Here is a 51,993-nt window from a genome sequence, read left to right on the forward strand (position 1 = left end):
CACGAGCACGGAAACGGTGCTGACAAACCTAGATAATTAATCAGGGTCAGTCTGGGATTCAAACCCACAACTGTAGGTGCCTATCACGTCTAACGGACGCAATTACGCAATCAAATCTCGGCGCCACAGGGTACCACATACATTCTGTGAGGCAAAGGAATTTAACCCTGAATTGTGTACTTACACGTTCACTTACATTATCCAGCAAGACCGTTTACTAAGGTTTCTATCAGTATCTCTCGATGATAATACTTTTACTGGTGCTTGAGGCATCCACCAAACTACTCTATAAACATTTAGTATGTATTTAATGACTTAAAATGTATGTATTTTTTTACTACACAGCTACATTTCAAGGTTAGGTGGGTTTTAATATAATTTATATGTTTTAATAATGTTTCAAGAATTGTCTCGTAAGCTTTACCAGACTGGATATTGTACATTTTATTGTTTGAAAAAAATGTTATAGTTTGATTATGTACAATATGTGACACTATAATAAAATACATCTTATCTTATCTTATCTTACATTTACTAATGCCTCCACACGTCAGGTATTTGTCAGAGCTGATCCGATAATCACTATCATAAATGTAAAAGTCATATTTCATGTATATTGAATAAACCTGTCAGTGATATACGCGTTTAAATATCACATTGGTGAGTTTGTTTGTTGTTTTACGCCACACTAAGAAACATCCCAGCTATAGAACGGCGGTCTGTAAAAACTCGAGTCTGGAGTCAGCGAGCCTGACCACCCGATTCCGTAGGTCGCTTCTTTCGAAAAGCTCACTGAAGATTAATTCTAACAGGAATCTTCACGGGGTTGATAAGCCCTTAATGAAGTCACGTTTCCCATTTAACTTTGTACAATGTTTCTTCCATTGTTGTGTGTTTTGTCGCACATCTTCTCTTCCATGAGAGCACTTCGTAATTTACATTCCATCTGAGTAAGTAAAGACACATGAATTATCTCCCTTTGACCACGACGTAGTTGGTGCCAAATGCTCTTTGAAGCAACACAATTCATATGTTTCCAGGATATAAAAAAAGAAAGGATCTTGAATATATATATATGTAAGTTATCATATTCCAACAAAATGTATTTGAACTGTCCACAAATACCATTCACGACTTCGTTTGACACCAAAAGAAAGGCACTCTATATGCAGAATGATGTTATACATTAGTTAACGGGTTACCTGATATTGATTCTGTAAACCCAATGCTTCAGTTCTTAATGACATTCACTCTTGACAGTTTTGAGAAAACAAAAGGCAACTAAGCTTGTCGTAGGAGGCGACTAACGGGATCGGGTGGTCAGGCTCACTGACCTGGTTGATGCATGTCAACGTATTCCAATTGCGTGGATCGATGCTCATGATGTCCATCACTGGATTGTCTGTTCCAGACCCGATTATTTACAGACTGCCGTCATACAGCTGGAATATTGCTGAGTTGGGCGTTAAACAACAAACAAAACTCTAGTTTGTGGTGAGGGAGGGAGTCAGTCATACTTGGTTATATTGGTGACTGAGTGTTACAAAGTGTGACACTGATTGTGTGTCATTGCTGTCGTCATCGAAAGTCGAGTGCAAGGATTGCTGTTAATAGAGCCCACGACACATGTGGACCGGTGTTATTGCTGTCAGCCTGTGGTCTGCATGTCCCATATTCGACTGTTTGTATACAGGCTGATATCACTGAGATGTTGCTGACTGGGGGACGTCCATGTATCTCCATGTTCCGCAGAGCTTCTCTGATGATCCCCGTTTGATGACCATACACTATGTATACACGTACAAGTACGAACACTGATATGGTGTTAAGTATTGTTGTTTGTGGTAAAACAGGCATATCAATGGCCGCTAGACACATCACAGCCCTGCTCACAATACATCCAATAGCCGCTAGATATATTACTGCCCTGCTCACATCACATACAATGCCTGACATATCATGGGTATGCAATTGCAGATATCAAGTGTCAACAAGAAATGTATCAGAAAAATGTACGAAGTTCATCTTTAGCTTGATAACGGTGTGAGCCTCGACATCGAAGCGACGCTGATGCAATACACCAGGAGTGTAAACACAGTTAAACGCTTGTTACGTTGAATAACCTCAACGTTTCTTAACGATGTTTATAGAAGTCTCTGTGTTAATTGTATTGATAACTTTTACTCCGTGAACTTCAGAGAGCTGCATGTGATCGAGTCGTTACAACCCAATTAACAGTAAACGCTTAACGACATACATGTACACAATGCACTTATTCTTATCATGATCTGGTGCACGTGATTCCCAAACTTTACAGGCTAATCCTGCACGAGACACATGGTGCATATCGTGCCACTGGACTATGACGTCACATGTGACGTGTTCATGAGAGTCGATTCACACAACATGCCAGTATGTTCGTTTGTGCGTCAAACCAATCTAATTTCTCGTGAATATGAGTAGTTCTTTGTATATTAACCAACATATATGTATTCGCGTTTCTTTTGTCAGTGAGTACAGACAGACCGACAGACACACACACCATATACACACACAGACACACACACACATTTACTTTTACTTATTATTACATTAACTTATATTAATGTATGTCTATTTTGTATGACTTTTTGAGGGAGAGTGAGAGTATGTGTGAGAGAGAGAGACAAACACAGAGCGAGAGAGAGAGAGAGGGGGAGTGAGAGAGAGAGGGAGAGAGAGACAAACACAGAGCGAGAGAGAGAGAGAGAGAGAGAGAGAGAGAGAGAGAGAGAGAGAGAGAGAGTGAGAGAGAAGGAGAGAGAGAGAGAGAGAGATTTGCTAATAAGAAGTCTCATCGATCTGTGAATATGCTTTGTGTATGGAACGGTGGCCTTCGTACAATGTATACAATATCCACTTTTGACTTTCATGCGGTTTCTTCCACTATGTTCAGTTGGTACCTATAAACGTACTGATGTATGTGTGATGTATGTAAGTCAATATTAATATCTATATTTTTAATCGGAAGTTGTTATCTATAAATCTGATAAATAGCTGGAGAAAGATGCATAATGTAAAATGGAAGTACAATACACTTGATTATCAAGGAAGTATAATGTATTTTTCTTACTTTGTTCGGTATACCCAACACGTGACACCACCCCACATTTCAGATGCTACAGAAGTCAAGTCCTAGCTGCTAGGCCTTGTTTGGCCAGTGAACTGTGGATGGAGGCGTTATTGAATCGTTTCAAAACGCCTTTAATATATCTACAATGTTGTGTCTGTCACAATAGTAAAATGCTACTATGTTTGTCGTAAGAGGCTACTAGTGGGATCGGATGGTCAGGCTCTTTGACTTATTCGATGCATGTCATCGTATCCCAATTGATTGGATCGATGCTCAAGATGTCAATCATTGGATGGTCTGGTCTAGACTCGATTACAGAGCGCCGTCATATAGCTGGAGAGGCATTAGTGCCATGTAAAACATCAAATTAAAAAAAACAAAACAAAAACATCATCAATAGTTGACAACTATATAACTGTAAACGTAATTATAATATATTTTACCATGATTATGCTTAGTTTTTTGTTTCTTGAGTTACTTTTGACATGATGTTGTTCCACCAACGAGTCAAACGCACGAGATGAATGTCATGGCGTAAGTAAAAACGGAACTTGAGTTTCCAATCAGTGCTTTTCAATCTAAATAAACTCCTCAATAAATGTCTTTCAACGAGCCTAAAGCATGAAACAGTCTCAGTTGCATTACGTGAAACAACTGAAAAAAGATGAAGATAACTAAAGATAGGCTGTCATGTCAGGCCTGTATGATAACACGAGTGGAGTGGGCAAGTGGTCAAAAGCGCCATGCTAGCAAGCGCCAGGTGCTGAGATCGTATCCCGCAGGTGATCGGGTTGTTATTCAGCCTTGTCAGCCTGGAGTCAAGTACAGGTTCACGGAAACACGACATTCACCCTTTCGGCAAGACCCTGTTGCAAGCCCGTGTCTAGTATGAATTGATTATGAATATTTGATGTTTGCTGCACCATATCTTCTATTCTGTAGGCTCGAGGAGCGGTTGTCATTGCACATAGAAAATATCCCCTTGTGTGTTTCGTCAGCATCTCATTGTAGGAATATAAGTTGTTTTATGGAACCTTTGGTTGTAACATACCTATTCTTTTATTCCAAAATACGTCATTAACAACACGGATACATATTCTCAAACTAATCTTGCTGAGGTCTCAATGCTCCCCAAAGAAGAAGCTAAAGTTATATTGCTATTCCCTATAGCCACTTTAGACACTGTCAATAAATAGTAAATCTGAGGGACCCGCCCCATTTATGGTACAATGTCAAATGGTTTGCAGCCATGCTTGATAAACACCACACATCTGGAAACTACTATCTAATCAATACGGGAATTGTAGTATTTCTTTAGCACGTAGCATCACAACTAACACACTGCGTTTTCACAATGTTGTGGTAAGGTTTTGGATTGGTAGCGTTGTGATATAATGTTTCCACTACGTTATTATTACGTCGCTATTTCACAAAGTAATAACAACGTTTCACATTTAATTTGTGAAAACGTTGTGCAGCAAACATCACACAATGTTTTGTAACTACGTTTCTGAAACGTTGCTGCTACGTCAAAACCAAGGCAGTAATGCATTACTTTCGTTTTTATTCAGCATTTGGATTTACATCTTTTAACCTACTTAAAACACCAGAACGTAATTAATCTATTATGGATAACCTTAGTTCACAACATCTGATAAAGCTGACATAAGTAAGATACACACCACATCATTTGTTAGTAGCTGTTTACAGAATTTGCTTACTTCATGTAATTGTTTTGGATGGATAAATTTTTTTCATTCTCGTGCAGTATGTCATGAAACAAAATGATTTGTTAAATGGCGAAGTGTTGTATCAGCGCTATCTTGTTGTTCTAGATATATGTAGATATGTAGATATGTATTCGGTATTTAAGGCCTCATGGCCCATTGTACAGGTGACATTTTCAGGTTCATTTGTTTAGTCACGTGATATACATGTTAAATAAAAACTATCTGACAGAGAATATATGTTACAACAATATGGCCAATGAACGTATAACAGCAAAGTTGTTGGATTTTATAAGACTGATCATTAACATCTTGTTTTTATGCCTATTGTTAAACATAGGAATATACTTTTCTCTAAGATGTAAATACTTATCACATACTAATAAAACATGAAATTCATCCTCAATTTATCCTAATTGGCAGTTTTATCAGATTCCAATCCCATCGTCCCTTTTTTCACATCCACGTTTAAAATTTACACTGATATTGTGTAATGACACTCTGAATTTACATAATGCCCTGACAAGCGATTGATCATCTAACATACTTATTCACTTTTCTGATTCTATAGCAGACTTGGTCATCCTTGTAATGGCTAAGGAAACTTGAAGAAGATATACTATCATGCCCGTTCTGACTATACAGACCCTGTAACGTCTTGTTTCATCTAAAAAAGCGTTAAGATTTACGAACAGTTAAAATAATTTGAAACCCCCACCACGATCTTGCATTGACATATCAAATATTTATATCATTCTTGCTTTTGGAACTGCCTCCTACATACTGCGCCGTGTCTTAAGTGAGATATCTTTACGGTGTTAGAACGAATGGGGGTCTGTTTCTCGTCAAGTGGGCAGTGCTCGGACAAATTGACCTTAATAGTGTTCCTTGAATGTATCACTGTAAATGGTCTCAACGGTATCGCCCCAGGATGCTTCATGAGATATGTCGGCTCTCATAGATATCCTTATAGGTGCATCAGAAATAACAGTGAAAATACAACTAATCAGAATTGTTGGCACTATTAGTTCTGGCGAAGCTGAAACGTTTAAGCAATTTAAGAAGCAACATTATTTTGTTTGATTGTTTGTATACTGTAAATATAAAGAGATGGAAATCAATATGTATGTATGTATTTGTGTGTGTGTGTGTGTGTGTGTGTGTTTGTGTGTGTATGTTTGTATACAAGAATGTTTTGTAAAACAGCACAATTTAAACACATATTTTGTCCTGTCTGAAGAACAGTGGAAGCAGGGAGAAGGAGGTTGTGTTGGAGCTCGTGGAGTATCTGAATCTTGCTCCATCCAAACAAGGCAGAATACAATTTCAAAAGGTACATGATATTTATGGAAATGCACAGTAACAGATGGTATTTGTAATTGAGATTAGTTTCTATAAAGTATGTCATGTGAGTAAGTTTTGTTTTAAGCCGCATTTAGCAATATTCCACAACATAACGGTGAGGGACACCAGAAATGGTCTTCCCACATTGTACCCATGAAGGGAATCGAACACAGGCGAAATCTTTAACCATTAGGCTACCCTTACATTGTAGATATCGCTGCAATGAAACTGAATCACAATGCCTTGCAGACCATTATGACGTCATTGAATGATGTTGGATGGTAAATAAAGTCTCACCCTCGTGTCTTTTGATATCAAAATATATCAACACTCGGCAAGCCTCGGAGTTTTTCCTGTTTTATCAACTCGTGTTGATACATTTGATATCAAAAGACACTCGGTGAGATTCTCTATATGTCACTGATTTCGTATTGATATCTCTTGATGTCTATGTTCATGATTATAAAAATGATAAGTAAGCAGTATGTGCAAGTTTGTATTGTTGAAGTGCATAAGAACTGACTTCAATATGTATTTGCGTTTATGGAGGTTTCACGTAAAGACGGGTGTGCACGTTTTGAGTGAATCTAAACAGTGTGTGGCTACCGTAATATACGTTTCTTCCTCCATTTAGGTAAAAGCATATTGAAGTCAATTCTTAAATATTCATTTAAATTAATAGCAATATAAATATTTAAGCACAAGTTTTGTAACTTTTCATGGTAATGAATACCGTATGTGTAAGGTAAAATGTTATACTTGTTGTACCAGGAGGCTTATTATGCATTGTTTTATATTGCAGTGATCATCTACAGGAACAAATGTAGACGAAATTTAGGACTCCACAATCAATACATTGAATTAAATTTATGAATTAAAATACCTGTTTTGTTTTCATTAAACATGCATGTAGAAAACCCTATTTCAAAACATTTCTGTTACGGAGGCAGATGCAGGAATATATCACACTATCCATTTATTACCGATTTTGGAATAAGGGTGGTGTAAAGGTGACCAACACATGATCTAGACATTCTTAAGGCAAACTGCAAACCACTTGTGTATTATCGAAACACCTCCAATGGGTACAAACCACTTTGGTTTCAAATGTTGTTGATGTCACACCAGGAAAATCTGGACTTGGTGACGAATATGTGTGGACGTGCCAGGGTAGTTTAAGAGACCGACCATTTGATATTCTGGGGGATAGGAGGGGCTTGTATTTTGTATCATGAATAGTTTGTTTTCTTCAGCCACAGCCACAGCCACAAAACCAGAATTGTATGTTGTCATAGTGATTGCCATGACATTGACTTTCTACCTTGGTTGTATTATCGTCCATGTATGTGCGAAGAAACATATTAAACGTTTTAACAACGTAAGAAAAAGATGTTGTAACAACGTTTTGCATTGGTTATACCTTGGTTCACACAATGTTGAAGCAATCAATCTGGCTGTCTACAGATATACGTTGTGACAACGCAACCTAACAAAGTTGTGGCAACCAATCTGGCCATGGAGTCTACAGATATACGTTGTGACAACATAACCTCACAATGATGTAGCAACCAATCTGGGACCCTACAGATATACGTTGTGACAACGTAACCTCACAACGTTGTAGCAACCAATCTGGGAGTCTACAGACACACGTTGTGACAACGTGACCTCACAACGTTGTAGCAACCAAACTGAAAGTCTACAGATATTTGTTGTGACAACGTAACCTCACAACGTTGTAGCAACCAATCTGGCCATGGAGTCTACAGATATACGTTGTGACAATATAACCTCATAATGTTGTAGCAACCAATCTGGCCGTGGAGTCTACAGATATACGCTGTGACAACGTGACCTCATAACGTTGTAGCAACCAATCTGGCCATGGAATCTACAGATATACGTGGTGACAACGTAACCTCACAACGTTGTAGGAACCAATCTGACCATAGAGTCTACAGATATACGTTGTGACAACGTGGCCTTACATTGTTGTAGCAACCAATCTGGCCATGGAGTCTACAGATATACGTTGTGACAACGTAACCTCACAACGTTGAAGCAACCAATCTGGCCATAGAGTCTACAGATATACGTTGTGACAACGTAACCTCACAACGTTGAAGCAACCAATCTGGCCATAGAGTCTACAGATATACGTTTTGACAACGTAACCTCACAACGTTGTAGCAACCAATCTGGAAGGCTACGGATATATGCTGTGACAACGTTACCACACAACGTTGTAGCAACTTATCTGGCCATGGAGTCTACAGATGTAGGTTGTGACAAAGTAACATAACAACGTTGTAGCAACCAATCTGGAAGTCTACAGATATACGTTGTGACAACATAACCGCACAACGTTGTAGCAACCAATCTGGCCATGGAGTCTACAGATATACGTTGTGACAACGTAACCTCACAACGTTGAAGCAACCAATCTGGCCATAGAGTCTACAGATATACGTTGTGACAACGTAACCTCACAACGTTGTAGCAACCAATCTGGAAGGCTACGGATATATGCTGTGACAACGTAACCTCACAACGTTGTAGCAACCTATCTGGCCATGGAGTCTACAGATGTAGGTTGTGACAAAGTAACATAACAACGTTGTAGCAACCAATCTGGAAGTCTACAGATATACGTTGTGACAACATAACCGCACAACGTTGTAGCAACCAATCTGGCCATGGAGTCTACAGGTATACGTTGTGACAACGTAACCTCACAACGTTGAAGCAACCAATCTGGCCATAGAGTCTACAGATATACGTTGTGACAACGTAACCTCACAACGTTGTAGCAACCAATCTGGAAGGCTACGGATATATGCTGTGACAACGTAACCTCACAACGTTGTAGCAACCAATCTGGCCATGGAGTCTACAGATATACGTTGTGACAACGTGGCCTCACAACGTTGTAGCAACCAATCTGGCCATAGAGTCTAGAGATATACGTTGTGACAACGTAACTTCACAATGTTGTAGCAACGAAAATACAACGTTTTAACAAAGGAGAATTGTTTGCTGGGAGTGAGTGAGTTGGTATGTTTTTACGCCGCTTTTAGCAATATGCCAGCAATATCACGGCGGGGGACACCAGAAATGGGCTTCACACATTGTACCCATGTCTGGAGTCGAACCCAGGTCTTCGGCGTGACGAGCGAACGCTTTAACCACTAGGCTACCCGAGCGCCCCTGTTTGCTGGGATCTCATTGAGCTGACTAAAAGTACTTTCTGCTAGGTGACCTCATTTACATATTTATCGGATCGTGATACCACGTTTATCGTACTGTTTGATCACATCAACGTCCGTGTCTGGCATCTGACAACCAGTGTCTCTAATGTTTCCATGGCGTAATCAATAGCCCATGTGTGGGTACATCTTTAGGTTGGAGTAGCGCCGACTCACATCATGCGGTTTTCTCCAAATATCTATAGATGACATTACCTAAACGTTGCTATGGGAAGCATAACATGGGGACAGGGTATCTGATTAGCTGGTTAGGTCAGCGGAACACTCATTCCAACACTAGGGTGGTCTCGGTACGATGTGACCTCGACCACCACATGACTGCCACATGACCAAGGAGTCTATCGTGAACCTGATATAATTTATTTTGACTTGTTCCCGTGCTTATCAGCAAACCTGTCCCAGCCTGCATTGCGTCACTACGTCACACTGTCGCGGGTGGAGAGACGATTGTCGGGACACAGGGTAAGTTGGAGTGTTACACTACAAAGACATACAGGTGGGAGAGATATGTGGCATTCTGCAGAACATAAAATAGTTCCTCAAACTGGAGAGGTCGACTGTTTTTCAGAAATAATCATCCACTGTGTGAAACTGGTCAGTTTCGTCACATCGAGTGCTGGGAATCTACTCTAACCCAGGTCGAAATTGAGTTACATTCGCTTTAAGAATAATTTACTCGTCTACCAGTGTCGATTACCCATCGAAACAAATGTGAAAAAGGAGTGAAATTTCTAAAATTCAATACCTGTACAGGGACCAGTCATACATGATAGGGTTGGTTGGTGGGTACGAGTTGGTCATGAAAGAAGGCCACAGTGAAAGGCTGGGATCATCAGATGTTATCACAATTGTATATGTCACCAATATCAGCTGTCAATAGGGCTTCACTGGGGGCTCCATTGTCATAGCTAAGAATGTGTGCAGATGTACACACAACATGATGACACAGGCGGGTGTGAGGTCTGTTTATTGTTCTGTTTATTGTTCACCCTTGATGACAAACTGACACCCCGTTGAATCCCCTTGGGTGTATCTGAGTGGTTACAATCACTGAATATTTAAATTACTTATCCTGTTCCTTTCCCGGTCCAGTGCAGAGTGGAGTGTCAATGAAATGTGAAAATAAATAATGGTTATCAGTTTTCAACAAGTTTGACAAACAGCACGAAAACAGTTGGGAACACATAGCTGGAATGCAATTAACCTATTCCCTGTGAACATGTGCACGTGCTTTACGTGATTTGCGAGAAAAGTGAATTTAATCACTAAAAATTGCAAAATGTGCACAAAGTTACCCGTAGGATATTCTGGTATAAAACATGAGCAGGATTGTACACTCTCATCACATGAGACCGTTTACAAGAATGAACATTCCTCGACTAACAGCAAAGCAGAGGGAGAGAGCCATCGGTATGGTGCAAATGGGAGCGACGCAGGAACACGTTGCCAGGATCATGGGCCGCTTCAAATGCACCATCGCCACACTTGTCACACGTCACAGGCAAACTGGGAGGACTGCAGACAGGCCGTGGAGTAGAAGACCAAGGTCACGACCCCACAGGAAGACCGGTATTTACGGGTGATCCACCTTTTGTCCAGATTCCTAAGTGTGACGTAATCATCTGCAAACAGCCTTGGACATCCAGTCAGCAGAAAGGGCCGTTGCAAGACGAATCCGCCTGTATGGTCTCCGTGCCTATCGCCCTTTCAAGGGCATGACGTTAACGTTTCTACACCTACGTCACAGACCGAGCTTGGCCAGGACTGTACAGCAGTGGCAGCCGAGAAATTGGCACAGTCTTGAATAAAATACAGCCAAGAAAGAGAATCACATATAATCCTCAATCATGATAAAGAATTTGGGACACTCTATTAAAAGGAACAGTGCTTAATAATTTTACTAATAGTTGTCCAGAAACTACCAAGATCTGTTGTCATATCAACAATTACAAAAAACATTCCTTGTATGTACAACATTACCATAGTTTTGCTCAATTCCCATATTCATTCCATATCATTATAATACACTTGCTTTAATATATAATTGTTATAATCTACCACCTTTGCATATTGAATGTACCTGTGTGTTTTAATTGTCACTTATTGTGCGTATATTTTGTAGTTTGTCACAGTGTAATATTGCCACTATTTCTTTATGGAATGTTCTGCAATACATATCTCAACTAAAACATCTTGGTTGTATGATAGTTTGCTACAGTTGTGTACTGGTGCACGGATAGCCCAATCGCCGAAGGCGCTGCAATTCGCCATGCAGAGTTGTGCCCCTTGGGCACGCCAGAAACCTATGACAGTGTATTTGAATCCCGGTTCGCCCCGATTTTGTTGTCAGCACAAACCCGTGCTCGTGGGTTTCACCCAAGTGATGAATGTCTAAGACCTGCATCACTTCGGCCTTTTCTCCATCAATCTGACACGCCGCAATATAAGAATACTATTCAAAACCTCACTCTTGTGTACGGTTCCGTTTGGTTATCTGGGTTTGTGTTGTGATTACTTCCGGTTTAGATTTGAAATATGTTTAGAAGAATGTTACAACATTCAAACATCATGAATATAGCATGCAACCATATTATGTTTTAGGAAAATAATTGCGAACTACAGACCAACCTGTTGATTTGCTATGTATCCAGAAGCAAACTACATATTCGGAAGTATAATCTCTGCCGGAAGATAAAAATACTGTCAAAGCAATAAATGATGCAGAAGTGTAAAACGCCGCATGAAACGGTATGAATCATACATCACATACAATGAACTCCTTGAAACAATACTGTGCTCAACTCTGCACAGCAAGCGCCATACATGCGATTATGAAGACAACTAATTAGAAATTTCTCATATCAAACTCGTTGTTTTACATCTGATGTTTATTGAACAAAGTCATACTTCATATAGGCCTGGTATTTAATCATGTTGAACAATAAGTTGCAATAGCAGCTTAAGATTGAATGCGCGTTACAGTCTCGACCTCAGCTTTCTCCATGGCTGCTTGAATAACATACGACACTTTGCAAAGGTCGTACGCAGTAGAGCTGTTCGGAGCAGGGAGATAATAACTCACTCGCAGTGATACAGCTTGAATAAGATACGATGTACAGCATTGCAAGGTCAGTGCGTGACAAAGCTCAAAACTAGGCATATAGCTAAAGTAGATAATCTATTAATGCGCAATAGTTTATTCTTACAAAATGTAGACTGGTTAACTTCAGCTAAATGAGGTATATATTTACCCTAAACATTTTAGCTCTTTTAAAAACAAACCGACCACACTGCATGGGTTATCTGCACTACGAAACGTGACTTAGTCTCAGAATGTGACTAGCGATTGGTTAAAACATGTCAAGATTAAGTCACCCTCATTTCATTTTCAAAGACTCCAATTTTTTCAGAGAAACAAAATTGCGCTCTTCTTCAGTCAAAATTAACCCTTATCCTTATAATAAACAATCACACAAATTTAGTGACCAGTGTTTCAATAGCTAGATAAAAATATTTTCTGATGCATATTTATAGTTTAAAAATCCAATATCACATATTGTACTTCTAATTTTCAAATAATTTCCTGTCATAATTTCTCTGTATTTGATTCAATATTTAACATCAATGATTCAACATAAGATGAAGCGTGGGGTGCTTCCAAAATGTCTGTCTCACAATCCTGCTTATTGTTAAACTAGTCGCTTAAATCTGACACTATCGGACCCAAACTAGCATCTGTTCTATTCTTTCCGTGTCCCCAAATTGAACATAAAGTATCTCCAAAGATCCGGGGGCATGGGTGACGAAGATAATCTGAAGTCTCACTATTCGCTGTTCGAATCCTGGTTCGCCCCGGTTATGTTTCTAGGTTTGTCAGCAGCATGTCCATGTTCGTGGGTTTCACCAAAGTGGTGAACGTCTTGGCCATGCATCACTTCGGGCTTTCCTCCCACATTAATCTTACACGCCCAGATGAAACTGATATCCAGCTTGATAACGGTGTAAGAATCTATATTGAAACGTCGCCAAATGCAATAAACCAAAATTAATTATGTATAAAGTTGTATGTTTTCTTCTTTACTGACCAACTTCTAGAATGTTAACTGAAAGACTGTTCAAAGGGGTGTTACATCCAACTCACTAACTCATTTATAGAGCAAGGACAGAACAGCGGAATACGCGTTACTTTTAACATGCCACACGTTACTTTTAAAAGGCCACTTGTTCAGTGTTAAATATTGAGATACATTTTACATGCATCATGATTGGTCACTTCAGTGAATAATAACTATATTGTCATCATTATCAGATTTTCAGTATTTCCAAACCAGCACATCACACAATAAGAATGTATTAACATTCAATCACCAGTCCCTAAAACATATGAATGCTAAATGCAATAAACCAGAAGGTGTTATCAATATAGTTGTATGTTTTCTTACTTACTCACCAACTGCTGGCGGTCGGGTAGCCTAGTGGTTAAAGCGATCGCTCGTCACGCCAAAGACCCAGGTTCCATTCCCGACATGTTTACAATGTGTGAAGCTCATTTCTGCTGTCCACTGCCATGATATCGCTGGAATATTGCTAAAGGCGGAGTAAAAACATACTCACTCCATCACACATATCTAGAACCCAAAACAAACAGTTAACCGAAAGACTGTACAAAGGAGCGTCAAGCAAAATGCACCAACTCATTTACGTAGGACGGACAGTACAGAGGAACCCGCCTTGCTTTCAACATGTTCAAGTCACTTGTTCAGTGTTAAATATTCAGATGCATTTTACATGCATTATGATTGGTCACAACTGTCAATGATAACTTATATTGTCATAACTATCAGATATTCAATATTTCCAAACCTGCACATCATACAATAAAAATGTATTAACATTCAATCACCAGTCCCTAAAGTACATGAATGATATTAAACAATTATTCCTTTGTTTCAGATGGCAGCCGCCAGAAAGCTGGAGAGTCTGAATGAGAACTTTTTGACCTGTTCCATATGTACGGAGGGATACAAAGACCCCTGTACTCTGACCTGTGGACACACCTTCTGTAAGGGCTGCCTGGGGAAATTCCTGAAGACCAGACACGACGCCATCAGAGCCAAGTCTATCCCGTGTCCCTACTGTCGTCAGATGACCCGAGTTCCCAGGCCTGACAGACCAGTAGAGGAGTGGGTGAAACAGATCAAGCCCAGTTTCCTCATACAGGGACTTCTGGACACTCTAGCCTGTGGGGGAAATACTGATCAGGGTAAGTAAATGTGATCTAGAAGAAACCGAAAGATGACAATATTCTTCCCAGGGGCGTAAGATCCCGGGCACTCTGCCAGGCGCTCGACATTAAAAGGATAAAAGAGGGACTGGTAGTTTTAAAGTCAGTAAATTGTGCGTGCGTGGGGTATCCATGTTAAACTCCACTATCTCAGTGAGCTGGTACTATAAAACTGGCCCGCACGCACGTCGCTACATCAGTGCAATAATCTTTAAAGCGATGTTAAACGTCTATTTTGAATTACACTGTCGCCGATTCAGTTTCCACTAAAACCAAGAACCCCAAGTAGAATATCTTAAAGGAGATGGACTGTGACGCTATCATCCAGCAGGTTCTCTATCCTGAATGACCGAGGTAATACCAAACCAGGCTCAGTCTATGCACGTTCATGCGTCATCAAAATGGTGATGGAAAACTGTTTATTGTAGATGAATGTAATGAAGACGAAACTGAAGGATCACCAATATTTATCAGGATTATCTAGAATAAATCTTGGTCATTTCAGTTTTCAAATCTATACATGTAGATTATCCCAAGGTACTTTCCGGACCCTGTATACGTTGAACCGCACAATGGGCAGAATGAACATTTTTACACTGATTCACTCTGTGTACGTTGACATCTTCCATCAAACGTTATCTCGGTATTGTGTAAAACATTGCACGTTTGATGTGACAGGTTTATCCTTGACTTGTTCAGATACAGAAAACCGCTGCCATCCCTGCCAGGACCTTGGAGAAAGTCATCCGGGCAACTCCTACTGTCAAGACTGTGATGTGCCGCTCTGTGAGAGATGTGTGAAGATGCATGCATCTCTTCCTGGTACGTCAAACCACGTAATTGCTGACCTTGGTGGAGCAGTGAAGGTCACTAGACGACAGATGTGCACGGAACACAACGAAGTCATAGATTTCTGCTGCAGAGAATGTAATAAAGCAATATGCCACAAGTGCTGTGTCACATACCACAGGAAATGCGACTCTGTGGTCACTATTCAGTCTATAATGTCTGAGATGAGAAGTGTTCTTAGACACAATAAGGGATTGATTACAAAGAGCTTTGACGACACGTACAGATCACTTCAACAACACAAATCACAGATTGATGCGATCAACCACAACAAAGACAAAATAAAGTCACAGATCAGACAGGCCTCACAGAAAGCCATGGACGTGATTAAAGAGAAGGAGAAAGAGCTGCTGGAGGAGCTGAATGAGATGACAGAGAAGCAGTCTGGACAACTGAGGGGGCGGATAAAGTCAGGGGAAATAGACATGCAGATGTATCAACAATATATAGAGTACCTCACCCAAGTGTTGAAGTCTGGGAGTGAGACTGACATGTTTGACATTTACCAGATGTGTCAGTCTGGGGCAATCAAGGAGGCAACAGACAGGGATGTCACTTTCACAGACAGTGTCCCTGATTCAAAACTTATATTTGTAAGTGAATTAGATGAGAGGAAATTACACAAGGATGTACAACTTGGTAGAATTCAACAGAACGTTTGTGACGTCATGGATACGCGACTTGGTAAAACACAGAGTGGCACATTTGACGTCATGTGTAGGCCAGTGTTACACAAGACAGTCGGCATCAAGGTCGATGGCGACAGGAAACAGCCGTGTCCATATGACGTCATTGTCCTGGTTGTCGACGGTGAAGAGACACTGGTGGTCACTGACTACAACAATACATGTCTGAAATCCTTATACATGAAGAATAACAAATCACGACAAAGTAAACTGAATCTTGCAAGTAAACCATACACTGTGACGAGGCTGAGTGACAACCAGGTGGCTGTATCATTCTGGTCACACAATGAGATTGTAATAGTACGGGTGACCCCTGACCTTGTACTACAGTCACGTGTCACAACAAAGAAGACGTACATGGGTCTGACAGCCTTGAGTCCTTCAACATTAGCAGCAGGTTGTAGGGGTCCTCCCTGTGTTGATATCCTGGATGTATCGGGGAGAGTGATGAGGTCAGTCAGTAGATTCAACTCTGGGGAGAACCTGATATGTAAGCCCTGCTTCCTCTGTGCTACAGACAGGGGCGACATCCTGCTGTCAGATATTGACTCTGACTCAGTCTACTGTATCACACCAGAGGGAGATGTTGTGTTCACCTACACCCCTACAGGAGTGAGGGGACTGAGAAGACCACAAGGTATCACAACTACCAGCACAGGACACATCCTGGTGGCGGACTCCTGGGCACACAAGGTGATACTACTGACACCAGCAGGGAAGTTTGTCACAGACCTGCTGACGTCACAGGATGGAATACGGTATCCATGCGGCTTGATGTTCTGTGACTGTAAACTGTATGTGGTGGAAGGCAATGGAGATGCTGTTAAGGAATTCAACTGCAGTATTCCCCAGTGAGACCCCAGGAAGCAAAACATACTCGGATCACGTCGCGGGGAATTTTTTATGATGAAAATTCAGAAATATGCCCCAAATGAACAGTTTGTTTTGTGAAAAATACCCAAGACGCCAACCACATTTGAACATAGATTACAGTGAATGAGTGAATATGATAATACGCCGCTTTTAGCCGTATTCGAGCAATACCCTTACCACAACGGGGGCACATTGACCAACCGAACCTGGCACATCGGCAGGACGAGCGCATACACATGACAAGCACATAATGAATTATTGGATTAGTTGTAGTGGCTATTTTCGGTTAAATGTGGGGACAAGACAAGAATAATGCAGGTAGTAGACGTTTACAACTTTGGAGAAACCCACGAGCACGGAAACGGTGCTGACAAACCTAGAAACTTAATCAGGGCCAGTCTGGGATTCAAACCCACAACTGTAGGTGCCTATCACGTCTAACGGACGCAATTACGCAATCAAATCTCGGCGCCACAGGGTATCCCATATGTTCTGTGAGGCAACGGAATTTAACCCTGAATATTGTACTTACTCATATAGCTACACGTTCACTTTCATTATCCAGCAAGACCGTTTACTAGCGTTACTATCAGTAACTCTCTCTGATAATACTTTTACTGGTGCTTGAGACATCCACCTAAGTAATCTATAAACATGTAGTATGTATTTAATGACTGTAGAAAATGTATGTATTTTACTATGCAGCTATATTTCAAGGTTAGGTGGGTTTTAATATAATCTATATGTTTTAATCATGTTTTAAGAAGTGTCTCGTAAGCTTTACCAGACTGGATTTTGTACAGTTTTATTGTTTAAATAACATGTTATATTTATATTATGTACAATATGTGACACTATCATATAATATATCTTATCTTATCTGTTCTTACATTTACTAATGCCTACACACTTCAGCAATTTGTAGACTGATAGGATAACCACTATCATTAATATGAAAGTCATATTTCATGTATATTGAATAAACTTTTCCTTGACATACGCATTTAAATGCTCCATCTGTGAGTTTGTTTGTTGTTTCACGCCGCACTCAGAAACATCGCAGCTATGTGACGGTGGTCTGTAAATACTCGAGTCTGGAGTCAGCGAGCCTGACCACCCGATTCCGTTACTCGCCTCTCATGACAGGCAAGCTGAAGACTAATTCTAACCAGGGATCTTCACGGGGTTGATGAGCCCTTGATGAAGTCAAGTTTCACTTTTAACTTTGTACAATGTTTCTTCCATTGTTGTGTGTTTAGTCGCATATCTTCTCATCCATGAGCGCGCTTCGTAATTGAAATTCCATCTAACTAGTAAAGACACATGAATTATCTCCCTTTGACCACGAAGTAGTTGGTGCCAAATGTTCTTTGAGTGAGTGAGTGAGTTTGATTTTACGCCGCTTAAGCAATATTCCAGCAGTATCACGGCAGGGGACACCAGAAATGGGCTTCACGCATAAATGTTCTTTGAAGCAACACATTTCATATATGTTTCCAGGATATAAAAAAGAAAGGATCTTGATTATATATGTGTATGTTATCATCTTTCAACGAAACGTATTTGAACTGTGCTCTAGTACCATTCACGACTTCGTTTGACAACAAAAGAAAGGCACTCTAATTGCAGAATTGTGTTATACAGTAGTTAACGGACTACCTGATATTGATCCTGTGAACCCGATGCTTCAATTCTTAATGACATTCAATCGTGACAGTTTTGACAAAACAAAAGGCAACTATGCTTGTCGTGGGAGGCGACTAACGGGATCGGGTGGTCAGGCTCTCTGACTTGGTTGATGCATGTCATCGTATCCCAATTGTGTGGATCGATGCTCATGATGTCCATCCCTGGATTGTCTGTTCCAGACCCTATTATTTACAGACTTCCGTCATACAGCTGGAATATTGCTGAGTTGGGTGTTATACAACAAACAAAACTCTAGTTTGTGGTGAGGGAGGGAGTCAGTCATGCTTGGTTATAATGGTGACTGAGTGTTACAACGTGTGTCATTGCTGCCGTCATCGAAAGTCGAGTGCAAGGATTGCTGTTAATAGAGCCCATGACACATGTGGACCCGTGTAATTGCTGTCAGTCTGTGGTCTGCATGTCCCGTATTCGACTGTTTGTATACAGGCTGATATCACTGAAATGTTGCTGACTGGGGGGCGCCCATGTATCTCCATGTTCCCGCATGCTTCTCTGTAGTCCCCGTTTGATGACCATACACTACAGGTACGGACAATGATATGGTGTTAAGTATTGTTGTTTGTGGTCAAACAGACATATCAATGGCCGCTAGATACATTACTGCCCTGCTCACAACACATCCAATAGCCAACTAGATATATTACTGTCCTGCTCACAACACATCCAATATAGATACATTACTGCCCTTCTCACAACACATCCAATAGCCTACTAGATACATTACTGACCTACTCACATCACATCCAATAGCCTACTAGACCCATTATTGTGATGCTCACAACACACCCAATAGCCTACTAGATACATAACAGCCCTGCTCACAACACATCCAATAACCTACTAGACACATTACAGCCCTGCTCACAACACATCCAATAGCCTACTAGATACATTACTGACCTACTCACAACACATCCAATAGCCTACTAGATACATTACTGACCTACTCACAACACATCCAATAGCCTACTAGGCACATTACTGCCCTGCTCACAACACATCCAATATAGATACATTACTGACCTACTCACAACATATCCAATAGCCTACAAGATACATTACAGCCCTGCTCACAACACATCCAATAGCCTACTAGATACATGACAGCACTGCTCACAACACATCCAATATAGATACATTACAGACCTACTCACAACACATCCAATAGCCTACTGTTCCTCATTAAATAATAAATGAATGATTCTTCATAATATTAAAAAATGCGAAGAATGTGTTGTGCCTCGTCGCTGCATGTGTGTTAAGCATCAGCTTGATAACGGTGTGAGCATCGACACCGAAACGACGCTAATGCAACACACCAGGAGTGGACATCCAAAAGGTTGATCCACGATGAGGTGATACCACCGGCGAATGAGGAGTCGGACGCAAATGTGATAACACAGCGCCAACATCACTGGCAAAACTGTGCCAATATTGAAGGGGGGTCATTTTAAGGAAAACATAATTTTATTGTCCTTGGGTCATTTCTTTCACCTCTCGTAACAAACACATACAAGGCTTCGAACTATCTAAATAAAAACTTAAAGTTTTTTGTCACGGTGCTTCACCTCACTTTTCCGTTCACGTATCATGAAGTGTATTACAACATTCAGAAATGTCTCCACCGAGTCATGCATCTCAAAGTCTGCCCGCGTCTTGAGCCACACTACCTGATACATGCCAATATCAACCACTTGTAAACATCCGTGTCTACGTTCTGTGAATATACCAGTTCCTCATGGTTACCCAGAACAACCCTCGAACATTGCACTTTGTGACACATTCCTGACCAAACATATTCCAATATAAGAATGCAGAACCCTTGTGTGTGGAGGTCTGCATATGACGTACAGTTCCCGTTACCAAACATCTTCGTTTATAAGAATTACATAGGTTCGGATTACGATCTAGCAAATACATAAAGTCTTCAGTCGACGTCTTCAACGCTCCAAGAACCGAACCACGTCAGCACCGACATCATCAGCATGACCACCATGACTGTAGACTCTCCCCTGCCACCACACCCACAAGTTACCGCCTTCTCCCTGAAACAGAACATCAGAAAATATCTACTGCTGGTAACTATGTGATATAATACTACCTATAGGGACAGGCCATTGATGCTCCGTGGATGGAGTTGAAGGGATGGAGAGAGTGGAGGGTGGGTGGGGGTGGGGGATGGGAGTGGTGGAGCGATGGATGTAGAGGGGGAGGGGGAGGGTTGGGTGCGGAGGGATGGGGACGGGGAGGGGGAGAGGCTTGTTATATTGTTCTGCAAATACTTGAAACAATACTTTGACCTCAGGGTTACACAAAAGACAGACAAACTGTTCACTGGATCCTGAAACAAACATGGTGTGGTTCCTAAAAGAGTTATCGGACCTTCAGCCATTGTAAGCAATGCTTGATCAACTGTTACCTGTAGCCATGACAGTCATCCGACGGCCTATGTTCATGAAGTGGTCGGAGTGTTATGACTACGCGCATATGTATTTAATATATGAGATATCTGATATCGCCTGTCCTTGCTGAACGACGTCCGATACGTCATCATCCAAGTACTATACGTCATTATGGAGATCAGATACTCATATATATATAAGTCGAGTGTGACACGGGTAGATTAAAACATTGCCGCACCACACAGACTAAGCCGCACAGAATGTTGTCCTGGCGAGATATAAGAAGGACCCACCCAAGTGATGACACTATTTTCAAAGCAACGCCGTCGTCTTTGAACGCCGTTATTGAAGACGTCGTCAAAAGGTACATCTCCCCTGAAGAAACACAGAATGTCAATCTGTCAGTCTGGAAACAGACAAACACGTTTATTTCAGTATACTCGGCATTTGGTGATGAATAAAGACTTAACCCTCGGGATCTCACCTTGTTCATCTTGACCAAAGGTCAGTATGAAGTTTCTAGGTCGCGCCCTGGCACCGCACGGATAATTTTTTCGGTCACACACCGGAAGCGGGGACGATGTCCAGCCGTCACTGTCCTCGGTCAATGCCGACATGACGCTGAAAACAGACAGAGATGCAGGAAAGGTCGCAGATACAGATATAGATTCAGACACAGATGCAAAAATACGCGAACATAGATTCAGACACGGACACAGACACAGACACGCATAAGGGTATATATCTCTTCCTAAATGGTTGGAATCATGGATTACAAGGAAGTACAGACTGATGGGTGATCACAATGCAAATATCACAGCCACCTTCAAGTGGTACGGGTGACCTCCTACAAGTGGTACGGGTGACCTCCTTCAAGTGGTACGGGTGACTTCCTACAAGTGGTACGGGTGACCTCCTTCAAGTGGTACGGGTGACCTCTTTCAAGTGGTACGGGGGACCTCCTTCAAGTGGTACGGGTGACCTCCTTCAAGTGGTACGGGTGACCTCCTTCAAGTGGTACGGGTGACCTCCTTCAAGTGTTACGGGTGACCTCCTTCAAGTGATACGGGTGACCTCCTTCAAGTGATACGGGTGACGTCCTTCAAGCGATACGGTGACCTCCTTCAAGTGATATGGGTGACCTCCTTCAAGTGGTATGGGTGACCTCCATCGAGTGGTACGGGTGACCTCCTTCAAGTGATACGGGTGACCTCCTTCAAGTGATACGGGTGACTTCCTTCAAGTGATACGGGTGACCTCCTTCAAGTGATACGGGTGACGTCCTTCAAGCGATACGGGTGACCTCCTTCAAGTGATACGGGTGACGTCCTTCAAGCGATACGGTGACCTCCTTCAAGTGATACGGGTGACTTCCTTCAAGTGATACGGGTGACCTCCTTCAAGTGATACGGGTGACCTCATTCAAGTGATACGGGTGATCTCCTTCAAGTGATACGGGTGACCTCCTTGAAGTGATACGGGTGACCTCCTTGAAGTGATACGGGTGACCTCCTTCAAGTGGTATGGGTGACTTCCTTCAAGTGGTATGGGTGACCTCCTTCAAGTGGTACGGGTGACCTCCTTCAAGTGGTACGGGTGACCTCCTTCAAGTGGTACGTATGACTTCCTTCAAGTGGTACGGGTGACTTCCTTCAAGTGGTACGGGTGACTTCCTTCAAATGGTACGGGTGATCTCCTTCAAGTGGTAGGGGGGACCTCCTACAAGTGATACGGATGACCTCCTTCACATAATCCGAGTGACTGATCCAAGTTTCCCGTGGTGCCTCTATGTAAGATGAGCTTTCTGGCCACACACCTGCATGTACTCACCCTGTCATGGCGTCTCCGTACAGATAGCGCCCGTACAGATCAGGAAGCTTCTTGCCTCTGTACACATATCCCCCGACGACGGCATTAAAGAGGTTGGTGTGATTGTACACGTAGATCAGCAGCACTTCGTTCTCTGTAACCACAAGTTTACAGAATGTTGTCTTTTTCCAAACAGAATTGGAATGGCCCCCATCTTTACCGGAAGCAAACAAATCACCCACTCAACCCCACCCCACCCCACCCGAAACAAAATATGATCGAGTCTTTACCCTAAACACACAAACCACCCACTCCACCCCACCTCACCCCGAACAAAATATGATCGAGTCTTTACCCGAAGCACACAAACCACCCACTCCACTCCACCCCAAATCTACCCGAACAAAATATGATCGAGTCTTTACCCGAAGCACACAAACCACCCACTCCACTCCACCCCAAATCTACCCGAACAAAATATGATCGAGTCTTTACCCGAAGCACACAGACCACCCACTCCACCCCACCTCACCCTGAATAAAACATGATCGAGTCTTTACCTTAAAAACTGGCAAGCAAAACATACAAAATATTCTCCAAAGACTAAATATTGTAAGAATAATTGTGGATATCTGACTGACAGGTAGGAAATTCAAATTTTTGGCATTGTTTTCCAAATGGAGACTTATTCTTGTATCTGTTCCATCGTTATTCACATTATGTATCCCTTTCACTTGTGTGCATGGTCCGCACAATTAGTATCATGAACTACTGTTCAGTTTTCGAGATATGTTACTAATTGTAATTGAATGTTGATCTGCTCTTAGCCCCGAGACAGTTTGTGCCATACTGTCGGCCTTTACGGACATACTGATATACCATACCGCAGCTTTACATGGATACTCATTCCAACACCGTATACACCATCTTCCCGAGGCAAGCGTGTCCACTAGCCAACAGCAAAGCCTGGGTGCTACCCTTGCCACATCAACGCCACTTTTCTTAGCTCCACCCTGGCGCCACCTCGCGAAGATCACGAGCTGTGCCCCTTGTAATGAAAACTCGATATCCAATCAGATCGCTGTTCTTATCTCGTAGAGCATCACAAAGATGGCTAGTCGATCAGATAACTAAAACATTCGTGATTTCGTCCCTGACACAAAAAAAACCCATAGGCAATCGCTGGGGGGTTTAACATATGATAAAGACGTGTCAACAAAGACAGGCAGCGGCAAATCACTACATACGAATGTGTACCTGTTGTGGAAGTTGATTTTGTAAAACGTTCTCTGATTGGACTGTCGATTTGTGCGATGGTCCTATAATATTTAGCACAGGAAAGTGGGCTTGATGTGGCAAGAGTGGAAATAAGACACTGATAAAAAAGCTGGTAGACGCTCTTGACTCGGGAAGGTACGTTTACACCGAGTCGAACAGTAATTGTGTTATATCCCTAATGCCAGGCAGGACAACATCAAGTATCATCTTAAACGTCTTTCGGTATGACGCGGAGGGAAGCGAACCACCGACCTTCCGCTCTCCGGGCAGACTCTAGTCAGACCAAGGAGGCAGTCTCGTGAAGTGTTGACGGTGAGAGAGACGAAGGCTACCTACCTATTGTCCCTTTGCTGCACTTGGAGCTGTCGAAGCACTCGTTCCCCTCCTTGATGTTCCAGCCGTAGTTCCTGCCGCTGCGGATGACGTCGATCTCTTCATAAGCTCGTGCCCCTGGGTCGCCACAGAATATTCGCCGCTCACCTGCGAGAAGGGAAAGTGACGTGACATGTTGATTCAGGAAGTGACTCGCGACATCATCAAGGGCGGATCCAGCATTTATATTTGTTTGTTTGTTTGTTTGTATATTCCACCTTTATGATCGCCGACTGTAAATAATCGAGTCTGGATCAGACAATCCAGTGATTGACATCATACGCATCGATCAACGCAATTGGAATACGATTACATGCATCAACCAAATCAGAGAGCGCGGCCTCCGATTCCGTTAGTCGCCTCTGGACCAGACAACGAGAGAGAATGTCTACAACATACATACTAGAGCACAGGTGTGCGTCCCTGTACATCACTGACACCCCGGGCAAACTAGAGCACAGGTGTGCGTCCCTGTACCTCACTGACACCCCGGGCAAACTAGAGCACAGGTGTGCGTCCCTGTACCTCGCTGAAACCCCCGGAAAAACTAGGGTACAGGTCTACGTCCCTGTACATCACTGACACCCCGGCAAACTAGAGCACAGGTGTGCGTCCATGTACATCACTGCCACCCCCGGGCAAACTAGGGTACAGGTCTAGGTCCCTCTACATCACTGCCACCCCCGGACAAACTAGGGTACAGGTCTGCGTCCCTGTACATCACTGACACCCTCGGACAAACTAGGGTACAGGTCTACGTCCCTGTACATCACTGCCACCCCCGGACAAACTAGGGTACAGGTCTTCGTCCCTGTACATCACTGACACCCCCGGACAAACTAGGGTACAGGTCTTCGTCCCTGTACATCACTGACACCCCCGGGCAAACTAGGGTACAGGTCTTCGTCCCTGTACATCACTGACACCCCCGGGCAAACTAAGGTACAGGTCTACGTCAATGTACCTCACCGACACCCCCGGACAAGCTAGGTCACAGGTGTGCGTCCCTGTACGTCACTGATACCCCCAGACAAACTAAGGTACTGGTCTGCGTCCCAATATCACTGCCACCCCCGGACAAACTAGGGCACAGGTCTACGTCCCTGTATATCACTGACACCCCCGGGCAAACTAGGGTAGAGGTCTGCGTCCCTGTACATCACTGACACCCCCGGGCAAACTGAGTGAGTGAGTGAGTGAGTGAGTGAGTGAGTGAGTGAGTGAGTGAGTGAGTGTTTGGGTGAGTGAGTGAGTGGGTTTAACGCCGCTTTTAACATTATTCCAGTTATTTCCCCGTGCCCCCCGTAAAGCAAGCTTGACCACCCCTCCTAACGGGATCATCAGATCCGGTAATACGTGGACAGGGTTCTATTCTAGGTCTGGTGCTGGAATATGCCATCTACAGTTTCATTTCTGTAAACGTTAATCCAAAGGTGAAGTAACCTTTATGTACGTTCTTTTAACGTGATGTCTTAATTGAGGAATGTTCTGCAGATGTTAATATAATTATATAACTATTTAAGGAAAACGTCTTTACACACTACCCAGAACATGATGAAGCAATCAAATAGACACCTCCACTTAACCAACGACCTTCACAGTGACCTCAATCGTATCCGTGAGTTCAAGGCCATACATCGGGATAACACATGACAATAACGATAAAGGTGACCTTGACCTTTTATGTGCAAGACCGATAGGTTTAAAGTATGGCCTCTGTACAGGAAATGTTTCGCAAAAATAATAGAATTTATCGTTCTCTAAAATCGTAACAACTTTCAGTGTATGAAACTCCCAAAAATTTCAGCCAGACCACAGGACTGGCTAGCTGAAATACTTGCCAGCCCTGACCAAAACCTGCCTGCCCACTATAATCATATGTTTCTCAGGATAAGCTAACGGGGTTTCTTTTTGGTTACATTTTATCATTCATCTTTACATGTGAATTAATGCTTATCATCGGGAAATATTTTGAATATTTTCACATATGAAATATAACCCGACCGTCGGGCAGGGGGATTTGAAAATCTGTCAGCCCGAGTTGAAATCAATCCGTCTCGGACGGTCGGGCAGGCAGATATTTCGAACACTGCAACTTTAAGGTAAGTTTTGGAAACAGGTGACCTTGACATTGACCTACTAAAAGCTGTAAACAATATCCATGCTAGAATATCCTGAAATGTTATCACGCTCGTACTGCAGTCTAATTGATGTTCAATAAGTAGAATTTCCCGCTTAAGGAAAACAGACCAGACCGGCAGCTCTGATCACGACGGCTTTGATACATGACTATCGCACTGGCAGCCATTCTTCAATGACCCGATAGTAATAATCACCTTCCTGGTCCTCGCCACCTGCGGTTCTCACATCGGAGACTTCACACCGTGTGATGGAGAGTCGTGGAGAACACTTGTGATCGCGGAAACAGAGACAAATGACATGGCTCTGGTGTGTTGTAACTGGACCGGACACTATGGGCGTCTACTAAATCACAGAATCAGTAAATAAGCTGGTTGTTTGCTTGTTTGTAGTTTAACGCCGAGCTCAGCAATATTCTCGCTATATGACGGCGGTCTGTAAATAAACGAGTCCAAACCTAACCGTTCAGTGATTGATATCATAAGCATCTATCTACGCAATTGGATTACGATGACATACATCAACCAATTCAGCGAGCCTGACCACCCAATCCCGTTGGTCGCCTCTTACGAAGACCTATTCTAACGCTGATCTTAACGGGTCGGTAGACAAGAGAGGTAATCATGTTACTTTGTTGCATGGAGACGTGCGTATGTGGAGCAGATGAAAGTTATAATCGTGGAGGATATACACAGATATAGACAGTCTGTTATAATATGTATGGTATATTCAAATCTCCCTGTATTCATTGTTGAATAGACATGTCCTTTTAGTCATACATTACTATCACCATGGCAACTTCACAGACGGAGATCAGATAATGCTGACACCTTATGAGTTTATGATATGCATTTATCTGCATATATATACAGCGTACATATATTGTCTATAAAATAATAGTGAGTCAGTATTCACCGCTACCTGATGTTCCCCACAGTTCACTGTGCTACAAAGTTGTAATCCAGAAAAGTGTCATGATTGTGTCATGATTGTGTCTTGATTGTGGGTCCACTCTGTGGCACTACATTTTCAAAGAGCATTCCTAAAACATGATGGAAAAGGTTGATCTTCCTACCATGCGCGACTAACGGGATAGGGTGGTCAGGTTCGGTGACTGGTTGGTGCATGTCATCGTATCCCAATTGCGTGGATCGATGTTCATGATGCTAATCACTGGATTGTCTGACCCACAATCAAGGCTCGAGGCCCGAGGAATTACAATCCCGAAAGTCCACTGTTCTGGAAAATAAGTCTTTTCAAACATAACGTTAAAAAGCATTTCCAGGTAGGGGAGGAGAATTTCGGACGAATATTTAAAAAAATCAGGAATCAAATTATCTTCACCAGCTGCTTTATTGCTTTTTAAGTTTGCGATGCTTTCTGAAATTTCATTTCTTGTTTTAGGTGAATCTGAGGCTAACTGACAAAAAGAGTTATCAAATGCATTCGATTCATCGATATCAAAACATTTTTCCTCGTTCTCTGTAGAAGTTGAAAACAGACCCCTGAACTGGTTAAACCAATCATCAATTGGAATATTGTTTTGTGTATAACGATTAGTATTAAGCCCTTTAAGAGTGGCCCAACATTGTTTAGAATCGCGTATGCAATGTTCAAGTGTTTCCTGCTTCTCTTTGAAAACTTTCGCTTTCTTTTCTCTGCATACACTATTATATTTATTTCTAATATAATCATACTCATATAATGAGTTATAATCCTTTTTTCTCCTAAAATTGTTTAAATATTTACATCTTTCTTTTTTGAGTAGCTCACATTCACGGTGAAACCACTGTTAACTAGATGTGTTAGAAGTACACACTCTTTTCATGTCGCTTGCTGCCGTGCAGAAGGCCTCTGACATGCATCTAACACTTTCGTCTATATTGTGTAACACCTCGTCAACAGCCTTTTCTAATAAAGAGTAGCATTCACTGCTCAACAAGTTAAACATATATTGGTCAGCTTTATCATTGACCCAAACGAATTTGGAAGCCTTCTTATTACCATGAGCTTGCACGGGTTCAGTCTGCACAGAAGTATGTAAGCTAGCCATGACAGGAAGATGACAAGATTCCGTGCGTGATACAATGTTGAAATTACAGCATACGTCAAACAACCCAGATGAACAGATTGTGACGCTATGACGCTAGCACCTTGATTGCCAATAAACGTATAGTCTCCAACTTCTGAGTCTGACCCACATCTTCCAGTCATGATATGTATATTTAATATACTGCATAAATTTATCAAACTTTTTCCAAAGTTGTTTAACACATTATCTGCTGACGCTCGTACCATGTTAAAATGGTCGAGTAGAAAACTATACAAGGAAGCATTATAATTTTCTAAATATCAACACGCATCATCAGTACTGGTCAGGACACTCAGGTTATCCTGCTGGATATTGGTGCCAAGAGAAATTATTCTCCATCCAAGTTTCTAAAGAGTTCTGATATTTATATACAGACAACAGGGGCAAGTGATCTGGTGATGTACAGTCGAGACCTGCGTGGCATTGTATGCAGCAATGAACCATGAATAGGGACCATACTCACAAATGTAGCCTAAGTAATACGTTGCGCGACTAAGCCATATATATCTTGTGGTCATGGAAAGCTGTCTGTCATGTTACGTGGCAGTAGAGAGTGTTGTCAGTGGCACTAAATGATTGAAGGGCTAGTAAAATGCCAGGATATGCTTGATCGTTCGAGAGGTTTTGGAATGGGAACGCTTCTGGAAGGCAGACTGTACTTAAACAGAGCAAAAGGAGGGCGATTCGAGGCATTTTCGACTTGTGCCAATGTCTGAAAACACCGAATTCCAGCCTCTTATTATTTGCTGATATTATGATATGTGAGGGAGTGAGTAAAGATTTTACATCACATCGGCAGTATTGCGGCCATATTGCGATTATAATGATATGTAATATTTGGTCTGACGGCACGTCTAAATTCTTCTTTTATAGGTAAGATTATTTTTAATGAGTATCCCACCATATACTGTAGAATCAGTGGTAGTAATATTTGTATCACGAAGCTATGCTCCTTGCGTTTTGCTTTGGTGAACACAATTATTGAGCTTGTTGATGAATTACACGTTAGGTGCCACCCTTAGGCATATGTATGTACAATATCAAAGCCTCTCGGTGAGTAGAAAGAGTAGAAACGTCACCATGCATGACTGTATTAATATCCATACTTATGCACGAAGGCAACATTGTGTTTGTCCGAGGGCTGTAATTAGATTATTGATAAAACAAGAAAAAACAAGCAGAGATTTCACTACCTTGGCTAACGCCTTGATGTATCTTATATCTGTCTGGCTGTTCCCCCTTGTAAGAAATATAATCCTAAGTAGCTGTACAACAAAGTAGTTGCCCTGTATTACCCCAGTCTAAGGCGCCGCGATTCGCTGTGCAGAGTTGCGTCCCTTGGGCACGCCAGAAACCTATGATTGTGGGTTCGAATCACGGTTCGCCAGGTTTGTCAGTACCATACCCGTGCTCGTGAGTTTCACCGAGGTGTTTAACGTCTAACACCTGCATCACTTCGGGCTTTCCTCCCACATTAAGCTGACACGCCCTGATATAACTGAAATACTCACTCAATAACTCACCCAAAACCCAACTCACTCACTATATTACCTTTCATGCCCTGTATTACCTCTAATGCCCTGTATTACCTCTAATGCCCTGTGTTACCTATCATGCCCTGTATTACCTCTAATGTCCTGTATTTCCTATCATGCCCCGTATTACCTCTAATGCCCTGTAATACCTTTCAATACCCACCCCCTGAACCGTTACACCCCTCTCACCTGGGGATATGTCGCTTCGAGCCGAGATATGTGAGTTGACATTCACTGAACATTCAAGTATTTTATATTTATTGTACATCTTCCTAACTGAATGAAATACTGAAAAGAATGATTATATTCTTGTAAATTAATAAATATTATTGTGCAATTTTTAATTGTGAAATTATTCTTAAAAAAATTAAATAATTAAAACTGTGTGGTTGGTGGTATTGGGAGTGATCCACAATTCGCTACCAGAGCTGTACCCCAATACCCACCCCCTGAACCGTTACAGTTTTATGGTGGCAGCGGTGGGATCCGTTGTGGATCTCATATATATAAATAAAGTAAGAATAATATTTCACAAATATTCCAAATTGATAAGATTCCATAAGATAAAAGTTTTGTGACAATTTTTTTTATAAAATGGAAAATAATTCATCTATCAATTCCCTGTCAAGGAGAGTGGATCATGTTAATGGTCCGGCTGGAAATTTACGCTCTCGATAAGTGTCCAATATTTCGGAGCTAAGTTCTGGTGAAAATACTGGTACTCGGTTTCCAGATGTTGACTTTGGTCAACCTTCCAGACATGAATTGTCTGAGCAACTCAATGCTGTGAGTCCAGCAAATTCACCTGCTGTTAGTTCAGTAGGTAGGTTTCAAAATGATCTGCAGGTAACGAGACAACTAGAATATTCTGACCCTAGGGTCAGTGAATACTTGCCATCCAGGTCACACAGTGAAGATCGTTTGCCATATGTTCCTAATGTGTACCCTGAGAATCAGTTTTCACAGACTAGTCATAATTACCCATACACTGGTCAGACTGGGTACCCAGTACTTGCTCCACCACCAATGGTGAGTTCAGACCAAAATCTAATTGGTCTCGTGTCACAATTGTCTAGTAGTGTGCTGGGTCTTGCACAAAGGATTGACACTCTGGACAGATACCCACCAAGGGGAGATCATTCAATTGGAAGAATATCTCTCCAATTGCCTAAATTTAATGGCCAAGGAGATTATCGTGCTTTCGAAGCACAGTTTAAGAATCTGGTTGCACAGTCATGCTGGGATAATACCCAGGCAGCCCAAATGTTGGGATGTGCTCTGGAGGGTGTAGCCCAGCGGTTTTATGCAGGCCTTCCTGAGCATGAGCGACTGGATTACCAGCGGCTTTCACACACTCTGCGCAGGCGGTATGGAACCAGTCTTCCAGATGTTAAACGTGAAGAGTTGATGAGGCGAAGCCGTAAGTCCGGTGAGAAAATTGCCGACTTACGAGATGATCTCTGGCATCTTGCTCAAGGTGCATACCCTGATCTTCCTTATGAACTTCAGGAGAGGTTGGCTCTGGATGCACTGAAGAGGGCTGTGGATCAAGACTTGAGACTCCGGTTCATGGACCGAGGTGTACGTACCTTACAGGAGGCGGTGGATGTATCTGAGCTGTTCGAGTCAGTTGTAGGAAAACCTGGTCAACAGAGGTCGGTGCGGGCACTGAGTCCTTACCCTTCACAAGGAAGGAGAGTTCATTTTGACTCAGAGTTGGATGAGAAATCTGTCAACCAGAGACTTACTACTCTGACCAATCAGCTGGCTGATCTTCAAAAGACAGTAGAGAAGCTTACATCAGTGCAGGTACAGCCATCTCGCTCACAAAGTCGCATTGCTAGAGGAAGACCTGTTGAGAACAATAAGAGCAACACATTTCAGAAAAATGAGGGGCGACCTCAATCCTCTCAAAATAGGAGAGAGCATTCCAATGGGCGTAGTTATTCGCGATCCCCTAGTGCTTCTAGGAGAGGAACCACTGCCTGTTTCACATGCGGTGAGAACAGTCATTGGGCTTCTGAGTGCCCTCAGAATTCCAAGACAAATAGTTGTCAGGGAAACGGTACCCCACCGACCCGGACTTAGGTCGGGCTTCGGTGGAGAGTTCTAAAATAGAAACCACAAATCCTAAGGAAGTGAGAGCTAATAAAGCAAGTGTCAGATGGAGGGAGAGATTTGTCTGATTTCTGGTCAAGGGGAGATAACCCCTGATTCCTCCCTTAATCCATCTGACCCAGTCAAGGTGAAGGCAAATTTCCAGGCTTGTTTTAAAGTAGGAGATAAGGGCCAATTAGTGAATGTCAAGGTTGGCAACATTTACTTCACTTTGCTTGTTGACACAGGTAGTCAGGTGACCTTACTTTCCCCAGCCGCAAGCAAGCGCTTGCCATCTTCATTAGCTGTCAACTCAATTGACATGGTTCTGGAGGCTGTTAATGGGAGCTTATTCCAAGCACATGGAATATTCAAAGCACCTGTTCACATTAGTGATGACATGAACCCCACTGTGGAGGAATTCCTGGTTGCAGAGGTTGATAATTCCCATGATTGTGATGGCATTCTTGGTATAGATGTACTGGATAGACTGGAGGGTCTGATCGACATCCCTGGGTCAAGGATCCGGTTGATGGGCAGGTGGTTACCAACTGTGAGAGCTGAAACCACTGTCATCGTTGCAGATGATGTCTTTTTGCCGCCACAGTCTGTATCTTTTATCCAAGTGAGCTTGCCTCAACTTCATCGGGAACGGTCCTCGATTCTGATAGAACCCTGCAAGGAGATTTTATTCACACATGGTATAATCATGGGCAATTCAGTAGTCACAAATAGTAATAAGGCAGCTACAGTTAAGGTTATCAATGTTCTTGATACCAAATACACTTTAGCTAAGGGAAGAATTATTGGTCAGTGTCAGTGTGTCAATGTAGTACCAGATAGGCAAATAAAGAAAGTATCACGAGTTAATGTTAAAAACTCGAAGGTGCCTGATCATTTAACAGATTTATTTGAACGCAGTAAAACAAACCTCAGCTCTGAGCAGCAGGATGAGCTGAGAGATCTCCTGTACTCATACAGAGATACATTCGCAAAAGATGATGATGATCTTGGTCGAACTAACCTTGTTAAACACCGCATCAATACTGGTGATGCGAGACCTATCAAACAGGCTCCACGTCGTCAGACGCTGGCGAGGCAAGAGGCGGAGGAGAAAGAAGTGGCTCGAATGTTAGAGCAAGGTGTAATCAGTCCCTCAAATAGTCCTTGGCTTCCCCGACAGTTCTTGTGCAACGCAAGGATGGCCGTTGGAGATATTGTTGTGATTTTAGGCTCGTAAATGAGGTTTCTCGGAAAGATTCCTACCCCCTACCTCGCATTGCAGACTGTATTGACAGTCTGGGTGATGCCAAAATGTTCTGCACAATGGATTTGCAAGCAGGATACTGGCAGGTAGAAATGGATCCTCGTGATCGAGAGAAAACAGCCTTTGTCACCCGTTACGGACTGTTTGAGTGGAATGTCATGCCCTTCGGCCTATGTAACGCCCCAAGTGTGTTCGAGAGACTTATGGAAATGGTGCTTAGAGGTCTCCAGTGGAATGAGTGTCTGTGTTTCCTGGATGACATCATTGTCTTCGGAACTACTTTCGAAGAAACAATGTTCCGGGTGCAATCAGTTTTCAACCGTCTGACCTCAGCTGGCCTGAAATTAAAGCCTAAAAAATGTCACCTTTTTAAAGAGAGAGTCGATTTCTTAGGCCATGTTATTTTGGCTGATGGTGTTCACACCCAGCCAGAGAAAATAGAGGCAGTAAGATGTTGGCCTACCCCAAAGCCTCGAAAGGAGATACTACAGTTTTTGGGTCTGGCTAACTACTATCGGAAATTCATAAAAGATTTCTCTAAAATTGCTAGGCCACTGACCAAACTTACCAGTCCATTGGTTGATTTTCTTTGGACTGAGGAGACTGATCGAGCTTTCATCAGCCTGAAGGAAGCACTTACCTCAGCACCAGTTCTCGGGTTTCCAAGGCTTGAAGGTGAGATAACTGTTGACACAGATGCATCCGGTGAAGGTATAGGTGCAGTCCTGTCACAAAATCAAGATGGCAGAGAAGTTGTTCTTGGCTATTACAGCAAAAGTCTCACACCAGCAGAAAAGAATTACTGTGTCACCCGTCGAGAATTGCTGGCAGTAGTAACTGCATGTCGCCATTGGCATCCATATGTCTTTGGTAGGCATGTCACTATCAGAACTGACAACTCTGCAGTGGTCTGGGCAAAAAGAATTAAGAGGCCTGTCAACCAGATGGCTCGCTGGCTACAAGAACTAGGCAACTATGATTTGACCGAGGTACACCGGCCAGGCCGAGTGCATTGGAATGCTGACGCACTAAGTTGCAGACCTCAGGCACCCTGTCCCCAATGTAAGAGGGAGAGTGGACCTTGCAGCATAGGGTTGGTAGAGTCGAATCTTAGTTGTTATGCCATCACCAGATCACAAACTGCCAAACAGGATAAAGATACCTCCTGTTCCAGCTCACACCAATTGGGTAGAGTTGAGGAAAATTCCTTCAGTCCTGAGGAGATTCACGACCTGCAGCTTCAAGATCCCGATATCAGCCTAATATACAAGGCTAGAGATCAAAATACCCGACCTGAATGGGAAACTGTTTCAGGATATTCGGAGGCATGCAAAGCGCTGTGGGGTCAGTTTCATCGACTGTCGATAAGGCAGGGTGTCTTACACAGAAGATGGGAGAGTCAGGATGGAAAGGATTGGCATTGGCAGATAGTTGTACCATCCATCAACCGGCGAATTATCCTCAAAGCGTGTCATGACTCACCTTTGGGAGGCCATCTTGGGGTTTCCAAGACTTTTGCCAAGCTTGAACAGTCTTACTTCTGGATTGGTATGAAAACTGATGTGCGTCGGCACTGCATCAGTTGTGATAAGTGTGTTGCCAGGAAGAGTCCTAGGAAACAGAAAGCACCCATGAGAGAGTATACAACAGGCTCACCCATGAAGAGACTCACCACCGACATCATGGGCCCACTGGACCGTACCGCCAGTGGCAACAAGTACATACTTGTTGTCACTGATTCGTTCACGAAGTGGACTGAGGCCTATGCGATTTCAAATATCGAGGCAAAAACAGTGGCAAAGAAGATTGTCAAGGAGTGGGTCTGTCGCTATGGTACCCCAGCTCTTATACATAGTGATCAAGGTAGACAGTATGAGGCTAACCTGTTCCAGGAACTATGTAAATTGCTGGGAGTTGTTAAAACTAGGACAACTTCTCTCCGACCACAGGCCAATGGCCAGGTCGAGCGGTTTAACCAAACATTAGCAGCCATGCTTAGCATTTATACTGAAGGGAGACCAAGGTCCTGGGACAAACATCTCCCCTTCGTAATGGCTGCTTATCGAAGCTCAAAGCATGAGTCGACAGGTTATACACCAAACAGGTTGGTGCTCGGTAGGCAAGTGCGAATGCCTTACCACCTGGTCACAGGAAATCCTAACGAGAATCCTGTGACGAGAAATGACTATGTCGACGAGGTCAAACAACATTTTGAACATGCTTTTGAGTCTGCTCGGAGAAATCTCAGACATTCTTCCGAAGTGCGTAAGAAACGATATGACCAGGGGAGCAAGGAAACACGACTTAAAGTCGGACAGCCAGTATGGTTGTTTAACCCTCACAAAGGCTCAAAACTGAGTTACAAATTCATTTCGAAGTGGTGTAAAGGTTGGGTTGTCACTAAGCACATTGCTGACATCACATATCGTACTCAAAATGGTCCAAATAGATCCTCTAGGGTTGTTCATGTTGACCGGTTGTTACCGTACGAGGGTAATGACCCACCAACATGGTGGACTCCGGAGTATAAAGATTGAGTGAATACCTCCCAGTGAGCCATCCTGAAACATTCAGAGATGAGAATTAGTTGTGTAAAAATAAAACAATTCAAATGCAGTTACAATAGCCTATGCCAAGGTTTAAAGATTGATGAGATATGGTATGTTCTGTTAATTGGTTCGTATTGATTATTTATCCTGGATGCTATCTGGATTTAAAATTTGGGCGTGTTGGATGCTTTCCGGTAGATATTCCAGAGAATGACCATTTAGAACGCATGAGAATTAATGTCTTATTTTATCAAATGGGAGATATTGGATCAACCGTTAGTATTAACGAGACTTATATGACATGTTATTGTTGTAATAACATAGGAAACGGATATCTTTGATTTACACCTACATTTGTATGCCAATTATATTGAAATGTAAACATTCATAATTAACTTAATAAATTCAAACTTATAAATTCTCCCAGGGCTACCAATGTTCCAGACAAGGATATTCTTGACCTTGGTGACGAGGATATGAGTTTCGATCAAGATGCTCCGTCTCAGTTACCAACATCCCTGGAAGTTGTCACTTTCAGGAGTGGTATGGAATGCCCGGCATGCCCTGACAAGGAGATGTTTGTAAATGTACAAGCTTTTGACAGGCACTGGATAATGCTCCATACACAGCACCTGACAACATTCTTCTGCCCCGTAAGGGAGTGCCGATCAGTTTTTAACAGGTTCGCTGACCTGACCCGTCACTATGGGGTGGTGCACGCCGGACGTAAAGGGAATCCGGCCAACCCCATGCAGGTCTGCAGAAGAGCTCGGACAAAGGTGATGGTGAATAGATGCTTTGTCGACCCAGGCAATCTTGTCTTTCAAACTAACTCAGCAAAGAAGAGCACAACGAAGAACGTAACTGGGAAGAAGATACGATCACAGGTTACCCAGGTACCTGCAACCGTGAAACCTGGAGATCATATACCCAAAGCTGAGCATAAGTTCAGCACTGGAGAGGCAGTTCCGGTCACAGAGCCGAGATCCAACCAGATGGCGGACCAGTCCACGCAGTGGGAGGTGGCTTATGACAGGGCCCAACTGGATATTCAGATGCTCAGGCAGGAAGTCGAACATCTGCAATGACGTCTAGCCAAGGCAACGCCCTCATGGCCTACTGCAGCTGACATCCCGCGGTCACGACCAGCTCTGGACATCTTCATCAATTCTGGCAGGGAGGCCCTGTCAGTTCTTCACATGGCCGAAGACCAGAGGTTCATGGAACAGCTGAACCTGCGCCATCAAGCTGATGCGTACATCCTGAACATGCAGAAGTGAGACAGTGTATCTGTTGAACTCTGGGATTGTCTCTCAGACTGTGATATTGGACTTGTAAAATGTTTTATTCTTCTGTATTTTAATTCATGGATGTTCTTGTGGAAATGTAAGTGAATAAGTAAGTATACTGGTATGTAACAGGTATATACTAAAATTTATGTTTCACTATGTCAAATAGGAAAGGTATTAGACGAATATTCCGTGATATTATATTGTTGTGTAATATCAATTGTATTGACACATATCCACTATCATTAGATTGTTGTTTTACTCGCGGTCGAGTTACATTTTAAAACGGGGAATATTGTACTGTACAAGCCTTTTGTACATTTCGGTCAGTAGACAGTGAGATGAATCATATTGTATATGTTGTATGTGATACAGCATACCGTAAAGATATACGTTATTGCTACATGAATTAACGTATATCACCACTGATCTTACTGACTGTTTGTTAAATGTGCAAAAACAAAATGTGAACACGTTCTAAATCACCTGTTTCGATTTGGCAACGTGATAGTTCGTGTAACGTCACCTATATTCGTGAGTCTGTTCCACGAAACTACTTCTTGTAGCATAATGGCTTAAATCAGCCTTGTATGGCTACAAAAGTGCATCTAGTCCATCTGAATGCATTGTATATTACTACACAGCCGTGACTCGAAGTAAAATAACTTCTGTCACTGGTGGAGTGCAATTTCCCCACGTTCATCCGACCGTATCCTCGTGCGAGAGACTACTTCCGGTATGACGTCACTTTGTTGACAGTTTGATCGGTTGTACTTTTTCTGATACGAGAGTGAAAGCCGGTTCGAGCCGAGATATGTGAGTTGACATTCAAGTATTTTATATTTATTGTACATCTTCCTAACTGAATGAAATACTGAAAAGAATAATTATATTCTTGTAAATTAATAAATCTTATTGTGCAATTCTTAATTGTGAAATTATTCTTAAAACATTAAATAATTAAAACTGTGTGGTTGGTGGTATTGGGAGTGATCCACAATTCGCTACCAGAGCTGTACCCCAATACCCACCCCCTGAACCGTTACACCCTGTATTACCTCTAATGCCCTGTATTACCTTTCATGCCCTGTATTACCTTTAATGCCCTCTATTCCCTCTAATGCCCTGTATTTCCTATCATGCCATGTATTACACACGTGCATTTTGCTTTACTGTTCTCATCCATGAATTTTTGAACACAAAGCCGTTTAAGACATTGCAAATCGACAATGGCTGCGTTTTGACGCATCGTTTGTCGAAAATGAGGCCACCAACATTTTCAAATAACATATATCCAATTTATATCCTGGATTTCTGTGTAGTCAGGTTCAATGAACTACATACGACCTGTGTGTTTAGGTTTTTGAAGAGTGTATATCATGAGCATGTGTTTATGAATCACTCTCAAATATTAATTATACCAGTTGTTCTCGAGAAGGTGAACGTATCCTGCCCCACAGGTGGCACCCGTCTGTTACAAAGTAAATTGTAATAAACTGTGGAAAATGTTATAACACTGTGGTAAAATGTAATACTGAGGTAAACTGTAATAAAAACTGCTGTAAATTGTTATGACTGCACTGCGGTAAATTGTAATAAAAACTGCGGCAAATTGTAATTACATCTCTCATTCCTTCAGGCTCCAAACATAATTCGAGTTCCAGGGTTTGTTCGACCAAAGCATGAGCAGTTCCAACCTCCAGCGTATTTAACATGTTTAAAGAAATAAAAAAGCGATTTTGTTTAAATTTTGGTGATATCATGTGTGTGTGTCTGTGTCTGTAAAGAAAGTCTAATTATTTCGAATGCTTCAATATATGAAACGAAATTCACGAAGCACAGACTAGAGCACTTTTGATTTTATTGTAATAAACACGCAAACGAATCAATCACAGGGCCAAAAGCCAGATTTGACATAATTGAAACAAGCTCAAATAAGTAGGAAATGCATGCGATGACAGGAATTGCGTATAATTCCCAATATGAACTAATTTTGGGCGTTTATTCTATATGAAGCTATACTTTAGAAACATATGATCATCGTGGATTGCTGTATGTACAAGCATCATTGTCATGAATAGTACGACACCACATGTAAAAACATAGACCATCTAGAATATATATACATAAGACAAAATGTATCAGATAACAAAATGTTTCTTGCCTAAATAAGAAGAGGAACAATCAATCAAGCAGGTCACCATCAGCAGTGTTGTGTACTGACCAATGCTGACCAAAATACTAATTTGTTCGGCTATGCACTTCGGCTGCTGGACAATAGAATTCATGGAGTGTGATGGGTTTGATGGATACATACTAAATAAAATTTTGCATAGATCTACATCCGTCAAGGTAAAAAAATAGTGATATAAAAATAGTGGTGCAAAAACACTGCAAACGTACACAGTCTTACATTTAGTTTATGTGTGCTTATTAAGCACCCTGAAAATGATTCACATGTATGTCTACTTGAAGTAAACATAACATGCACGAGCGTTGGTTGATGTTCTGAGCCTCACGCAGAAGGAATTGCATAAAACTGTTGTGGACATTACACAAGTCATAAAGGTGTATTCACAAAACCATGCTCCAAAACAACATTCGAACCTTGAACTTTGTGCCGCATTCCTGACCAAACATATTCCAATATTAAAATGGAGAACCCTCGAAGTCCGATTATGACATACTATTCCCATCTGCAAAAATCTCCACTTATAAGCATAACATAAGTTTATATTCATATCTAGCAAATATACAAAGTCTTCAGTCAACGGCCTCAACACCCTATGAATGGAATCACTTCAGCACCGCCATCATCAGAGAAACCACCACGACTCCTGTAGACTCTCCCCTGTCACCACACCCACAAGTTACCGCCTTCTCCCTGAATCAGAACATCACAAAATATCTACTGCTGGAACCAATGTGATTTTAAAGTGTTTTTAAGGGAAAGGCCTTTGGTGTTTTGGAGGTGGAGGAGGAGGGGTCGGGGACAGAGGCTTGTTTCATTGTTTAACAAATACTGGAGGCACTATTTTGACCGCAGAGTTTACATTTAAATTATAACTGTTCACCAGACACGTGGGATGTCCTGAAACAAATGTTTTGTGGTTTCTAACAAGATTATCGGACCTTTAGCCATTGTAGGCAATGCCTTGATCAACTGTTACCTGTAATGTGTGTTCCGTCCTGGTGCAGGCATACCTTTGCTTAAAGGTTAATACATTGGCTTACCTCCGCGACGTCTGACACAGCCGCATAAAATGTTGATATCCTGGCGTGAGATAAGAAAGTACCTACCCAAGTGATGACACTATTTTCAAAGCAACGCCATCGTCTTTGGAAGCCGTTATTAAAGACGTCGTCAGAAGGTATACCTCTCCTGAAGAAACACAGAATGCATATGCTAGGATCAATCTGGACGAAAACAGATAAACACGGTTATAGCAATATACGCGATCGTTTTGATTTAAGGATAGACTTAACCCTCGCAATGTCACCTTGTTCATCTTGACCAAAGGTCAGTAGGAAGTCCCTGGGTCGCTCCCTGGCGTCACACGGACACTAATTTCCATCACAAACCGGAAGCGGGGACGATGTCCAGCCGTAGCTGTCCTCGGTTAACACTGACATTTGGCTGAAAAAACAGACACAGATACAACACAAACACAGTCGCAGGCGCAGACGCAGACGGAGACGAAGACTCAGTCAGGTGTGGGCACAGAGACAGAACCAGGTACACACACAGATGCAGAATCAGGCACATGTAGACACATATACATATAATTAGAGGAATCATTGGTTATCAGGTAGATACACTCAACAATGCAATATAACATCCTCTTTGTGACTGTCAATTGTCACAGATGATCTCATCCTAGTGTCACTGGTATATTCCCTTTCAAGTGACTAATGTGACTTTCAAGTGGCACATATGGATTGGAGGCATAATGCATCGGAATTCATGTGTGCTGATTCTCATCTGTTATCTGTCTCCAGTGTCCTCTGGTCTTGGGTTAAGATCTAAGAGTCGCCCAAACTATGATATTTGGTCTTTTGGCACTGAAGTGGTAAATGTCGAAGACATGAGTAAATATTCATTTTATCCTGTTTGAATAAGTTCACATTACTGAATATTGTTCCGAACGGCGTTAAGTCACTCAGCCAATCATTAACCTCAAGTCTTGTGGTATCAGTCTGAAAACCCAACAAAATCTTCGGCAGTTTGACTTTATTGCCCATTAACGTTAATTCTTATGTTAACAGATTAACTTCCGGCACTGTAATTCGCTGTGCAGAGGTGCATTCCTTGGACAACTTGGCTGAAAGATCTGATGTTTCTTGGGATGTCAGCACCATATTGGTGCTCATGAGTTTAACCAAAGAGGTAAATGTCTAAGACAAGATTCACTTACGGCATAACTCCGACATTAAGCTGACACACAGTTGTATAACTCAATCACAAACACAATCACTACACTCTGTAAACATCTGCATGTACTCACCCGGTCATGGCGTACAGATAGCGCCCGTACAAGTCAAGAAGATTCCTGCCTCTGTACACATATCCCCCGACGACAGCATGAAAGAGGTTGGTGTGCATGTACATGTAGATCGGCAGCGCTTCGTTCTCTGTAACCACATTCAGGATGAAGTTTACAGAAGACACTCTTTGTTTCCAAACAGTAGTAGGATCACCCATCACCCCGAAGGAAATATGAAACCAACCTACCCGACCCCACCACACACCAGTCTACCCCACACCTCACCTCAACATCACACAGAAAGGAGTAATGATATTTGTGTCATCCATATCAATTAAAAGAAAATTCCAAAGAAATCATCTCCCTTCCATCCTCTCAAAATTTGCTATGGAAACTCATCGTTTTCTGGCTATCTGACTGACGTGAGGGAAGTTCAAATTTTGATTACTAATATGAAAACATTTTTGATCCCTTGTGGATGGTCCAGACAAATTATTCTCATGAAATGCAAATGAACATGTTGGTGCCATATTGGGAGGAAACACCCCTACCCTCCCTCATATATATTCTCATGCCTGACTTTTCTGTGGCTTTGTATTTTACCACAAGTCCTTGACCACATTTGCAGAAATATAACGAGGCGTTACGAGCGCATCAGAAGTAGCACAATGGAATAAATCATTTCTTTATGCCTTTACCTTTCTTCATGCTAAATAAGGAATTAGTAAATGATCAAACCTGTCATATCCCCACCTGTACATATTGCCTGATTTTAAAGCAATGCTTAGAGTAGATGACCACCAGGCAATTGCAGATATTACAGGGTTACATTGTGAATGTATTAGCAGGTGGTGGTGGAACGTACTAAGCCGGAGGAACATGGAAAGGGGGATATGATCATATCTGCTGGGGAGTAGACGATCAGATCTAGTGGGTTTTCATGGTTGGTGTGATGTGATGGTGGCACTAGGACGTTAATTAGGTCAGGGGGCATATTCGAAATTTTGCAGCCAACGTCACTAATATCGGGTAAAACCACCTCTGTTTGCCAGACATGCACGATTCCTTGGAGGCATTTTTTTTTACAGAGTGCTTGCCATGGCATGATTCCTGTTGGAGGAATTGGGTCACAATTCTGGAACGATTAACACGTTCACTGTCATCTTAAGAGATGAAACGTTGCCCAACACGAGTGGCGCAATGATGTCCCGATAGTATTGACCTGCAATATGGAGCGCAGTTCGGACAGTCATTGTGATACCACCCCCAAAACGTTAACGTCCATAAACCGTTCATTAGGACGTCTCCAAACTCGATTCCTTCGGTCACGGAAGTCAGGATAAACCTCGATTCGTTAGGGAAAATGACATTAGCCCAACATCGATTATCCCATTGCTGATGTTCCCTATGCCACTGACGCCTTTGATTGGGATGACACATTGACGTCATGCATGAAATGTCATCTGTGCAGGCGATTTCGCACCGTCTGTGCATGGACTCTCGATTATCTGACAGCCAGTTTGCAATCCATTTCGTAATCACATCGTTCTCACTAATCTGTCCTGGGCTTGAGTTGTTGCCATTGGGCGTCCAGAGCAGCGTCGATCATTGTTGTATTCTTCTGATTACAGACTGAGAAATATGCAGTGTTTGGGCAACAATATTCGGACATGTGCCCACCTGCAACATGCCTGTGACACGGAGACGTTCAGCACGTTGCTGACGTTGCATGATCAATGCTGTTGCTTCCTAAATGATTAAATGTGCTTAATAACGTGTCTTTGGGCGTTGGTTCCATGAAAACAATATGGGTCTGCTAACAACCGAGTCTGAGTGACAATGGTAAATCTGGCATGTCACCCCTAGCACGTGCTGTCTGAGATCTCGTGCTTCATGACATGTCATGTTTGGGAGCTTTGTTCTTGCCACATAAATCAGCCGCTTGCATTGCCAGACATTGATGTATTTTCCTGTGGTTTCACCTCAAACAAAACATCCCCTACTTGTTTTGCATAGTATATATCCAAGAAGAATAAAGGTGTACTTATATATGAAATTGCCAATAATTTCATACATCACCTGAACTAGGAATGTCTATATTTTCAGTGTATGCCATAGTTAAGCATGGCAATCAGCTGTATGCAGTGTACAAACAATGTGGGCCATCATCTGACTGAAACTATTCAGATATTATCTATGACGTGGCCTGGGACAACCGATCCTCTGCTCCCCAGGCAGACTGTGTACACTAGACCAAGGAGGCAGCCTCGTGAAGGGTGAGAGAGACGAAGGCTACCTACCTACTGTTCCATTGCTGCACTTTGACCTGTCCAAGCACTCGTTCCCCTCCTTGATGTTCCATCCGTAGTTCCTCCCGCTGCGGATGAGATTGATCTCTTCATAAGCTCGCTCTTCTGGATCGCCACAGAATATACGCCGCTCACCTGCGAGAAGTGAAGTGACATAAAGTTAATTAAGAAAGGGAACCACCAGATAACCTGTACATAACTGGCAGCCCCAGGGTAGACTGGGTGCAGGGCCACTCCCCTGTATATAACTGACACACCCGGGGAAATCTAGGGCACAAGTCCACTCCCCCCAAAAGACTAACACCTCCACGGAATGCTAGCGCACAGGTACACTCCCCCTAAAAGACTAACACCTCCACGGAATGCTAGCACACAGGTACACTCCCCCTAAAAGACTAACACCTCCACGGAATGCTAGCACACAGGTACACTCCCCCTAAAAGACTAACACCTCCACGGAATAATAGCGCACAGGTCCACTCCCCCGTAAAAGACTAACACCTCCACGGAATGCTAGCACACAGGTACACTCCCCCCAAAAGACTAACACCTCCACAGAATGCTAGGGCACAGGTCCACTCCCCTCTAAAAGACTAACACCTCCACGGAATGCTAGCGCACAGGTCCGCTCCCCCATAAAAGACTTACACCTCCACGGAATGCTGGCGCACAGGTCCACTCCCCCGTAAAAGACTAACACCTCCACGGAAAGCTAGCGCACAGGTACGCTGCTCCCCCGTAAAAGACTAACACCTCCACGGAATGCTGGGGCACAGGTCCACTCTCCTCTAAAAGACTAACACCTCCACGGAATGCTAGGGCACAGGTCCACTCCCCTCTAAAAGATTAACACCTCCACGGAATGCTGGTGCACAGGTCCACTCCCCCGTAAAAGACTAACACCTCCACGGAAAGCTAGCGCACAGGTACGCTGCTCCCCCGTAAAAGACTAACACCTCCACGGAATGCTGGGGCACAGGTCCACTCCCCTCTTAAAGACTAACACCTCCACGGAATGCTAGCGCACAGTTCCACTCCCCTCTTAAAGACTACACCTCCACGGAATGCTAGGGTACACGTCGACGTCCCTGTATATCGCTGACACACACAATAGAACCTAGGGTGCAAGTCCACTCCCCCCTACAACACTGACACATATGGGGAAAGCTATGGTGCAAGTCCAGATCCTCTTTATCACTGGCACCCTGAGAAAAAGCTGGGGTGGAGGTCCACATGACCGTATAACACTGACCCATCGGGGAAAGCCTGGGTGCAGATCCATGTCCCCTGTTCCTGCTTCAGAGATTCAAAAGATTGACACAAGCCTTTATGACAAGGGGAATTACTTCAACTTTCCAATGCTCAACTTTTCCTTCATGTCGAGCAATATTCATGCAGCTCCAGCTTTTGGTGTATACATTTCACATCTTTGGAAGTACAATCGAGCACACTATTTCTACCTAGTTTTCAAAGAGCATCATACGACTCTTGCTCCAAAGTTGTTTGATCAAGGTTACAACAATCGAGGCCCCTTTCTAAACCTTTTATGGTAGATAAGTGGAGAACATTTCCAAATTTGACACATCAGTGACAAAAGTGATGTCCGTTGCAATTCTGTATTTTGACTTGTACCATACATAATTTTTCCAGGTGAACAATTGACTTGCCTTTGCATATGTTCTTATGGATATCACCGATGGGATAAGATACGCTCACCTTTTTCGCGAATATCTGGTATCATCACTATTTGATAGTGATTCAAAGACACATGCTCATGATATAGTCGGAATCATACAATCGACTCTGCTTTACGCTTTGAATTTGCAAAGGGTTTTGTTGCTACTATTTGAGTACAGCGATATCATGGCACATGTCATAACACTGGTGTAGCTTATATATCATGATTCATGTCATAGATCTGGCAGATGACATTGTGCCACATGTCATAACACTGGTGTAGCAATGTGTTGGTGCAGGACAGGATACCGGGGGCTCTATGGAGCTTTGTAGTTCTGTTGAATCGATGCGGTCATATGAGGAACAGCTGTAAGCTATAGTATTGATGTATAAATAGTATTCATCTCTGAATATAAGTGATAATTTAATTCTATCATCACAACTATCACCATGGCTACTTCACCGGCGGTGGCAGTGATCAGATAACATCTTGTTGCCAATGACACCCTGTCAGTTGATGATATCCACATGAATCTTTAGGCACCTCGATAAATGAGTATGAGGAATGGGTTTTTGGACAGATATGCTGCTAATTATATCTTCATCATAGGTACTTCAAACATAGTTGAGCAGGCTGCTTATTTTCTGCATTCTATTCCAGAATCCCCATTTTCTGTACTACAAAGGCATAATAGGATGATAACAACCCATGACGTATCATTGTGTGAGCAAATGTTGTGTTTGGTCAGCAGTATTCCAGCTATGTAACGGTGCCTGTACATAATCGTGTCAATCCAGTAATTGATAGCATCGCATCCAGGTAACTAACTGTAACCATTGACTCCACGTTGGTCTTTAGGCGGTTCAATCCTGTGGCACCTATTCTGTCTGGAATACTCAGTGTGTATTGTGTAAATATTGCTCACAATTGAAGAAAAAAGAGTAATTTTTAAAGAGCATTCCTAAAACTTGATAATGCAGATTCATCTTATTCACGTGGGTTCCTACTAAGTGACTCTTCACACAACAGGATGGCCGAGTCGTCTAAGGCGCTGCAATTCGCTGAGCAGAGTTGCGTCCCTTGGGCACGCCAGAAACCTATGAGTATGAGTTCGAATCCCGGTTTGCCAAGATTATGTTTCTAGGTTTGTCAGGACCATACCCGTGCTCGTCGGTTTCACTGAGGTGGTAAACGTCTGAGGCCTGCATCACTTTGTGCTTTCCTCCTACATTAAGCTGTCACCGCGCGATATAACTGTAATACTGTTAAAAGCGGCGTTAAACCCAACTCACTCACTCACCTCACACAACACTCACCATTTCTGTAAGCAACTGTGTCTTGGCTACATCGCCACATATTACGACATTCGTATGCAAACACCTCCTGTCTCCATGGTGTCTTGTCCAAAAACGGATTGCTTGCGGGAATGCCGTACCGGAGCGCTGAGCCGCCCACAAAACCCGGTTCATCCACATCAACTCTCAATATCTTCCCGAGAGGGCTGGTTCTGTATGGGAGAGTGAGCTGGGTTTAGTGCCTTTCAACAACATTTCACTTACATCTCACAGAATGTAGTTGTAGGTCTTGTACGGCTGTTGTGAAACTATGTTAAAGAATACTTGTTCCGATCAGCTTAGTGTTTTAACTGTGGTATGTCTATGTTAAAAGTATACGTTATTACCAGTTTAGTAAAACCTATGCACGAGTATGGTGCTGACACAGATATAAACATAAACAGGGCGAACCGGGATTCGAACTAGCGAGCAGAGGCTTCTTGTACGCCCAAGGAACTCAACTCTGTACAACGGCTTTCGGGGCCTCGTTCCGATCTCAGCACTAAGACTGTTATAAGTCTATGTTATAGACTACACGCTACGATTGCAAAAAATACGAGTTTAGATTGTCTTATCGCTGTGATTGTCATAAGTCTGTGCGAAAGAATATGAGTTATATTCGACCCTTGTTCAGCAAGTTATAAAGAAGCACTTTCCCATCGACTTACAAAGTACAAGAGATAGAAATGATTTGATAATAGGGGCCCTAACCAGAAAGAACCTAAAGGGAACTCGTACTTTTGTCATTTCTTGCAAAGTCATGCAAAATATGTATTATTCTATTATCATATGTATCAATCTTTCAGCAGGTGTTTCCTCTAATTACACAGAGAATGTGTCTCAGTTTGAACAAGTCAATACTGACGTCCAGGCAAGGTCCTTCACGCAGATAGATGTAGTAGAAGTTTGGAAGTTCTCCTGTTAAATTGAAAGTTATTACCTGTGTTTTAAAAAATGTGAACATGCAATAGTCAACATACGGGTCTTGTGCATGGTCCGAACAGCACGTAGCTATTGAATTGCTGAAAAGTGAAGAGAAAATGTCCAAAACTAAAATGAAAATGTCAAAAACACAAATAAAAATGTCAAACACAAAAGCGAAAATGTCAAAAACTAAAATGAAAATACAGAAAACTATTTCCATCGCGGTGTAAATATTTTCACTGTGATGGAATTATTATCACCGCGGTAGAAATATTATCAACGCGGTGGAAATAGTTGTGTAGGGGAGATCACAGGACAACTGAAATGCCCAAAGACGAGGACTGATTATATAATTGCAGTAACATGCTTATCAATGTCCGTCCTTATGTCACGCCTAGGCTACCAGTATGTTATCAGTGGTGTGATCGCTTGAAGTGCGTTCTCCTGGGGAACCTGAGGTTATACTCTGTCACTGGAGTCGGGGTACGTGCGATCAGCTTATCTCAGGTTTTTAATTTGGTTCAGTATATATTCTACAGCTGTCGGGTGTCTTTATATTGAGTAAGTGTATTGGATTTTACCCTGCGTTTGACTATTGTGTAATACTCTTAAGACTCCGAGTGCGATGTTGGTAGTGCATCTACACTATCAAAAGGTGTTTAGAATGTAACCACATACAAGATATGTTTAGATTATAACCTGTTTAGGAATGTTTTAAAATCCTAAACTGAAAACACATTAGGTGTGTATAAAGGCACATAAAAGGCCTGAACGGCGTCTAAAAACACATGTTTATGACAAAAAGCATATATTTGGGCATAAAGTCACAATATCGATAAAATGTATAATACACACTGACATTAGATTTTAATAGAAATCACGTCAACATATCAAGTTCATAATTATTTTTCAATGTTATTGTACAAGAGAATATTTCGCTGAGGTTAATGTTGTATTTGGCTGTTTTGATTATGAATACGGAAGTTATTATGTGGCTTGAATTTAGCTGAAGGTTTGTTGCAGTGACATGAGCATAATACGAAAATATTAACAAACAAATTCTTATGCATACAAATAGTTACATTGCAACAGAAACAAATATATGTACACAGTCTATTTCACAACTATTTAATATGCAGTTACTTCAGAGAAATCTCAAGAGCAAAACAATAATTTGTAGACCTATATAATTTCAATGTAGATTTTCCGACATTGTGCTGATTGTGTTCGCTGCTCCCACCAAACTTTCTAATCCTGAATATTGTCATTGTATTCCCAATGTTTTGTTGGATAGTCTCAGCACAGTCAGAAACAAAGCTAAAACTGGTGAAAAATCTTGCTTTGGCACAAATCTAATAGAATATATACTCCTGACAAAACTGGGATTAAGTCTCGACACTCTCAGACCCTAAACACACGTTTAGATGTTAAACACAACCATAAACATGATTAGCAACGGATGAGTGTCTTAAAAAACTGAACGTACACATGACGGATAACGGGCAAGAAGTAGCCGTGAAACATTGTGTGTGTATAAGAAAGAAGCGTCCTTGTCGAGGCGGAGACATTTTGTAAAGTGGAGTCTGTAAATAACCAACCAAACAGCCAGTGGGGATTCTGGGTCAGAACAGGGCCCTAGAACCTCATGCTGTAAGGGACAACTAACTGGGTTCTGGTGGTTAGGGTTTGTGACTTGATTGAATGTACGAATCAAAGAAATAATAATGAAACAGTTATAGGCTTACAATCATAATGAAGATTATGGTTGGTCCTATAATCAGCAGCAACAATAAATAACAGGCCCTGTAATAAATGTCAGTGCACTCACGAATGACTAGAATTTGTCACTGTCAAATGTCTTAGGGCTTCCAAACAGTTTTATGGTGCACATGTCGGAGACATTTCAGAATGTGAAGCAAATCTTTTCTAACATTCCACGTTCCCTCTTTTAAAATATAAATAAAACAGATTGAGAATGTTGAATATGTTGAGCCCAAAGGACATGGCAATGTCATTAGAAAAGGACACGACAAGGAGAATCTGTTTTTAGTGCTGATTCTCCTTTGGCAAATAGTTCAAGGCCATCCATGCTGAGGTGGTCAAGGATGATAACCTTCCTCTTTGCTAAGCAACAAGCTTAATGGATTTAGTGACAAACACAAAAGCAAAGGGCTAAAAGAACCCTGAAATATTCCTCTTCTAAGAGAAATGGGTTCTGAAGTCACCACCACACATCTCAAGTTGAGTTGATCAGCAAATCATTAAAGGCTGGAGTAAAACAAGTAGTCGCTCGGGGAGGTCATTACATTCCAATGACTTCAAAGTCCATTCGTGAGGTTCAGAATCATAAGCTGTTCTGTAGTCTATCCAACACATTCACAGTCAGCTGGTAAGATTTAGCCTCTTCAAGGATCATTTTCTGAAATGGCAATTGATCCGTACAACCCAAGCACCCCTTTTTGTTTCCTTTCTGTCCCATGTTAATAATGTCATTGGTAGTGCGGTATGATGAAACATGGAGTTATCAAATGATCACACTCGTCCTTGAGCTATTACGTCAGTGTCAAAAGACAAAACCAATATCTGTAAAATTAGGTACGATGACATGACAGGCTAAGGCAATAATATTTACTTAGTCGTGTTCACCTATGATTTCAGTGAGTTATAAGTGGAGGCTCTTCAATAATAGCTTGGTTTGTTTAGTTTCTGACAGCAATTTTCGAACTTCATCTCGTTCAGTATTATTAGGAACAATATCATTTTCACGGAGACATTACTTCATAGAACCATGGTCTTTATTGTAAAATATAGCAGTCCAACGTGTCTGCTCCCGAAGTGCTTATGTTAGAAACACCAGCGCCGAAGACGTTAAATAAGAAAGGATATCCATACAACTCGGGATCCTTCGTCAACCGACCTCAAGTTAGGTATGTTTTATTATCTAGTATATTTGGAGAGCCATCGAGCAACATAAGCATACACTTCATCGATCTGGCGGGCACATTTATATTGACGTTCCATTGGGTGTCACTTTCGTACATGTGAATCATTTTCTGTCACACTACATGATCACTTGGGATGGCTATACGCCCAGTGCTCTGACATGGATTTGTCCTGCCAGCTCAGAGTTTGTGGTGTGACTGATACACAACAACTGATGTGTATCAGTCGTAGGCCAGGTCAACACTCATATGAACTCTCCAGGTCTGTTGCCTGGTCACCCAGCTGATTGTCTTTGTTTCGAAACATCATATCTGGAAAGTGGTCTGTCAAAATATCATGATGCTCAACTAAATTTACTAATTGCGTATTGCCTATTTGGACATCCCTCGTCTAATGTTGATCTTAACTAAAGATATAACTGGTCAATCCCTCTTGGAAAAAGCTCCTAATAATCCCGTATCTAGGTTCTATTGAGCAGGATATACACGAGTGCATATACCTGAATCGACAATGTCCCCTAGGTTCACAGGTTATTGTGAAAACCCCTCTTTGTACCCTTATTTCAACTATTGTCCTAACGTGGCAAATGTCCACCGACCGACTACGCAGGTGGCTCAGCTGCAGGTATGAGTAGGGGACAA

The 51,993-nt window shown here is 42.2% G+C and overlaps 2 protein-coding genes across 2 annotated transcripts; one reads left to right on the forward strand and one right to left on the reverse strand.

Moving 5' to 3' along the window:
- Window positions 1-14,393: 14,393 nt before the first annotated feature.
- Window positions 14,394-18,012, forward strand: LOC139441669 (E3 ubiquitin-protein ligase TRIM56-like). The gene is made up of 2 exons (XM_071222472.1): window positions 14,394-14,712; window positions 15,433-18,012. Exons 1-2 carry the CDS (start codon window positions 14,403-14,405, stop codon window positions 17,121-17,123), a joined length of 2,001 nt encoding a protein of 666 aa, XP_071078573.1. The 5' UTR covers window positions 14,394-14,402; the 3' UTR covers window positions 17,124-18,012.
- Window positions 18,013-20,778: 2,766 nt separating this feature from the next.
- LOC139441645 (HHIP-like protein 2) lies at window positions 20,779-50,738 on the reverse strand. The gene is made up of 8 exons (XM_071222451.1): window positions 50,716-50,738; window positions 48,466-48,507; window positions 47,468-47,658; window positions 24,677-24,820; window positions 23,084-23,216; window positions 21,719-21,874; window positions 21,547-21,651; window positions 20,779-20,896 (listed from the first exon to the last, which is right to left on the reverse strand). The coding sequence occupies exons 1-8, from the start codon at window positions 50,736-50,738 to the stop codon at window positions 20,779-20,781; spliced, it is 912 nt and encodes a 303-aa protein (XP_071078552.1).
- Between the last annotated feature and the right edge of the window lie 1,255 nt (window positions 50,739-51,993).

This window comes from Haliotis cracherodii, unplaced genomic scaffold (assembly GCF_022045235.1).
Source record: "Haliotis cracherodii isolate W230 unplaced genomic scaffold, xgHalCrac1.p SCAF_42, whole genome shotgun sequence".
NCBI classification, from domain to species: Eukaryota; Metazoa; Mollusca; class Gastropoda; order Lepetellida; family Haliotidae; genus Haliotis; species Haliotis cracherodii.

What these genes read in the sequence shown, in the direction of transcription:
- LOC139441669 (XM_071222472.1), top strand. Translation starts at nt 14,403, where the DNA reads ATGGCAGCCGCCAGAAAGCTGGAGAGTCTGAATGAGAACTTTTTGACC. An exon ending in TGGGGGAAATACTGATCAGG is followed by an intron (nt 14,713 to 15,432) that starts GTAAGTAAATGT and finishes TGACTTGTTCAG; the next exon opens with ATACAGAAAACCGCTGCCAT.
- LOC139441645 (XM_071222451.1), bottom strand. Translation starts at nt 50,738, where the DNA reads ATGGACTTTGAAGTCATTGGAAT. An exon ending in TACGGAGACGCCATGACAGG is followed by an intron (nt 21,875 to 23,083) that starts GTGAGTACATGC and finishes GTCTGTTTTCAG; the next exon opens with CGTCATGTCGGCATTGACCG. An exon ending in GGTGAGATCCCGAGGGTTAA is followed by an intron (nt 21,652 to 21,718) that starts GTCTTTATTCAT and finishes CCAGACTGACAG; the next exon opens with ATTGACATTCTGTGTTTCTT.